The 60,948-nt window shown below is 33.8% G+C and overlaps 3 protein-coding genes and 2 pseudogenes across 3 annotated transcripts; 2 read left to right on the top strand and 3 right to left on the bottom strand.

Moving 5' to 3' along the window:
• Positions 1 to 10,287: 10,287 nt before the first annotated feature.
• LOC130848656 (olfactory receptor 5T1-like) lies at positions 10,288 to 18,717 on the bottom strand. The gene is made up of 2 exons (XM_057727081.1): positions 17,776 to 18,717; positions 10,288 to 10,428 (listed from the first exon to the last, which is right to left on the bottom strand). The coding sequence occupies exons 1-2, from the start codon at positions 18,715 to 18,717 to the stop codon at positions 10,288 to 10,290; spliced, it is 1,083 nt and encodes a 360-aa protein (XP_057583064.1).
• LOC130847987 (olfactory receptor 5T3-like) lies at positions 10,935 to 11,947 on the top strand (annotated as a pseudogene).
• Positions 18,718 to 30,040: 11,323 nt separating the features above from the next.
• Positions 30,041 to 31,054, top strand: LOC130848655 (olfactory receptor 5T2-like). Its single transcript, XM_057727080.1, has one exon. The coding sequence runs from the start codon at positions 30,104 to 30,106 to the stop codon at positions 31,052 to 31,054; it is 951 nt and encodes a 316-aa protein (XP_057583063.1). The 5' UTR covers positions 30,041 to 30,103.
• Positions 31,055 to 39,568: 8,514 nt separating this feature from the next.
• Positions 39,569 to 40,516, bottom strand: LOC130850060 (olfactory receptor 8H1-like). Its single transcript, XM_057729390.1, has one exon. The coding sequence runs from the start codon at positions 40,514 to 40,516 to the stop codon at positions 39,569 to 39,571; it is 948 nt and encodes a 315-aa protein (XP_057585373.1).
• Positions 40,517 to 53,804: 13,288 nt separating this feature from the next.
• Positions 53,805 to 54,753, bottom strand: LOC130850184 (olfactory receptor 8H1-like; annotated as a pseudogene).
• Between the last annotated feature and the right edge of the window lie 6,195 nt (positions 54,754 to 60,948).

Raw genomic sequence — 60,948 nt, 5'->3', positions numbered from 1 at the left:
AATTCATAGAAGCAGAGTGTAGAATGGTGGTTTCCAATGGCTGGGAGGAGGGGGAAATGGGGAAGTGATGCTCAAAAGCTACAAAGTTTCAGCTATGCTAGTTAAATAAGTTTGGGAGATATACTATACAGCATAGTGCCTGTAGGTAACACTATGTTTTGTATATTTAAGTGTTGCTAAGAAGGTAGATCTCATTAAGTGTTTTTACTACAAAAATTATAAAAACAATAAAGGGGGAAGAGGAAACTTTGGGAAGTAAGGATATGTTTATGGCCTTGATAGAGGTGATGTTTTCATGGGTGTATACTCATCCCAAATTCTTTGAGTAAAGTGCATTAAATATGTATGTCTTTTTAAGTGTCAGGTATATCTCAGTAAGTTGATTGGTTGTATACATATATAGTTGTGTATATACTTTTATAAATATATATTTATGTGTCAACACTAGATAACACTTTTAAGACATGAAACAATCTTTTGTCATATCTCTGACACTGACAGGAAACTTCTCTGATGCTCAGTTTCCTCATCCTGGTACTATAACTTATTTACATTGCAACAGATCAGTTTATATGCTAAACTATAAAATGTAAAATTACACTATATGTTTTTGCAGGATACAGCATATGGATTTACAGCCAGCTGAATTAATTATACTTCTACCCTGTTCAAATTATAAATCCCTGTGTTTAAGTGAAAAACATGTAAAATTTGAACTTACTGAAAAGGTTATTATTCAAGTGATAAGAAAAATACAAAATGCCACAAACATGGAGGAGGAGACATAAAACATTTAAAGCTCTGTAAGCCTTCGAGTCATGTGATATTGTAATTCCTGAGTACTAATCTATAGCATATTTGGATGACACAATAATACCTATATATCTACATCTATACCCACACATACACACAAGTGGGACCTAAATACAGAAATTTGACATTGATAGACAAAGGAGACCCATCACAATTTTTACATTTCTTCAGTTCTTCAGTTGCTCTTGATGGGCAGTCAGGTTGGAAATAATAGATCTAGCAACAATTTCTCATTTCATAGAAAAATAAATTGAACTGTGGGACAGTAAAATGATTTGATAATCATTCATGTATTTTTCAAAAATACTTTTGAGGACCTACGAAGTTTGGGAAAAACTGAAAAATAATGTCAGCAACTACAAACACTGAATACAAACAAAATCACAAAAGGGGATAAAGTGTGATGTGCTGGTGGGGATTGGGTATATTTTAGGGTCATGTAGTGTATGCTCTATAATGATGTTGGAAACAAATCTGAATGAAGTGATCTAATAGGACACTAAGAATTTCTTTCAGTGACCAGCTTGTAAAGATGGGCAGACAACATATACTGCAGACATTTGAATAACTCCTCTAATATGAAAAGGGAAACAAAAACAAAAAAATAAAATTAAAGTGGAGACTTCTCTTTTCTAGTTCCACAAGTAAGGGGTTTGGAGGTTGCCACTCTGTCCTATCAACAATGAACTCTACTTGGATCTTTGAAGAGAGGTGGGCACAGAAAAAGCAACAGCCTCTAAGCCCAGAGAAACAGACAAAGGAATGCAGGCAGTGAAGACTCACCTGCTGAGACTCAGGATCAGAAATCCCCATGGGAACCACTGCCTGGGTAAGAAATCTTGAACCATAATTGACAAATGCTGGAGGCTTAGTGTGTGTAACTCTGAGCATTAAATAGTTCAGGGAGATTCAGACATAGGAGGCCCCTCATAACATTAGGAGACTTACCTCCAGGAGCTGGACCAGGTTCCCACAGTAAATACTGGAGAAAAATTACTTGTGCTTCCAGCAGGGGGAGAGAAAAGGAACTATTTTGAAATATGACAAACTATTCTATTCTTAACAAAGCTTGCCCTCAGGAGACACTAGTTAACCAGAGTCTAGTGTGCTGGGGTGTTATCAGAGTCTAAATAACCTGGGAGTGATAGGAACAGAGTAAAGGGACAAAGTAGGTGTGTAAATACTTAATCCCACTAGAGTATTGTAAATAGTGAAAAATGAATAGCAGACCCCTGAAAATGCTCATTCAAGAAAGAAGCTTTGCTTAACCACAAAACCAAGCAGGTGTGCTTAGCAACAAAACCATGCAGCAGAAGCATGAAACATGCCCCACAACAATAAAACAATGATGGCATGAGACCCACATCCTGCCCAGTGAGCTCAGTAAGTTAATGATTCCTAGGACATGCTTCTTTGCACACATGAAAAAGAGAAACATAAGGAAACAGTGACATTATACTGAAACAAAATGACTTGCCATCTTTAGTATATGTGAACACCTTTTGCTCATTCCCGTTGTACCATGACCATCCCAGCTTAACCATGAAGGGACAAGAAGACTCCCCCACCTGACATGCAGGAGGAGCTAATGATGGAAAATCTTAACATCTACTTAAGAATGAAAAGAAGGTGGTCTTGTCTTCCCCACTTTTCCTTTGATTATAAATCTGAAGCCCACTAAGTTCTCAGGGTGCAGCACCCTCTCATCTGCCCACTTGTAAGCCTCACAATAATCCTATTCTAATACATCACTTCTTATATCTCAATTTTGCCTTTTGCTGAATTCTTTCCGTGCTTAGACATGAAGAACTGGAGCCCCTGGGAACCACCCAAGACACATTTCAGTGGCTTCAGCAGAAGAGAAGTACCCGACTCCAGCTCACTCTAGCCATCCAGCCCCACTTAAGGGGCAGAAAAGACTAAGAAACAATTATGAAGTTCAGTGTGCAAAGACTAAGACTTACAAATAAGACTTTAAAACAGTTCCCCAACTCAAGCATCTTACCACATCGTGACTGAAGATTATTAGAGCAGTTTCTTCTTACCAAGTTCATCATGTCCAGCTACCCAGAAAAAAAAATACAGTTCTTGCTAAAAGGCAAGAAACTGGACAGTTCAATGACACAGAGCAAGTATCAGAACCAGACTTGGCAGAGATATTGGAATAAAATATCATACTAGACATTTAAAACAGCTATTGTTACCAAGCAAAGGGCTTATATTTCAATGTGCTTAGAAGCCGATACTATGGCACCAGACCCTTGTGGACCCTTGGCTTCTGACAGTGTTCTGTTGTCCAGGTTCTGGTCATGTATGTCTCTGTCCTTTGATTTCAAGGTGGGGAGAAACTTTGGCCCTGAGGGTTATTCAAGGTCAAAATCATTTCCTTTTCACTTGCTTCGACTGCATGACTTCTGGTTTTGTTCTGCTGTCTCTGAAAACAGGTCATCTTGTTAGAACCAGGATAGGGCCAGTTTGGGGCTGGTTATGTGGTTACACTGTGATTAATATGCTAATGATTTTCATTAATCAAGTAGGCAGTATGCAAGCTCAGGTGGGCAACATAAGTAAAGGAATGGAAATCCTGAGAAATAACAAAAAAAGAAATACTATAAGTCAGAAACACTGTAACCAAAATGAAGAATCCCTTTAATGGATTTCCTAGTAGTGGAGACATGGCAGAGGAAATAATCTGTGACCTTGAGGCTATATCAATAGAAACCTAGAAAACTGAAAATCAGAGAACACAATGAATAGGATGATCAATGGTTGCTAAAGGTTTGGAAGCAGGAGGATAAAGAGGCAGAGTACAGAGGGTATTTAGGGCAGTGAAAATAAGTCTATGTAAGACTATGATGGGTTCATGTCATTATATATATTTTTCAAATTCAAAGAGTATACACCACCAAGAGTGAACCATAAGGTAAGTGATGGGATTGTGATGTGTTAATGTGGGTTTATCAACCATCAAAAACACCACTTTGATGGAGAAGGTTAATGATGGGAGTGTATGGTAAATATCTGTATCTTTTTTTTTATAAATTTATGTATTTATTTATTGGCTGTAATGGGTCTTCATTGCTGCCTGTGGGCTCTCTCTAGTTGTGGTGAGTGGAGGCTACTCTTTGTTGTGGTGCACAGGCTCCTCATTGCAGTGGCTTCTCTTGTTGAGGACCACAGGCTCTACATGCATGGGCTTCAGTAGTTGCAGGACATGGGCTCAATAGTTGTGGCTCACAGGCTCTAAAGCACAGGCTCAATTGTTGTGGCACACGGACTTCATTGCTCTGCGGCATATGGGATCTTCCTGGAGCAGGGATAGAACCCATGTCCCCTGCATTGGCAGGTGGATTCTTAACCACTGTGCCGTCTAGGAATCCCTGTACCTTTTTCTTAAATTTGCTATGAACCTATAACTTCTTTAAAAAAATAGTCATAAAAAAGAAATTTTGATGAAAATGAGGCAAGTCAGGCAGAGGAAAATTATAGGAAATTCTCATTAATGATTGTTATTATTAACACCTTAAAGCTGAGAGTAGTTTTGTTTCCTTTTTAATTTTTATTGGCAAGATATACATATAGAAAAGTACTTATATTCTAGTACAGCTTGCTGAAATTTCACAATCTTAACATAAATGTGTCAACAAAACCAAGACTAAGAAGTAGAAAACTGCCATTACCTCAGATGTCTCCCTTATACTTTCTTCTTGTCACTATCTCCTGTACAAAAAATAATCTCCATCTGAAGCAAAAATTACATTATGTATTAACTAGTTTTTAAAATTAAAGCTGTTAAGTTTTAATACAAATTAATAAAAATCCACTATTTATAGGTGCCGGTTATATGAATGCTAAACACATACAACTGTATAGCTAATCAACTTACAGAACTGTTCCAACATTCTAAAAAGTCCCCTGTATACCACTTGCAGTCAATCACCTGCCTTTACCTTCCAGTTCTGGCAATCACAAATGTATTCTCCATTTTTCTAGCTTCCCCTTGTCCAGAATGTGACATAGGTGGAATCATATGGTCTGTCAACTTTGAAATTTGCCTTCTTCCACTTAGCACAAGATATCTGAGATCGATTTGTGTACTCAAATATATCAGTAATATTATTCCTATTAATTGCTGAGTAGTATTCCATTCTATGAATGTACCACCGTTAGTTTATCCATTTTCTAGTTGATGAACACACATTATTTTCAGTGTGGGAATGTGGTCAGTATAGCTACTATAAACATTGGAAGTCACAAATTCTGTGTACGTCTATGTTTTCATTCCTCTTGGGTAAATAACAGGGTGAAGTTGCCAAGTTCATGTTTCACTTTGTGAGAAACTGTCATATTCTTTTCTCAAGTGGCTGCACCACTAACATTCCTACAGCAATGGATGAGCATTTCAGTTGCTCTGCATCCTTACAAACACTTCATTTCTCAGTTATTATCATATATTCAACTTTACTCATTCTGATAGGTATGTGGGATCACCTTGCTTTAAATGGTATTTCTTCCCCTAACATCAGATGATGTTTAACATTTTTTCATGGGCTTTTGTTATAAAATGTTTTTTCAAGTTCAAGCCTGTTTTTTTGTTTTTTCCTTTATTTGTTTTGATGTTCTTTTTTAATATCCTGATATAAAATGCAATTTATCACTTTTTTCTCCCGTGTTTCATGTGTATTGAGGTTTATCTAAAAATTTGAGCTTAAACCATGGTCATGTAGATGTCCATGTTTTCTCTAGAAATGTTGTCAAGGTTTAAGATTCATTTTGAGAAAAGTTTTATATATGACACAAGAAAGAAGGCAATGTTTATTTTGTGTGTGTGGCATAAGGCTATTTCTATAAAAAGTGCTATCCTTCCTCCATAGATTTTTCTCAGAAACTTAATCAAAAAAGAATTGACCACGTGTGTGAATCTATTTCTGAAGACTATTTTGTTCCACTGATCTAGGTATCTTTTTACCAGTACCCTGCTCTCTGATTATTTTAGCCTTTATGGTAGTCCTGAAATCAAAATTATGGGAATATTACAACTTTATTCTTTCTTCTTCCTTTTCAAAATTATTTTTTCAAAGTTCTTTGCTTTGATGGAAATTGTAGAAATCATATATCTATTCCTACAGAAAGACTTGAATAATTTTAGCTGAGGTTGCAGTGACTCTGTAGATAGATCAATTTAGAGTTGCATTTTAGTTGATAAATCAACTTTTCACAGTTGGACTGTCACCAGTATCATCTCTATTGTTTCTCTCTATTTACATTCACATTTCAAAACCAACATTTCTAATTAATAACTTACAATCTTATACTGTGGAACTTAGGCCTCCATGTCTTTTTCACAATTTTTCCACAAATTTCTTATATACATAATCAGTTACTACTCTATGTCAGTGCATGGTGATCTTTAAGACAAGACCCTATACACCCCAAATATTTGATCTTTCTCTCTGCCTTTTCTCTAACCTTCTACTGTTCTATCACACAGAACATTATAGCTTTCTGTATACTGCCACATCTCTCCTGTCAATACTTTCTATTCATGTATTCATATCTAATCACCCCTATTAAACACTCAATGAGCTTAAATCTATATCTCATACCACTTACAAGTGTAGTATTTTAAATTTACAAAAAGTAGAGTTATATTTATTAAAGAATTATAAATTTTGTCATAGGTTATGCTTTCATTATGTTCATGTTTACAGAATATTCAGAGAATTAAAAAGGGTCATAATCCCAGGAAGTGAGAACTGGACTTTACATAAATTTTGTTTATCAACCTAACAGCATATAGCTATTTATTAGTGTCAGGGCTTGGAATAGTCCCATAGCAGTAGGTTTCTTTTCCACTAAGGGATTACTTTAAACTAGAGTCTAAAGTACATTGATGTCATCATTTTCATCATTTAGCTCAGTATCCAGAAACATTCACTTGTTTACAAGGAGAAAAAAATCATCTTGAAACTTTTCTGTCCCAGAAAAGAGTTAGTGTGCTTTCCTCTTGAGGCTTTGCTGTAAACTTTAAGAAGAACTTGAGAAGATGGCTCAGTATAAGAATATAAATACATAATATTCACAGTGTATCTTCATTGAGTGAACAGTACATTCCCACAGGTGAGAGGAAAGAGTTTTCATAACTTACAATATATTTTAGAAATTATTCCTTCGAATTTGAAATTAGAACATGTGCCTTAGTATTTGTATTTAAGAAAGAGGATTCTAGTTAACTTTAAGTTGTATTAAAATGGATACGTGCCTTTCAGGAAACATAGCAAAGAAAACAGGAAGGGCTCCATACATACACTGGTCAATAGAGCAGTAAATGAGAAATTTTCTTTAACTACCTTGATGAAAGATAATGGTCAATGCAGGGGCAATAGAATTAAGGGGTTATATTTAAAGTTTAAGAACAATGGTAAGTGGAGAAAAATTAACTATTAACCAATCTTTGGGTATGTGCCACTTTGGAATCAACATTTTTTGAAAGAAAAATACAAAGATATTTTAAATTTGTTTTACAGGTTAGTTTCTAGATGATAACATTTCCAGAATCATGCATGTCATAATGGAATTTTAATATAACCAAGTGGAAATCATGTAGAATCTACAGTTAGAGAAATCTAGGCTTGAATCCTGGTTCTCCTAGGAAATGTGTGACCCTGGTCAAGTTATATGTCTAGTTGGGCTCAGTTTTCTCACCTATAAAAAGATGCTATATTATTTAGTTTTTAAGTTGCTATGTAGATTACATTAGGTAATGTACACAAAATTCATAACCCCTGGTAGGTACTCAGCGATATGTAGTAGCTACACTCCTAACTCTCCCTCTTATTCAGCTTATTTTTGTAATACTGTTCCCATGGATGCCTGGTACTTTAAATTTTTTGATTGTGAGAGTTGGGGAACTGATTTTATTTTAGTTTTCCACATTGATTATGTTTAGCTAAAAATTCAGGATTTCTAGTTTCTATCTGTTAAAGGGAAATAGTAAGACATAAACACAATCAGTTCTAATTTTCTAAAATCTCAGTTAATGATAATACCTGTTTGAAGAACAGTTTGGATGCAGTAGCTAAACCTCATACTTTTTCTCTCTCATGACTCCAGTGCCCTATAGTGAAATAGGTCAATACTCTATTGAACATAATTTGGAATGAAACATACCTTTATTCATAAGCTCTGCAGGCAAGAACACAGACATCAAGGATTACTAGAAATTTATACTGACCAGAGTACCAGGAGGACTTAAGTAAATATATTATTATTTTATTGACATGCCAATATAATTCATTTTACCATTCCATATTTTTATTTTTTAAATGGTACTAATTCTTAAATTTTTCCTTTCTTAGGCTGAAAAAGTCCATCAGCACATTTCCTTTGTTTGTTTTTTTGTTTTGGTATACCACATTAGAGGATGTCACTTATAAATTTTGATTTTAAAGACATCCTTAAAGTTCAAAGGACATTTATAACAGGGCTAGTTTTCAGGAAAAAATGATTCACCATTCTAATGTGGAAATAGGCAGAATGTAGTGACATAACATATTTCAAAGCTTCTACTACCAGAGACTCTTGGGATTCACTGTGTTTAATATCAATAGAATAGTGTTTTGATGTATATTTAGTGCCATGTAGCAAATATATGCATTACTTTAAAAAGAAATTATTTGCCTCTGTTTTTGGAGCCATTAATTGCTCAATGCTGTTATCTTTGTAATTTGATTTTAAATTCCTTATTTATTTTATTGGAGTTAAATGAAATTTGAAGATATTTCATGTATATGTATCATTCACAAATACTTGAATCTTTAATTTAATGAAACATATTTTAATGCAGCTGATAAGAAAAAATGCTCTGTAATCACACCATGTTCATGTAGTAAAATAAGATATGCCTGAATTTTTTGGTCAATGAATTAGTTATTTTTTGCTTCAGAAGAAGTAACTTTTCCAAGTGTGTGCTGTCACTAAGTGCTAAATCTGAGATTTTAATACAGCGTTTTAACTCCAAAGAAAGTTCTTAATTCCACCCTCCCCCCTGCAATTGTCTTGAAATGAGACAATTTCTCCCTGCCCCACAATTGTCTTATTTCAGGAACATCAGTTTAAGCAAAGGTTAGAATTGTAATGTCATTGAAATTTCTCCTTTACATATCACCCAACATATGTTTTGTGATGGGTTCCTTACTAGACTTACTGGTATATTTTTCAAAATATGTTTGCATATTTGTATTTATTTTCTCTGTGCTTATTTCTACCTGACTAATTCCCATTTTTCTTCTGAGCCTATAGTAAATATTTTTGTGTTTATTTCATGGATTTGAGAGAAAGAGAGAGAGAGAGGGAGAGAAGGAAAGAAGGAGAGAAGGTTTGGAGAGAAAAAGAATAGAAATTTTTTAAACAGTAATGTAATTTTGGTGATGTTCCCAAATTTATTGATACATATTTATACTATTAATTGTTGTCTTTATAAACTATTTTATTAACATAATGATTCTAATCTAATTATACATTATTATTTTTTCTCTGTGTGTGTTCTTATGATAATTATGGAAGCTGTATGGATGTATACAGAAATCAAAACTTAATTATGTTTTTTTTTACTCTAAATTTTTCTGAGTTGAGCAGTTTTTGGTGTTGTAAACACACTTATCAACCTATTTATTCTATGCATTAGAAATGTATTCTACATGGATCTATGGGGACAATTCTGGGATAATAAAGACGTGGCTTTCTTCTATTTCTAACAACAATTTTAAGCTTATCTATTTATTCTCTTCTTCATGTTGGAACATCTCAATACAACAAAAATGTAGCATGTGTAACAACATACATATAAATCATTTATAATTCACTGAGTCCAGCCTGGCCCTGTGGGGGCAGATGTTTCACTGCTTTTAAACACTTTTTGATTATGACATGCTGAAGGAAAAAACATGCCAAAATTATGCCCCTTAAATGTGATGAATCCACAGTAATTAATTTTTTTCAATAACTAATATTTCAGTTCAGATACAGGTGCCTCTTTTACTTTTGTTAAGAAAATCATGTACTTCCCTTTATTCATATGCCACTGAGTGAGAAAGAGCATGATGACATTGGAAAAAAAAAGAATTGAAACACAATTTTATGGCAAATATATTGCTTTTATTCTCTTAGCTAAAAACTTCTAAAAATTATTTTTTAATCTATGATCAGGTGATGTTAATTTCACAGTCATTCTAAAAACTCCATAGGCAACTATAATATATTAAAAGAATGGCCATGATTTGTTTTTGGCAGAAATGTATCTCAAAAATACATCCAAAACCTTTGCAGACATAATAAGTACATGAATTGAGAAACAACTCATATTGTAACTAAGATAGCATTTGAAAGTCAGTAGCAGTATGATAAGCTGCAGAGGCCAAAATGAACAACTTATTGGTATGTATTTTTAGAAAAAAAATCATATTGTTATTGTTTTCAAAAAAGGTGAATAGTCTCCAAAATACTGTCTGCTGTGCTGGTAACCACTGCTCTGGAATGGAAACTAGTGGAACAGGATAATTGACAGGAAAAAGAATATAAGATGAGTCTATTGAACAGGTAGCTCTGCACAATAAGCTGAAATATGTTTAATTTATGCCATTTTCTAGTTATCAGGAAATATTTAAAGTTAAAAATTTTATATCTTTTTTTCTTTAAATCAAACTCAATCTTGTGAGAACTAAGTGTGCTTAGTTCTATTTTTACAATTGTGAACAATAAAAAGCATTTCATGCACATTGTATCAAAGCTAGTACTTAATTGTGTACTTACCAGTACAATATTTCAAAATTGAAATAATCCTATGCTTATTCATATTTTTCAATTTTAAAATTGTGTAACATAAAAACAGAAAGTAAAGAATTTAACAAAACAGTAAACTAGAAACTAAACGACTTAAATTGACAGGATATTTTTAACATGATAAATTTAGTTAATGACTGAATGAAAAAATACCTTTCATTTACTCAACAGCAAAATGCATCCACTTGGATCCAACATCATCATCACTGCCTATCCCATGACTACCATGGAAATCATCATACCCTGCTAAGAAACACATAGGAAGATGCAATTGGGTGGACTCTATTTTCACAAGATATTGCCTTTAAAACCTATGCAGAAAACCTGAAATGGCACAGTTCTCATCAGATTTACCTTTATACAGGATTCAGCTGAAAAATGTAACTGAAGTAAACATGTTTATACTGATGGGTGTTAAGGGGATTTTGAGGTGCAAGTCTTCCTATTTTTTCTTTTTCTGGCAAACTATCTTTTTACCCTGGTAGGAAATTTAGGACTGGTTTTCTTGGTCATTGTGGATTCCCAGCTCCACAACCCTATGTACTATTTTCTGAGTGTGTTATCATTCCTGGATGCCTGCTATTCCTCAGTTGTCACTCCAAATATGTTGGTCAATTTCCTGTCAGAGAATAAAACCATTTCCTATCTTGGATGTGCAGCACAGACGTTTCTTGCTTTCACTTTTGGGACCACAGAATGCTGTCTCCTGGCTGCAATGGCATAAGATCGCTACGTAGCCATCTACAACCCTCTCCTGTATGCAGTTAGCATGCCACCCAGAGTCTATGTGTCCCTCATCATTGCTTCCTATGTTGGTGGCAACTTGCATGCTTCTGTACACACAGTGACCACATTTAGTCTATTCTTCTGTTCATACAATGAAATTAGACATGTGTTCTGTGACATCCCTCCTCTCCTCGCTATTTCTTGCTCTGACACTCACACAAACCAGCTTCTACTCTTATACTTTGTGGGCTCTATTGAGGTGGTCACTATCCTGATTGTCCTAATATCCTATGGTTTCATTCTGTTGGCCATTCTGAGGATGCATTCTGCTGAAGGGAGAAGGAAAGTCTTTTCTACATGTGGCTCTCACCTAACTGGAGTGTCAAGTTACCACAGAACTATCCTCTTCACATATATGAGACCAAGTTCCAGCTATGCTTCAGACAATAACATGACAGTATCTATATTTTATACCTTTGTGATTTCCAAGGTGAATCCCATCATCTACATTTTAAGAAACAAAGATGTAAAAGAGGCAGTGAAAAAACTGTTGAGACAAATTGGTTGATAAGCAAAGTGCATGTTTAGTAGTAAAACCACAAAGACAATTGAAAGTTCATGTCTCTATGCTCAGAAATTAGAGAAGAAATTGTCTGGTTTCAGTTAATAGTGTTTGTGTATCCTAGAATAGTTCCAAATAAAGCATTAGTTAGTTCATTAATGCAACATTTTACAAATATACATAATTTATATCATCTATATGATTATTACTATTTAAACAGATCAATATTAAATATTCACTGATCTAAGTATATTGTGGTTGCCAGTCATTGTGTAATTAGAGTTTCATACACTGTTACTATAGCCATATCCTCGGGATTATGTGGATTGATGTAACCTCACACTATTTACAGTAAGTCTTTAGCACTCCTTATGAAGCTGCTTCTCCATTCTGGAGCCCCTGTGAAGAGCCTCCATTGTCATTTCATACAGTACGTTCCATGCAGACATACGGGCAGGACTTACTCAGTTTGCCTCAACATCATGTATTTTTATTCCACTATCAAAATATTTTCTTGTTACTGTCAAATTATAGAAATTGATTAGATCCCTTCTGAAACTCCAAAAATTGTAATGATGCTAGATGGTAATATTTATTGAGAGAATGCTTAAGGCTCAGGAAAGACAAATTAGAAGTGTAGCTTAGAGAAAATCACTTTCATTATATATACTTTATAGACACATACTATATCTATATCTATATCTAATACAGTATATATATTTAACCAGTTGCATGCATCATGTTCACTTTATGTATACATGCTATATAGCTGATTTATGTGAGTTTATGTGCCCTTATCACTGCTTCCTATGTTGGTGGCATCTTGCATGCTTCTGTACACAGAGTGGCTACTTTCAGTCTGTCCTTATGTGCATTCAATGAAGTTAGACATGTCTTTTGTGACATCCCTCCTCTCCTCGCTATTTCTTGTTCTGACACTCACACATATATGCTGTAGGACACAAAACAGTATATAAAGCACATCTGGCCATTTCCCCTTCTGAGTAAAATGAACATTTAGTTATACTGCTCCAAGTTCTTCCCACTGGGAAGAATTCCCTTCACTACAGTCTTTCAGGGATGTCACAGAAAGTTGCTACCATTTTGTAACTGTCCACCTTGGGCCTCTGCATGTCTACTGTACAAAATCATTTATAAACTAGGCCTGTCACATGATCAGACAAAACTCCTCAGAAACCATAGGTTCAGGATAGGAGAGAGAGGAGTGTGGACCACAGGGACTTGGGCTACTTCTTCATGTACCTTACTTGGACCTTTTCAGCCCCAATCTCATATACAACCTTCCATTTAATGGTGGAGGACTGCTGTACATGCCCAAATTTATGATTTGTTGGATCAGAAATCACCCAGCTCATAATAGGATGCTCAGTTGGCATGGTAACTTGGTCACCATAGTAAAGTTTTCAGTCTCTATTAGGCTCAGTGGCAGGCCAAGAGCTGTTTTCCAAAAGAGAAGTAATCATCTCTGAGGAAGGCAAGGCTTTGTTCCAATGTACTAAGGGCTTGCACTGTGATTTTCCTATCGAGGGACCAACCAAACTCTCCAAACAGCATCCCTATCTGCCACTGACACTTCAAGCACCATTGGACCTTCTGGATCATACAGTCCAAGCAGAAGAGAAACTTGCACAGCAGGCTGGGCCTGTGGCAGAGCCTCCTCCTATGAACCTTTTAAAACTGTCTGCAGTTTAGGTCACTTGGTAAATGGGCTAAAGTAACACAACCAAATGAGGAATATACTGCCTCCAGGATTCTGAGGTCTAGTACACAACTAGTGTTGTACATTATTTTTGGTTGTAGAGGAACCAGATGCAGCAAATTTTCCTGACTTTAGAAGGGATATTTCATGTCTATCAACAGGTGAATGGTTAAAGAAGACATGGTACATATGCACAATGGAATACTCCTCATTTATAGCAAAGAACAAAATAATGCCATTTGTAGCAACATGGATGGACCTAGAGATTATCATACTAAGTGAAGTAAGTTAGAAAGAGAAAGACAAATACCATATGATATCACTTATATTTGGAATCTAGATGATGACAGAAATGAACCAATCTATGAAACAGAAATTGATTTACAGACATAGAGAAAAGACTTGTGCTTGTCAAGCTGGAGGGGGTCGGAGAGGAATTGACTGAGAATTTTGGGTTAGCAGGTGCAAACTGTTACATATAGAATGGATAAACAAGGTCCTACTGTATAGGACCACAGGGACAACACCACAGGGAACTGTAGTCAGTATTCTGAGATAAACCATAATGGAAAAAAATATTTAAAAGTATGCATATATATATATGTATATACTTGAGATGGAAATTATCTGTAATTTATAGTAGGCAAGCTTATGCTCAATAATTTTCCAGACAGAAGGAATATGATCACAGAAGCAAATGTGACCTATACAGAAAGATGAAAAGACATCAAAATGTAAAAATATAGGTCAATATAACATATACTGAGCTTTAATTTTAATTACTTCACTTAAGGTTTTGCTGAAGCAAAACTCTATTGATGATTGTAGGTTTCAAACTACACAAAAGTAAAATTGACCACAAAATAGAGCCAAGAATCAGAGAGAAAAACATTTATATCTATTACTCTAAGGTTCTTGCAAATTATGGTGTATATTATTTAAGGTTTAATTTAGTGATAAATTAAACATGCATATTGTACTCCTAGGGCTACCACACTGAAAAGAGAGAAGCACACATTACCAATATGAGGAATAAATGAAGGGATATCACTATGTTCTCCACACATTCTGAAATGAAAATAAGATTTATTATAAGCATTCTTTTACTAATAAATGTGATAGTTATATTAAAAGTACAATTCATTAAAGAGACTCATATGAAAAGAAATAGGTATTATCGACAGTCCTACATCTATCAAAGAAATGGAATTATTATTATTTAAAAACTATACATACATATGAGTGTAAACTTGGAAATCATCATTTCAATGTGAAAAAATTTCCCTTTTCCCTTAGACTAGAATATTAACAGGCAGCTGGATGAACCCCCTCTAACCATGCAGAGTCAGACAACATTTGAAAGAGAACCACACAATTTTCTCCCAGGTTTATCCCATAAAAAAGAGTCATCCACAAACTTTAGTCAACTGAGCTCTGCACAGTTATATCCCAGGATACCTTTTTTCTTTGTTTAGCTGCAGTGTTACTGAATCCCTTTGTTACACCATGATAGCCTGCACCCTGTACAGATTCTCTCTCTGCATTATCACATCATTTTTTCCCTCCTTCACCAAGTTGTATGTCTGCAAATACAGATATGTCTGTACCTGTATATTTGAAAAACTAGTATTGTCAAAAATCAGGCTTCTATCAGTAGATCTAGAGATTGTATGCAAGCTGCATACACTTTTCAATGGCCCTTAGTATTTTGTTTAAAGCTTTTGTTTATATAATAATCAATTATATATTTTCAGCTTCAGTACTGGTAGTATACTTTTTTATAGAAAAAAATCACATCATAGGATGGTGATTGAGAAGTGTAGTGAAGGTGACCAATCACCACTAAAACAGTTTTTAAAGACTGAGATCAATCTTGAGGAAAAAGAAGGTTGCTGAAATATTAACAGAATGCAGTTTGTAAAGGACTAGTACAACTTGCACGTGAAAGAAAAAGAAAAGTTGAATACCTGGGTAGGTTCCAGAGGAGACAGATTTCAGAACATGAAGATAATAAAGGAAAGCCTTAAAAACATACAATGAACTCAAAAGAATGGCAATCAATTATGTTAACAGAGATGAAAGCCCTGTAGGTGTAAAACTATGGAAGTTTCCCTGACACAGCCTACCCTCCCACATACAGACACAATTTTCCTGAGTACTCTAAATTTATTTATATGGTAGAATAAGGAAGAGAAAAGATTACAAACATGTCTCATCCATGCAAAAATATTATGTGAATAAAATAAAAATATGCTTTAACTATTACATTAGTAGGTAATGTATATATAACTGAAAATGCATGTTTTGTGAAATAGTTATTTATGCGATGGATGCATTTAAGAAAGAGGAACAGGAGGAGACACAAAGGAGATAAACTGCATTATCATAATGAAGTCACTAAGAAGATGCATTTAAAGTAAGGAATCCTGTGAATAGCTGTGTAGAGAGCCATCCAAACAGGAGGGATGAAATACAGAACAACTGTGAAGGTAACATATTGCAGTAAGAGATGCTCTGTATTTGTATGGTTGAGGTGTGATTTATACTTAATAATCCCATTTTAGGGAGAAATCTTCAGGTTAGACTCTCTATTTTAAGGAGATAGTCCAATTACAATTAAAGGGATTTCACACTCAAAAAATATTAATGATAATGAAAGAATGGAGAGAAAAAATGAAAAATGCATATGATATAATTAACTTTGAAAGATACATGTTCTTGAAAAGAAAATGAGGTCTGTTGGAAGCAGAGTTAAACACAAGCACAGTGGGGATTTTTTCTGTACCTTGTTCTTGGGCTTGGGCTCTGAGGAATGGTGGCATCTACACAGGTGTCAAGGAGTGGGAGGGGTCAAAGGAAAACAGAGGAAAGTTGAGTCAGGACCAAGTCTGCAAGCAAACCCATAAATAGATGGTGGGGCTTATTTTGGTAGAGCCCAATCCGCCAGCCAGTCATACCTTACACTCTGAATTGTACTTGTCTTTTGTCATTCTTGAGTTTAAGTATAATCTTGGTAAATGCTAATACCTAGTCTCTATATTCTGTGAGCAGTTATAGAATGAGTTTATACTCTGGATGAAATAATAAGAGGGGGAGAAATACACCCACACAAAGAGCATAAGAATAACAACAGAAGTTTGGGCACACATGTGTAGTCTCTAAACTGCAGGCTGGGATTAGACTGCTGCCAATGTATAGATCTAAGGATGGAACACAGTTTTTGAACTGGAGTCCAATACCAATGATTCCATGGAATGTGGTATGGGAATAAGTGAGCTGTGGTTTTCTATTGATTAAGTGATATTCACTTAAGCAAGTTAGGTATAATTGTAAAGTAATTAACAATTACAACTATGGAACCTAGTCCATTTGAGCTCTGTGGGATGAAAGCTAATACTATACATTTTAAAGTAACAATTTCATGCATGTGTGACTATGTTTAAATATACAAATAGTATATGCAATATCCATATGTTGAAATCCTAACATTCTGTACTTCAGACTGTGACTTAATTTGGCAATGGGATCTTTGTGGAGATAATTAACTTGAATCAAGGTCTGTAGGGTGGACCCTAACCCAATATGACTGCTGTTCTCATAGAAGAGGAGATAGAACACAGAAACACAAGGAGGAACAATGATGTGAACACAAAGGGAGAAGGCTGCTCTCTACAAGTGAAGGAGAGAGGACTCAGAAGTCAATCCCACCTTCACCTTCATTTTTAGGCTCCTGGATTCTAGAACAGTGAGAAGTAAATTTATATTGTTTAAGACAACAGTCTGTGGTAATTTGTTATAGCAGCCCTGAAAAACTAGTGCAATCAATATCAACATATATGCACATGCATGAACATCTGTGTATAATGTGTGTATCTATATGTTTCTGAGAGTGAATTAAATGGATGACAATTTTTTCACATGTTGAAACTTCACACGTGGAGGTATGACTACGATCTTAATATGGAACTATCAAAGAATAGAAAAATACTAATAAAGTAGAAGAAAATATTTTAACATTTTGATATTGACAATGAGTATTTTTTTCATTTGTTTCAATTTAACGGTTAGTGTGAAAAATACACTTTATTGATACAGTGATTTTTTTCCCAAACACTCTCTTCATTGCCTCTTTGACATCTTTGTTCCTTAAACTATAGATGATGGGGTTCAGCATGGGAATCACAATGGTGTAAAATATGGACACAATCATATCATGGTCCAAAGCATAGCTGGAACTTGGTCTCACATACATGAAGAGGATGATTCTGTGGTAAATTGATACTCCAGTTAGGTGAGAGCCACATGTAGAAAAGACTTTCCTTCTTCCTTCAGCAGAATGCATCCTCAGGATGGCCAACACAATGAAGCCATAGGAGATCAGGACAATCAGGATAGTGACTGTCTCAACAGAGCCCACAAAGTAGAAGAGTAGAAGCTGGTTTATGTGAGTGTCAGAGCAAGAAATAGCGAGGAGAGGAGGGATGTCACAAAAGACATATCTAATTTCATTGGATGCACAGAAGGATAGGCTAAATGTGGTCACTGTGTGTACAGAAGCATGCAAGTTGCCACCAACATAGGAAGCAATGATGAGGGACACATAGACTCTGGGTGGCATGCTAACTGAATACAGGAGAGGGTTGTAGATGGCTACATAGTGATCATAGGCCATTGCAGCCAAGAGAAAGCATTTTGTGGTCCCAAAAGTAACAAAGAAAAACGTCTGTGCTGCACATCCAAGACAGGAAATGGTTTTATTCTCTGATAGGAAATTGACCAACTTTTTTGGAGTGACGACTGAGGAATAGCAGGCCTCCAAGAATAACACACTCAGAAAATAGTACACAGAGTTGTGGATATGAGAATCCATGATGACCAATAAAACCAGTTCTAAATTTGCTACCAGTGTAAAAAGATAGATTGCTAGAAAAAGTAAAAATAGGAATATCTGCACATTAAAATCATCTGTGAAGCCCTTCAATATAAACATAGTGACTTCAGTTCTATTTTTAATCTGAATCCTGCTTGAATCTAAATCTGATGTCAATTTTGACATTTCAGATTTCATTTAAAGTTTTTAAAGCAATGGTTTTGAAAATACAATCCTCCCTATTATTTTCTCCTGTTTATTTCTTAGGAGGGTAAAATGAAATATTTGATAGTGACAGAATAGGCATTGATGAAGAAATTGGATTCCAGTGAATGCATTGTCCTGTTAAATTAAAGAAATTATTTTATTAATTGTCTGGCTAAGTTTGTTGTGTTAAAAAAATGCCACTTTCATTTAATTTATAGTTTATTTTCTGGTCAAGTATGTACAATCCAGTTTTATACTGCATCATCTTAAATTTCACAAAGATGAACAAATATAGGAATTTTTAAATAAAAAAATATTATAATAGAAAGTACACATCTAAGTACAAATCCTAGGTTTTCTACAGTACAAATGAAATGCCTTTTGTTACTGTTTGCATGTGTTAAATGGGAAAACAATGTAAAATTTATTTAATATTAAAATGTTCCCAGAAGACTAGAAATTGGGATAAGTTAGATTTACATTTCAACTTATTGTACAGGGTAGCCTTTTTTGGACCAAACCATTGTATATCAGCTTTTTTATTTTTGGCTATTATTCCATTCCGCTAGTTCTTATAGAAAACTAATGAACAAAAGATATTATTCTGGCAGTAGAATAACCTTGTAGGCAAAAAATAACTGAGTATTGCTTTTATTAGGTTTTCCAGTTTTCTTTCTTGATACACATATCAGAAACAGAATCACAGACTTAAAAAACAACCATGATTCTGGGGTGGAAGTGGGAGAGGGGTAAATTGGAAGATTTGGGTTGAAATATACACACTGCTAAATATAAAATAGATAACTAATAAGGACCTACTGTATAGCACAAGGAACTCTACTCAATACTCTGTAATGACCTAAAGAATCTAAAGAAGAGTGGATATATATATATATGTATAACTGATTCACTTTGCTGTACACCTGAAATTAACACATTGTAAATCAACTATAGGCTGATAAAAAAATTAAAAAAAAGAAAACAAATAAAATATGCAAATAACTTTTAAAATTATGTAAATAAGTAGTCTTCTAAAGGCAGTCATCATAAAATACATTTTGACTATCATACACAAGGGAAATTTTACTTTTACTACGATTCTAACCTTTATTTAACAGATGTGTCTGAGGTAGCACAATTGTGGAAGATGAAGAACATTGTATTTGGACTCTAAAACCTTATATTAAAACCTCAGATTTAGCACCTTGTGTGACCTTGGAAGAGCAGCCTTATGCTTCAACCCAAAAAATAACTAAGACTGACCAAAATTTTGTTGCATGTCTTGTTCAACTACATGGACACATTGTGATTTTAAAGTGATTATTTATGAAATACACTAAAACATGTTTTATAAAATCAAAATGTTTTCATTATACATGAAAGATGCATACATGTGAAATATGATTTCTACATTCTATTTACACACAAAATATAAATAGGGAATTAATTATCACTTTTTCATCAAAGCATTGAGCAACGAATCGGCACCAAACAAGAAACTAAGTTTTGCTTCTTTTAGATATATATGTTTTTTATATGATATTAAGATAAATTAAAATACCATTCTCAGGAAATTAAACCCAGAGAATTTCAATATTATATGGTATTTTTATATGGTAATCTATGGTATTAATGTACAAATACATTTCTCTTATTACATTCTGACTTTGGGCATTACAGTAAAATAATAGTGTGTTTGCTTACATTCCCCTGGTGGCTTTGCCCATAATAATTTTTGCACAACTATCTACTCTGATTTTCTATGTACTGCAAGATAGCAGTTTATAAATGAAGGTATATTTTAGTACAAATTATGTTCTAATAGAATAATTAATTGTCTACTTCACTGTAAGGAATTGGAGGAATAATAGTTAAAAAAAGTATAAGGTTTATCTACCCATTGAAGATGCCCTTCATACAGGCATTCTTGTCAACTAATATTTAAGGAAATTGGAGCTGATTGTTTCATGTCTTACTAATTTCACTTTAAGAGATAGAAGCTACAAAGATAAAAATAGAGATCTCAAATTATTAATGAAACGTCATTCTGGAAAACTAAAATTAAATCAGTTCTTTAACCCTCATGAAGTCAGAAAACAAAATACCATATATCCAGGAGAAGAGTACTAACTACAACTTAGCATACATTGTCTTATGTAATATACATAGTAAACTGCAAACTAATTCAGCATCGTTTTATAGATAAGAAAACTGAGAACAACATGACCTATAACTTGGTCAAGATCACACAATCAGTTACTAGCAGATCCAGGATTCAAGTCTAGGTTTCCCTGTCTCCAAACTTTAAGCTGCTTCCACCTGACCATACAACAGACTCACTGATATGCCATAGTTCTGGAAATATTATGCCTTGAAAACAATATAACGTCCTCATGTATTTTAACTCTTTTATAAAGCCACAAGATTAAGTAAACCATTATATTAAACAAAACAAAGGAAAACAAAACAATAAAAGCAAACAAACAAAAAACTCTGTAGTGGCTTCTAGATCAATTAGCCAACTAGTAAAATAAATTTAAAATTCATTTATATCCTTCTACAGGGAAAAAAAATTTGATCTCCAAATGTCATATAATCAATACTCAGTTGACAGTTAATTTTCTCTCAATTTAATATTTTTTTCTGAATTTGAAATATAATCACTTATTTCCACTACTTACTCTGACTTAAGTTACCTTCCATCAAGGAAATTAAATAAAATTTCTAACTTACAAATCTATTTCCCTAAACATGTGAAGAGTCTTTCCTGTCTTCCCTGTTCTATTTTCTGGAATTCTCTTATTTATTTTTTATTCAACTGTGAGTTAACTAGAAATTTCTATCTCAAATTTACACACTAGGGCTTATAATTTAGTTTGAGATTCAAGGTTATAACTTCTGATGTATTTTTAAGTGATGTAAACCTTTTCTCTTACCTGTGGAAATTAACTGCTCATTTAGTTAAGGTGTGGTATGGATACTAAATGTTTGGACTCTTATACCAGATTCTCAAGCTCTTCTTGACATCTCTGGGGATGCCCCAGGAGAAAACACTCTAATTCTCCTCTGGGACCAGAAAGTAACAAGGGGATTTTCTCCATGGTAAACAAGAGAATGGACCTGGAGCAATGAACTACATGATAAAAATGACTACATGAATGCACTTTGGCCTCTGGTACAAAATGATCTTTCAGTGGAAAGAGAATATGCATAGGACTAGAAAAGAAATTTAATGATACAGGATGTAGTCCTAGCTTTGAAGCTAGAAAGCTGTGTGCCATTGTGTAGGTACCTTATATTCTCTGAAATCCAGTTTCGTCTTCTTGGGAATATAACCTATTTACTTCTCTCAAGATCCTATAAAACTGTACATAAGGAAATAATATGAAAGCATAAGCTGTGGTAGAATTCATAATCATTTAATAAAGATTGCAATACTCATTTGGCTTTAAAGATGCTACTCTTCTAAGTAGCATGAAAAATATTTTAAAATTCATTGAGTAGCTAATAGAGGAAATAAGATATAAATAGATGAATAGAAAGTATTAACAGCAGAAATGGGAGCGTATATAGATAACTGCTATTCTATGTAATAGAACATTAGAGATCTGTAAAAGACAAAGATTAAAATCTGAGTTGTGTAGCATCTTATCTTGAGGACTCTTTATATTGATATTAATCTATAGACTAGTACTAATCTATGTACTTAAAGAAATTTGACAAAAAAATTGTGAAAAATACATTGATGCTTAAACTGACACCCAGAGACTCTAAATTAGTTGATAGGGAATTATGACTCTGGAATCTGATTTTTAAAAGACAGATAGAAGGAAAGCAGAAATAAGGAGGGGAGGAAAGAAAGAAGGATGATACTGATAGCCTAATTGTGAACAAAAGACCTATTAATTAATTGTAATCCCAAATGATCTATATATTCAATGCAACCCTAATTAAAAATAAACACCCATTTCTACAAAAATTGACAGGACACTTCTACAACTTACAAAAGAAAAAAAGACAGAGAAACTAAGGGATTCAGGACAATTTTGAAAAAGAAGAGTAAAGTAAGATTTGCATAATCTGAATTCAAGATTTTCCACAAAACTAAAATAATCAAGAGAGTGTGGTATGGGTGAAAAGTTAGACATCTAGATCAATGGAAAAGGACAGAGTCTTAATCAATAGTCACACAATATAGTCAATCAATTTTTTAACAAAGTTTCTAAGGAAAATCTATGAAGGAAGGATAGTAATTTTTTAATAACACTGAATATGTAGAATAACATCATGTCACAAAAAAAGCGATATGACATTCTTTGCATCATATATAAAAGTTTTCTCAAAGTAAGTCTTAGGCCTTAATATAAAACCTACTATAATAACATTTATAGATAAAATATAGGATGATACAAACTTTTGTATAATACACAAAACTCATAAACCATAGGGGGAAAATGATAAATTGTACTTTATCACATTTAAAATTTGCTTTGTGAAAGACCTGTTGAGAGAATGAGCAAACCACACAGTTATACAAAACATTTGCTAAACAGCTGTTCAAAGAAGAACATGAATCTAGAATACGTAAAATACTCTAAAAATTCAACAATATGCAAACAAAAAGGAAGATAAACAACAAACATGGGCTAAATTTGAGCAGATATTTCACCAGAGAAGATTCATAGGTAGCAACTTAGTGCATAAAATATAATGTTTGTCACCATTTGTGGTTTGGGAAATAGAGTAAATCCACAGTGTGATCTCATAACACCTATTAGAATGGCTAGAATATTTAAAATATAATAATTAATGGTGATGCAAAGTGCTCACAGTGATGCAGAGGAACTGGAACTCTCATCCATTCTTGGTAGGGAAGCAAAGTGGTGCAACACCCCCAGCAATCTCACTCTGTGTTATTTATCCAAGATAAAGGAAACATGTCTACACAAAGACCAGTGAACCAATATTTACAGCAGGTGTATTCACTATATTCTAAAGCTGGAAATAACACAAATGTCCATCAGCTACTGAATGGATAAGCTAACTGTGGTACATCTTCACAACAGAATACCACTCAGCATTTAATAGGATCATACACTGAATTATTCAAGTACAATGATGAATCTCAGATCCTACTAGTGGAAGAAGCCGGACTCAAAAACATTCTAGGTAAGGTGAAATTGTAACAATGAAGAACACATCTGACACATATGACACATATGTTCTTGACAGAACTGAGGGGGAAATTGAGGTAACTGATTACAAAATGGTAGGTGGGGACATTTTTTAAGACCATAGAAATGTTCTGTATAATGACTGTGGCTACAAAAATGTATATGTCTATTAAAATCCATATAACTGATACCTAGAAATGGTAGATTTTTCTGAATTTATATTAAAATCAATAACCCAATATATGTATATATACATAAACATATCTTAAGTTAATCTTTGCTTCAGAATAGGGTTATCCTGGTAGGGGAGATAGACACTAGAAAACAGAATCAGGCAGGCTGCTTAGGTGCTCCCAGTGTTCTACTTCTTAGATTTGGTCTCACTTACAGTTACATTCAGTTAGCAAAAATTCTTCAAGCTGTACACTATGATATGCATATATGGTCTTTTCTTTATATTTTCTTTAATAAAATAAAAATAAGTCAAAAACTCATTTTATTATTATTTTTCTAATGAACTCTATAAACCCCTGTTATTTCAATGCTCTTTCTATCAGTCTGTGATTTTACTGATACACCCATTAGTGAGTGGTTATAAATTATTGCTATGTGTTAATTTTATATTTCTATGAGTCATGTTTTAATCATTATGAAAATTGTACTTTAATAACTTTAGCTGTGTGAATTTATATCACATTGATTTTTTCCTTTACTTGAAATCAGTTTTATTCCACATCTATCTTCTCTTTCTTAAATATGCTTTCAATAGTGACTACATACTCTTGCATTTGTCTAAATTACTCTTGATTTCTGAATTTTCATTTTATTTCTAATTTTTGGTTTATTATTTTGAACTCTCAGAATCATCTTTTCCCATCTTCCTAATGTCTAGTTATCTCATTTGATTTCCTTGGCACTCAGTCATTTTACAAGTTTGTTTTATAATATATCTAAGACAATATTGATTTTAAAGTACTTTTTTGCTTTCTTTTATGTTCTGATTTTAGTAGTATTTGGGATGTGATTTTTTTATTTCTTACTTTTTTTAATTTAAATATCCTTATATGGAATTCAACAGTAATCTCTTTGTTCCTTCAATGTATAAATAGGATGGCATTTTGACTCTCAGAAGGAGGTACACATGAAATTGGGGGCACATCAAGGTAGTAGTTTACAGCTTAAGGAATCACTCTCATATTTTTTGAAGGCCTAACAATGTTATTGTATAGTTACTTTAACTCTCAAAGCTAAGTTTGATTCAATAATACTTTCTATCTATTGTTCCTAATATCTAAACAGATTTTGCATTCCAAAGAATTATTTGCACTTTAGACACTACATGTTGCTATAACAGTACTTTCTGAGTCCTGCATCTTCCAGAAGTCCCTCCCTGTTGAGACTTTCCTTCCCAGTGTGTCCACCTTACTGAACTGATACTTTTCTCAGTATCCCCTTCTTCTCTGTGAAGCCCTGTCCTTTTCAAAGGGAGTGTGTGCTGCTTATTTCCGAGACCCTCAGTGACACCTAACACTGTACTGGTCTCTCACAGTCCCTTTGTGACACTCTGGTGGAGCCTGGGGAAGGGTTGGGAGCATCTGAAAAACTGAAAACAAATATAAATTCTGCTAGATTGCCTTTGTCAACCAATGTTAAATTTCTCTGTTTTAGCCCTGGGCATGTACGCCTGCACACCTGGGTGTGTGCGTGTGTGTTTATAGTATGTGTGTATAATAGATATGTTTTATTTAATCTGAGTAAACTCTAGATTAATATTCATGATTCACAGAATTACAACTCCTAAAATCCTACAGTTTTAAACTTTTGATGTCTCCACATTTCCATGGCATTTCATTCATTTATTTTCTTTTCTCTTACCTTGATAATAACCTTACAGTAAGCTCAAAATATATACTTTATTCATTTAAACCACCACACTTTGTGATTTAAAGAGAGTAAACATGAATGAATGTGATTGACTATAAACCCATCTGCTAGATTCTGCAAGAAATATATTGTGTGGCTACATTGTTACAGTTTACCGTATTTACTTTTATATAAAATGTCATATTGACAGGACGAGGACATTGGTTCTCAAAGAACCAGTGCTAATCCAGTGTCAGAGTGTAGTATGAGTGTCTCATATTTGAGATATCTTATCTCAAACTTTATTCATTTTATAAATATCAACATGTAGTACATTATTCCAGAACCATTTACTTTTTTATTATTGACTAAACCATCATGTTGCTATTCTGAACCAGAAGATAATTGGGGCATATTCCCCTAGGGGCATCCCCTGTGGGTTTTCTCAACAGCTGAGTAAGTGGGTATATGTGATCTAAATGAACCATATTTATAGTGTACTTCAGCTTGCATTTGGTGTTCCACAGGTAGGAGGAACTTTAAGATCCTTGAAAGAATATTTTAGGAGGTGGGCTGTAAAATATCGAGGTCAAATATGTTATAAAATTCCCAGGCCCTTTATTTGTTGCCTATTGCATTGGTGAATAGAATGCAATCATCACATCTGATTTATGCAATTTTTGTCTAAAAATTGAAAAATAATCCTTCCTGGAATACAACAAAACCAAAAGAGAAAATATTGAATTTATTTGTAGAATTAATGAGCATATTCCCAATAGATTGTATGTTTTCATTTTGCTTATAGAAGAAGAGAGACCTGTCAAAGTAAAAAAAATTAGGAAATATTTTGACCTATTCAAGTACCTGGGGGCTTATGTTTTGATATGTGGAAAATAATCAATAATTCTTTTATATTTATTTTGCATGTTATATAATGTAGAAGCCACTTCAGATTACTACTTATTTCATAGTATTTCTCTACTTTTAACAGCTTAAAAAATATCCAAATACATCAAAGACCATGTTCTGTTCTATTTCAATGAAGATGGGAAGGTGAGCAGGAAAGTCAATTGCAGAATGAAGTCATGTTATAATAAGAGGCAGTGAAAAATGGTGAAAAAGCACACGGACAAGGAAAGAGATCTGGGCTTGAACCTTGGCTCTAGAACTTATCAGCTGTGAGGAATGCTATAAAGGTGAATAAAGTCATGTGTGCTAAAGTCTATTCCTGCAGCTCAATAAATGACATATCTCTCTCCTCCTTTGCAAATTTAGTGTTTCAATATTAAGCCCAAGATATCTGGAGTGTTCTAACTTGTACTAAAGTTATATGTTTGGAAGTGACTTTGCATTAATTGTAAAGGTTGATCTTATATTATTAAATTCTTCAAGAATCATAGTATTTTTCTCTTTATAATTTTGAGGTCTTTAAATATATACTAATATTGATTTAGTCATATCCATCTAAGAGAAATAACAACTTTAAGAGAAATTTAACTGGAGTGTTTAACATTGTATTTTTGTAAAATTTATTTTACTGAAGTAAATTGGTTTCCAATGTTGTGTTCATTCCTGCTGTGCAGCAAAGCAATTCAGTTATATACACAATATATATTATTTTTCATATTCTTTCCATTTTGGTTTATTACAGGATATTGAATCTGGTTCCCTGTGCTATACAGTAGGACCTTGGTGTGTATCCATCCTATATATAATAATTTGCATCTGCTAATCCCAAACTCCCACTCCATTTCTCCCCCACCCCCTCTGCCTTTGCAACCACAAGTCTGTTCTCTATGTCTGTGAGTCTGTGTCTGTTTCATACATAGGTTCATTTCATACATAAATTCATATTTTAGATTCAGCCTATAAGAGATATCATATATTTGTCTTTCTCCTTCTGATATACTTCTCTTAGTATAACATTGTAATTTTTCATTATCCTATTTACCCAAAACAAAGTAACTTGCAAATGGCAAGTGAGATTGCAGTGATTTGTGTGTTGTTGTGTTTTGTTTTTATATTAACAGATAATACAATTCACAAAATTAACCATTCTCTAATCCAGACACAGAAAGTGTGCACGGAGGGAAAACAATATTCAAAATGCAATTCATTGTGTTTAGTCTTATAGAAAAATGTGAACTGCACATTAATAATAACAAAATAAATATTTTACGTGTAGCTAAAAATGAAAATATCTAGTTTAAGGCTCTGATCAGCTATGTTTTTCAAAGATTTAGTTATAATGCTAGTATTGTCACCTAATATTTGCTACTTTTAACAAATAAATACGTGACAGCAAAATTTCAATTATATAGGTATCTTAAGTTTATAACAAAAATTGGTATATTTGAAGGAAATTGCTTTAAATGTGTAGTTTCACATATTAAATAATCTGTCTGACTGTGCATTATTGTGTCTGTTTTATCATTTAAATTTATTGTTATTTGAAAGAGGAGTAAACTTTGGAGTCAAAGCCTAATATCATACATGGCATTTAATTATGGAGCAGGTGAGGAGCACATACTTTCAGATATCAAATCTTATGCAATTCTTATTGTACCAGGTATATCTTTGATCTGATGGCAACAATTATATTGGGGTTGAACTTTTCTTAGGCCTCACAACTGCATTAACAAATAGATTGATCTCATCATATTCATCCAAGTTTTTTTTTTTTTTTTTTCTTTCATTTCTGTTTTTACCTCATCTACCTAAACTTTTTTTCAGAAATGTTCTTTGGTTAAGGTTAATGACATCCATCTGCCTGACATTTTTAAAATAAGCAAATATTTATTTGGGTATTTTCTAATAAATTCACTATTTTTTAATGAGATGATATATTTAAAAGCATACATAATATTCAACACAAATTTTGCCTTCTCTGATGCCTCACAGGAATATTTCTTGTTTTCTCTGCCTTTGATCTTTTCAGTAATTCTATGGAAAAGTTTTCTTCTAGGTAAATTCTGACTTTGTTTTGTTTTTGTTTTTGTTTTTTTTTTCAAGAAGATTGTTGATATGTGCTTTCTTCTCCTTCTATCACAATTTCTAATCCAATGGCCCTTACTGTCACTGATGGGATTCATGGTAACGTATTGAAACTGGAGACTGACTTGCATTATGAATTTAAATAATGCACAGAATATTATTTGCAGCAGAGTAGGTGACCCCAAAACTGATTCAAATTTTCCATGGGTAGACGTATAAACAGCAAAATAAATACCTTGAAGAAAATCTATTCTTCCACTGGTGTTATAATGTGGGCTAATAATACAACTTTGACTCCTATTTTGAGCAACCTTGAGACTATGCCAGAAAGATTTTTTTTATGCCTTCTGACTTTAATTACTTGCTATTTTTTTGCTCTTAAATACTGTTTATGTCTAGGCACAAAGATTGTTTTTGTTATTTTTATATTTTTAATTACTGATTGTATGAGCTTTAATTCACAATTGGATAATAGTTACATAGCTATTCTTTCACTGAATAAAAATTCAATAATATATGATCAAATTTATACTATGAGTGAAAAATCATTTTTCCTATTTTTTCTTATAATTGTCCCATTTTCACCACAGAATTTTGAAAGAGTACAAAAACACATAGATTATCAAAAATTTAGATTTCCAAAAACAGTATGAAAGACCAAATAGTCACTCAAAAATGAAAATATAATGCAAGATATTTGGAAAACAAATTGAAGTAAACATGTGCTATCATAAAATTTTATAACCCATCTTGGCCCATCACATTAAAAAAAATCTTGATTCACTCTTTTCAGAAAAAGCTGAGCGGGAAAAATTTTAGAGAGACTCCCTCAAAATGCTACAGTTCGGTAGGTGATTAGTCTCTGAAATAAACCTTACTCAATACATTCTAGATTTACAGTAACTATAAATATTTAGTTTTATTAACACATTTTACACACTAACTTGTATTGTATTTTTGAGACAAATATTAATGTGATAATTACAAAGGAATTTTTTGCTGTTCACTTTGTGTTTTAATGTTACTTAATAGGAAAACAATGTATAGAATTCAGTAGTAAATTAATCATTTGACTTGGCAGTTCTTAGAAATAATGTGACTTGAGCCAGTGAATGAAACACAAATCTTCCATTTGATTCTGTAGTAATTGGCATCAACATTTGACCCACCGTCTTGTCGCTGTCTCTGCAACTGCTGATGGGAAACCATGCATTTCCAAGAAAGAAATATGAGAAGAGTTCACATTCCCTAAGTCACAACACTGCTCATTTTGTCATAACAATATGAACCATGATTTTATGAATATCTTTAAGTTTGTCCCATGAAGCGTCAACATGAAGAATGTCACTGAAGTCACTAAATTCGTACTGAAGGGCTTCACAGACAAGATTGAACTGCAGATCTTCTTATTCTTCCTGTTTCTAGCAATATACTTGTTGACTCTGATGGGAAATTTAGGACTGATAGTGTTGGTCACTAGGGATTCCTTGCTGCACAACCCCATGTACTATTTTCTGAGTGTATTGTCATGTGTGGATGCCAGTGTTTCCTCAGTAATTATCCCAAATATGTTAGTAGATTTCACATCAAAAAATAAAGTCATTTCATTCTTTGGATGTGCAACCCAGATGTTCCTTGCTGTCACATTTGGAACCACAGAATGCTTTCTCCTGGCTGCAATGGCATATGATTGCTATATAACCATCTACAACCCTCTCCTGTATTCAGTTAGCATGCCACCCAGAGTCTATGTGTCCCTCATCATTGCTTCCTATGTTGGTGGCATCTTGCATGCTTCTGTACACACAGTGGCCACATTTAGCCTATCCTTCTGTGCATCCAATGAAATTAGACATGTCTTCTGTGACATCCCTTCCCTCCTCGCTATTTCTTGCTCTGACACTCACACAAACCAGCTTCTACTCTTCTACTTTGTGGGCTCTATTGAGACAGTCACTATCCTGATTGTCCTGATCTCCTATGGCTTCATTGTGTTGGCCATCCTGAGGATGCATTCTGCTGAAGGAAGAAGGAAAGTCTTTTCTACATGTGGCTCTCACTTAACTGGAGTGTCAGTTTACCATGGAACCATCCTCTTCATGTACGTGAGACCAAGCTCCAGCTATGCTTTGGACCATGACATGATCGTGTCAACATTTTACAGCATTGTGATTCCCATGCTGAACCCCATCATTTACAGTTTGCGAAATAAAGATGTCAAAGCGGCGATGAAGAGAGTGTTTGGGAAAAATCGATACATTAATAAACTATATTTTTCACACTAACCATTAAATTGAAACAAATGAAGAATGTTGTTCATTGTCTCCATATCAAGAAGTTATGATAATATATTATGAAATTCAATAATATTAAAATGTAGTAGTGTATTTCTATTCTTTTCGGATATTATATAAAGATCCAAATCATACCTCCACCTGTGCAGTTTCCATACATGCAGAAAATATGTGTCATCCATTTGCTTCTTACCTCACTTTTAGATACACACACATACATATATGTACACATATATTCATATATATATGCTGATATTGATTGTAGTAGTCTCAGTGCTGCCACAACAAAATACCACAGGCTAGTGTCTTAAATACTGAAATTTATTTCTTACTCTTCTAGAATCTAGATGTCTCAGATCAACTTGAAGTCAGGTTGATTTCTTCTGAGGACTTTATCCTTGGCTTGTAGATGGCAGTCTTGCCTCTGTGTCTTCATGTATTCTTTTCTCTCTGTGTGTCTGTGTCCTAATGTCTTTTGGTTTTAAATATACCTGTCATATTGGATTAGGACTAGGGCTCCTAAAATACTCATTTTAACTTAATTACTTTCACAGTAATCATCTATACATACAGTCACATTCTGTGTAAAGGGGTTAGGATTTCAACATAGGAATATTGGTAAATTTTATATGTTTATTTACACACACCCAGAGTCACACATGCATGAAATCTTTAAAATTTATAGTATTAACTTTCATCTTAATACAACTCAAATTGCATAGAATCCCAAGTTGCAATTGCAAGTAACTTTATAATAATATCTGACAAGGTTGAGCAGATACCACCTAATTGATAGTAAAACTACAGTTGACAGGCTCACACACCACTTTTCATGGAGATATTGGTATTGGACTCCAGTTCAAAGCACTCTTCTCCACCCTTAGATCTATGTATTGGCAGCAGTCTAATCCCAGCTTGTGAATCAGGGGTCACAGATATGTGTTCCATTTCCTGTTGTCACAACCATGCTATTTGTGAGAGTTTATTTCTCCCCTTTTATTATTTCATCCAGAGCAGGTACATTAAATACATTTTATAAACCCTCAGAGAGCACAGAGACTAGGCATTGGCATTTATCAGGATCATATTTAAACTCAGGAAGGAGAAACATGAGCACAACTGAAAGGGGTAGTTACCCCTGGCTCTCAGATCTGGATCTTTCTGAACTAAGCCCTCATGCTTCTTTATAGGTTTCCCTGCAGGCCTGGTGTGGACTCAGGTTTGCTCTGTTTTCCTTTGACCCCTCCCACTCTGTGATGCCCTTGTAGATGCCTCCATTCCTCTGTGCCCAGGCCCAAAACCAAGGCACAGGAACACATCCCTACATGCTCATCTTTGGCCTGGCTTCCAATACTCCTCATTTTTATTGTAAGGACCTGTGCCCTTAAGGTCAGTTTTTAATGGCACTGGTGTTCCATCCTCCCTTCTTTCTTTCCTTCCTTCCTTCTTTTTTCTTTCCTCTATTATTATTTTTCTGTCTATTTGTATATTGTGAAAATTCATCTGATTTCAACCAAGAAGTCCCCTTAGAACATAGAGTAAAATCTAAGAATATTTCCCTAAAGTGGGATTATTACATTTAGTAACATCTCAGCACTATAAACACAGGGCATTTCTTATCGAAACATATTTCCCCCACAATTTTTCTGCCTTTCTCTTCTCGTGTTTGGAAGATTCTCCCCAATGCCAATCACATTATTTCCTCCTTTAAATGTTTTTTCTTAGTAAGGTCTCATTATATATGTTATAATAATGAGATTTACCACCTTTCCATCTCCTCATATTTCTTGTTTATTAAGGGCAACCACTGCATTTTGCATTATTTTATATATTATCATTTTAATTTATATTTGATTTATTGTCTAATCTATTTTCTAGAGTCTAGAACAAGGTCTGATAAATATTGTTCCTCTATATTATTTCCTTAATGACTGAATATCATTGGTTGGAAACTATGAAAATGGATTTACTTACTTAAATTAAGGAACAATGTAAAGCAGAGACAGCATTTCCTGTGTCAAAATTAGTTATTGTTTAGAATTTCTAGTTTATTATTCCTTTAAATTTTTTTCTTCTGTTAGTCTATTTTCTATTCTTTTCTAGATTTCTGAATTTGATATAGAATTTCCAATGTACCCTGTGTCAGTGACATCCCATACTTTTAATATATCATATTTTCCTAGCATATTAAATATGTCATATTTTCTTCTTTCTCTATGCCTTGGGAGTAGCTTAGTAGATTTTTTTTTTTTTTTTTTTTTTTGGCACACGGGCTTAGTTCCTCCACGGCATGTGGGATCTTCCTGGAGCTGGGATCGAACCCGTGACCTCTGCATTGGCAGGCGGATTCTTAACCACTGCACCACCTAGGAAGCCCCCTTAGTAGATTATTTTTAAATGCCTAAAGGGGATAGTTTGTGTTTTTTATTTAACACTCATTTCTAAACCGAATGAAACTTTTAAATATGTTCAATCCAGATCATCGTTTTCACTGTTATATGGCAGTTTTTATAAATATTGCAAGTGTATTTGAAAAGAAAGTGAATACTCTCTTATTTGTGGTCAAAGCTTAATACATACTTATCTATAAAAATAATCATATTGAATGACTACCTTAAACATTTATGTCCTCTTCAATGTTAGCTTGACTAAACTTTTAAAAATAGAGGTGTATGATGTTTTGCTAATGTTGGTATAATCTGTGTATTTCTCTTTGCATTCCCTGTATTAGAAGTTCACTGTATTAGACATCTGTTGCTACATTACTATTTGTAAATTAAAATCCATCTGCACATATATACATTACTAATAAGAAATAATCAATTTGTAAACTTTAGATATATGCAGTATATTGTATGTCACTATATCTCAAGAAAACCTCATTAAAAAAATTCATCATAACTATTCTTTTTTATTTTGATCATCTGTCCCGCTTTGTGTTTTTACATTAAAATCACAACCAGTGGTTTCTGTGAACATGTATTGCCTAAATGTATATGCATACTTTTATTCTTAACTTTCTGAACCAATTTATCATATATTTAGCTTAAAAAAAAGCATACTGAAAGTCTTTTCATTGTAATGTCATGTTAGGTGCCTTTACAATTACTATTTGGTAAACACATATTTGGTTTAATTTTGACATAATGTTCATGTTACAAACATGCATCATACACACACAGTCTTGTGGAGGCATATATACACAGTCATACACACAAAAACACGTAATTTTTTTTTTTTTGTGATCTGTCTTCACTAACTCCTGTGCTGTTGTTTACCTTTAGAATATTTTTGTATTTTAAGAGTATACTTAGTGTTAAAAATTCCTGCTGTATTATCCCTGTTGTGCCTATTTTTTTAGGCGCTCTCTCTTAATTTCCTACTGAGAAGTATTGGATTAGTACCTAGGTGAAGTTCATTTGGAGTACCTTTAATCATGTCCATATATGTATTTTGTTCTGTCCTTGTTCCCATTTTATCCTGCCATGAAGTATGGTTGAAAAGCATCTTATGGGTATTTTTCTAGCCCTTAAAAGCAACAAGATCTTTTGGTCTGTTTCTGTATAAAGAAATGTTAACTTTAATAAAAATTTAATACTGATCATTCTTTGTTAACTAAGAGCACATTATGTGCTTTCAATAGGAAATTTCAATTCTCCTTTCATTTCAGGGGAAAAAATCTTGACTATAGCTTGTGGTATCTTTTCTGTTTCTTTGGTTTAGTTATCATCTTTGGCAGATCAAAATATATGCATATTCTGCTTTCTTCATCTGTATATCCCTCCTTTCTTCTATTTTCTTGATTGTATTTTTATAGAATTTATTCATTTTGAAAAAAATCTCCCATGACTTTTTTCCCTTATCTCATGTAAGTAATATTTAGAGGTGTATAAATGTAGGAACTTTCTTAAGAAATCATTTACATATCATACTTTTCACCTGTATTATATTATATACTCAAAATGTATAACTCATGATGTGCAATCTTTTTAAAGGGTTGTTTGTGTGTTCATCACTCCTAAATGAAGCCTTGTAGCAGTAACAGTTACTCCCCATTGTCTCATCCCTAAACCTAGGAACCATTCTCTACTTTCTGTCTATAAGTTTGCCTATTCTGGATATTTCATGTGAGTTGCATCCTCTACTCCATTGCATGGATATATCACATTGTATTTATTCATTCATTATCTGATGGCCATTTGGGTTGCTTCTACTCTTTGGCTATTATTCATAATGTTTATGAACATTTTCATGCAAGTGTTTAAGTGAATTTATGCTTTCAATGAACTTGGGTTGATACTGAAAAGTAGACCCAGGCCCAGATGGTTTCATTGGTGAATTCTGCCAAACATTAAAAAAAAAATCCTATCAATAAATTTAGAAGAGTACAACAAAACATTTGGGAAGTAACAGAACAACAACATAGGGAAAAAGAAAACAAAATAAAATGCTAGATTTCAGGATTACTTTGTGAAAAAGAGACATCCATACACTCTAGACAGCTAAACTCTCCAAGGTAATAACCCAGGGTACTTTTTTCTTTGTTGAGCTAGTGTGTTTCTGAATGCCATTGTTACATCAGGATACCCTGTACCTTGACTGTTACAGATTCTCTTCCTAGAATAATACCATCATCTGATAAACTGTTCTTTCTTTTATGGAATTTTTTGCTCTGTAAATAGGACTGTGCCTGTATGTTTGAGAAGATTTAGCTAGTATTGCCCAAATCATGTTGTCTTTATCAGTATTTCTAGAGAACATCTGCCAGCATATACACCGTTAAACAGCCCCTGGTACTTTATTTAAGTCTTTCTTTAGCATAGTAATGATTTTTTTTTCAACTCTGATAATTATACTACAATTTAGTAGACAAATGTCCTATCAGAGAGTGGAGATGAAGAATATTCATATTAGACTCTAGAGTTAGACTCTCTGGATTAAACTGTGAGCTTCTTCTGTAACTAGTGGAGTGACCAGGAACCAGTTATTTAATCTATGTTTCCTCCATTTTCATGATCTGTAAATTGCAATCTTCAGATACATTTATTGAGGCATCAGTCTGGGTGCTGGGGGTACAATGTTGAACAAAGTAAGCAAGAATCCTGCACTTATTAAGCTTACATGATAGTGTGTGGGATGGCAGACAAGAAATAAAATGCACTAGCAAATTACATAAAGGTTCACTGGTGATAACTGCTATGGAAAACAGATGAGGCATGAAAGGGGGAAGGGAACAGGTACAATTTTAAAAAGATGGTAGGGATGTTTTTATTAAGAATAGAATAAGGAAAAAAACATGCAGTTGTCTATGAAAAGGAAGCTTCAGAATGAAGAATAGAAAATGGAAAAATTCCAGGCAGTGTCAGGACTAATTTGTACAGAAGAGTCAGGATGTTATGTAGTCAAAACAAAGTATTATGACTGATAGAATAGGAGGGAATGAGTTCATACAGGTAAGGAGAGGGACAAGGTCATTGTGGAAAAGTGGGCTTTTATGAAGGTTTTCACTTTTACTGTTAGTGTGATAAGAATTCTTGCAGTATTTGTGAAGAAAGTGATATAATCCAATTTACTGTTTCACAGTGTTGTTCTGGCTCTTAAATTGACATTTAGATTCAAGATGGGTAAGGCCAATCGGAAACAAGCCAGAAGGTTGCAGCAATAATTCTAAGACTGAGATGATGATTCCTTAGATCATGGAGATAGCAGAAAAAATGTTGAGAAGTAGTCAGACTTCAAATATAATCTGTATCTTGAATCAACATAATATGCTGATAGATTGGATGTGACGTGTGAGTGATAAAGAGAAAATTTCAGGATTGCTTTTAAGTCTTTGCCTGAACAACTAGAAAGATGGGTTTCCAATCCATGAGATTAATATAAAGGTATTGCTGGTACTTACCTGGAAATTATCTCATGAAGATAAACTGTTTTCACTCTGTATCTAAAACTCTTTGAATGTTGACTGGTAAATGGTAAGTGCTTTGCAAAATATGCTATCAACATTATTTATTAATGATTTGGAAGTAAACACAGCTGTTTATGCTTTTGGCATATTCTATTTTTGTATTATTTTCTCTATCATATTTTTATTGAACAGCATTTTGTCATGGCCTCATACAAAAGCATATTATGTTTTAAACTACTTCAGACTGTATTTTACATAAAACATGATATGCTCTAATAAAACAAGGAATATTCAGGGTGAATGCAAATACTCTAAATATTTTATATGGTCGATAGATTATATTACACATGTGTAATCATATTGTATAAAGGGTTTCTAAACTACATTGTAGAAAAAACTAGGGTAGTTTTATTTTATTTGAGTTTAGTTTAATTATAATTTTCTTAAGTGTTATCCACAAAATCATACAATCTATTGACAATATTTGCCAGCATAAAACAACAGGATACATTTTATAATTGCAGAAATAGAAATAAATGAGAAGTAAAAACATAGTTTATAAAAGACACTAGAAAACTGAAAAGAGCCTATATATATATATATATATATATATACATATATATATATATATAGGAAATGGCATTATGCTTATAAAAGATGAAAGAGGAACCAAAAGTGTATACTATTAAACAAATGCAAGCAAAACCAAGTAACAATTGCTGTAAATATTGAGTCCAGAAAACATGGAAATCAGAGCAAAACTGTCATAATAATTTCAAATGGCATTCATATGGGATAAGGAATTTTTTTAATAATTTAAGTATGGAAAATAATGCATATTTAAAAGACTTGAATACATTTTTGATAGTTTTGAATTAGCAAAAATAATTGAAACTTTTAACTCTCAGAAGAGAATTGCATTTTTGAATTTTATTTTTAACACTTGAAAAGTATGGAAGAAAATAATCAAATATAGTTTTAATCAGAAAACAATATACTTTTCCAAAAATAAAATTTTTAAATCATTATTGTTTGAATAAGAATGATCTACCTAGTCATGAAAGTTTAAACAAAAACTATGAAATACTTGGGAAATGGAAAATATGTTCTTAACCTGTAAATAGCAGAGAAAATTAAAATTGCAATTGAAGATCACGTTCTAGAAGGATTTTAAAAGAAAATAAATTTTTGCACTCTATGTGATTAAAGTTTATGGATTGCTACATCTGTATTTTTGTAGCTACATTATAAATTTGTAGGTGCACAACTTGTCTATGTTAAAAAATTTAAAACAAATGAGTCAAGAATTTAATTCAAAAATTTATTTTTAATGATCATAACAAATCTACAGAAATCAGGAGAATGGCACTGATGTTTTAAAAATACAAAATTTCAACAAAGAAGCAGTTTTCTCCAGCTTGTTGACAGTTCACACAAAGGTAGGGGTTTTAAATATTTTTGGATAGCCACCAAAGAGATATCACTGCATGCAGATTTTTAACTTGATGCATTTACAAATATTTCAAATGCAAACCATTGCAAAATGAGAGTCTAAATTTTTCCCATGTACCAAAAACACACTCATGTTAGATTTCAAAGAAAAAGGCATAGTCAAAGTTTATTCTTGTTAGTGTACACAGAAAGCCGCAAAAAATTACATGGGCAATGGCAGAAATATTGCTCATGTATATAATATGTTCCCATATATACATAACTATTAATCTAGAAGAAAACATACAAAGTTATTCATTTTTTGGGCATTTCTATTCCCTTAAATTTTTAAATATTTTTCATATTTTCTCCAATGTTAGCGTAAGCCACTCTAAATCCAAAATAGTGAAGTGTTGATTTTTTTACTTATCTGTTTCTGTATTTGTCCTTTAAAACAACCAAAAGTAATTTATAAAACACAAGTGATATTCTTTTTAAAAAAGCCAACATACATTAAATGTGAGTGTTCTAATGATAATGGCCAGCATTTATTACTACTGCCTTAAATACTTTACATCCATTATATGATACAATCTTTACACTAAGCTTAGGGACCAGGAATTATTATTTATTTTCTGTAGTTTAGGAAAGTTAAGGCTTAAAATTTAAATGATCTTTTCAGGGTAACACAGCTAAAAGGGTTGCAGATCTAAAATCGAAATTCTGAAATGCTTGGTTCTAAAGCAAGTGATGGTAATCACACTGCTATACTGCTTCTCCACAAAGTAAATGAAATAATTTCTAAAACTGTTATCATGTTTCCCCAAGTGGAGCTCTTTTCCATCATAAGATTCTATGAATGTCTATGATATAGTTTAAAAGGTGATAACTATAATTTTTCATTTTGCAAATGAGTTGCCCTAAAAACATAGATATTTACACCATATACTGGACATGTTTCAGCATTTCCAATTACAACATGGATTTCTAAATGCATATTCCAAGAAATACCCAAGATCAGATTTGGTCAAGCAGAGGATTGTTCAACAGAAAAAATAACTAAATAACTACATAAAAAGTCAGCAATTTGTGTCTGGAGAGAGAGCAAGCAAATACACTATAGCTAAGAAAAATAAAAAGATGAGCTTAAAAGTTTTGCTTCACTGTTATTTTAAATGCTTGGAGACTTCTCTCTTCTGCATGACTCTCATGAGAGCATTTTTCACTTCTTTGTTCCTGAGACTATATATGAGTGGATTCAGCATGGGGATGACAATGGTATAAAAAACAGAAGCCACTTGATCCTTTCCCAAGGAGTAGGACTTACTTGGTTTTAAGTATGTAAAAATCAGAGTGCCATAAAAGATGGTGACTCCCAGGAGATGGGAGGCACAAGTAGAGAAGGCTTTTTGCTTCCCTGAAGTGGAATTAATTTTCAGGATAGTAGACAGGATGGACACATAGGACACAGATATTATGAAAAGAGACACCATTAAGGTGGAGCCAGCAACAATGAATATCATGATTTCCATATTGTGTGTGTCAGTGCAGGACAGGGTTAAAACTGGGGTCAGGTCACAGAAAAAGTGATGGATTACATTGGAGTCACAGAAATGCAGTCTGCTAATGGAAAGCACATTGACAGAGGAGTCCATGAAGCCAATCAAATAGGATCCCAAGACAAGGGAGCAGCAGCGTCTGGTGGACACAACAACTGGGTAATGCAGAGGGTTGCAGATAGCTACATAGCGATCATAGGCCATTGAGGAGAGAAGAGAACATTCAGTGCCAGCCAAGAAGATAAAGAAATACATCTGGGTGAAGCAGTTCAGGTATGAAATATACTTGGTGGACATCAGTAAGTTTTCTAAGGTTCTAGGGGTGATGACGGTTGAGTAACTGAGGTCAAGAAATGACAGGTGACTGAGGAAAAAATACATGGGGGTGTGAAGCTGGAGATCCAGGCGAATGATCAGCATCATGCCTGCATTCCCCAGCACAGTGATTAGGTAGATGAGGAGAAACAGTATAAAGAGGACCAGCTGGAGCTCTTCAGAATCTGTCAGTCCCATGAGGATGAAATCAGACACATGTGTGATATTCCTTCTACCCATAGTGTTCACACTCTCTAAACTGTTGAGAAATCAAGTTGATACTTAACAGCAATTACTTCAAAAAGTTTTGTGCTTCTATGAATGATGTGACATTCATGTTAGTTTAGTGTGTCAAGAAAGTTATGATAATGAGCGGTGTAAGAGTATGAAGAGAGAGGTCTTAATTTTGTTGCCAAATATGAAATAGGTATAAATTGACTTTTGGATATAATATAATAAAATGTAATTTATTGGATAAGTAAAATATGCCTGACACTTTTCTAAATGTTTCCCATTATTAATGCATGTTATACCCATGAGATTATTCTACCATAGGTAGTACTATTAGATGTATTTTTTTGATGAGAAAAAAGGCACAGAGTCTTTAGGTAGTTTATCTAGAGTCAGAGCTATTAAATATTGGCTCTATAATTCTACCAAGATAGACTCCAGAGATCATGCCTTATCTACTATATTCCTATATGTAATTAATTTCAGGGAACCTGAGGGAAAAAAAATTTCTAGGTATATAATAAACAACGATCAAAGAATAGTTTCAATGCACTGTTCTTTCATTTCCAATACTATACTACTAATGATAAATAATTTTCAAACTTGGTGGACTTTAGTAGGGTGCATTAAAATGACAGACCACATATTAGAATTAATTTCCAAAGGATATGATGTTTTCCAAAGTTTACCATTCAAATTCAAATTTCTACCAAAATTATGTTTCTAAAATATGCAGATAGCTTGTAGACTCTGTTAACATCAACTCTGTATTTCTGGTTTCACCAGTCCTGGCACTTCTGAGGGCAAGGTCTACATGGTATCCACATACATATTCTTCTGTTTATGTCCCCATTTTATTTGAAAGTAACTACACTTTCTAATTTTGAGGATAATACTTACCAGGAGCCAAAGTCAGTGAAAGAACTTTCTTCCAAAATTATCTGTGTAGAAATATGTCAATCTCAAATTTTGTTCAAAAATAAAATGTAAAGATCATTTCAGTTGAAAATATCTATAATATATTATTTGTTTTCTTTGAGATATGTTTCTTTTCAATTTTAGTGCATTCATTTTGTTTTTCTAAGGGAAAAATAAATCAACCTAGAAATTTTGTTCATCCCCTGATCAAGTGTAAAATTTGTCAGGAATTTTGTCTAAAAAGATGATCAGGGATCTGTGATGTATGTAAGCAGAACAGAGTGTGCCTTGCTGCTTGATAATTCCAGGGTACCTTATATGCTGGGCACTGATAATAATGAAACATGTGGTCATCCCTGTTGGCCAGTTCAAGGAAAATTCCTTGGCATGTCTCCAAAGACAGAAGTTCAAGAACTAAATGCAGCTACGCTAGGTTTTGAGAAGCTAATTGTCTTTTCCCTTACAAGCCACACAGTGAAGAGCCTCATGGTTTGCTCTTCCTTTGTGATGCTCTAAATTTATGCCTGGAATGGTAGAGAAATTATTTCTAGAGAAATACATACTTACTTTATGACTGAAACCATCAGGGATAGAATCATACATGTTTCACAATGAAGCTTTTGTATTTAATTGTGTGACACTATTATAAATGTGTTCATTAGGAATAAAATGAGAATATAACAAAATTCAAAGAACAGTATCAAAATATTTAAAACTGTTGTAACATTTTGATAAATCTTACCCAATTATTTTTTGTTCATAGCACACTTATTTATATACCTCTAGATTTGCATAATTAGTATCATACTGCATATTCAGTATTCATCCACATTTTATAACTAAAATTTCATAACATACTATGACTAATGTTATACTAGCCTTTCATAAAATCCATAATTTCATGTGTTGTGCATTGACGGATACCCCATAAACAGCTTCATTCTAGTGAAGTCTTCCTTAGATGTTAAGAATTTTATTAAATATTGTTTATCCAATATGAGGAAACAAAGGAAGACTCTAAAAAGGGATAGGCTGAGAATCAGATTAAAGTATTCTTGGAAATATTTCATTATTTCATGATAACTAAAACAATTTTCATGTAGATTTTAAAGTGACTCTTATAGGAATGTCTGTTCCTACTCCAGAATTTCAGGAGTTGTATATTGTTTTAGATAAAGGAGCTAAGTTTGTATTTATTTTATTTTTGATGTGCTTTAGAAGGGCAATTCTACTTATCAAAAGTTAGTGCTAAACTTTGTGCCTTTAAATTATATAAAGAAATTTTAATTTTAACAAGTACTTTACTACTGATCATTTTTCATTTTCTTAGAACACATATCCATTCATTAGGAAGTTTCAAATTTTCTTAATTTCAGGGAAAAAAACTTGATCATATCTTGTGATATCTTTTCTGTTTCTTTGGCTTAATTTTCATCTTTGGAGGGTCAAAATATATACATGTTCTTCTTTCTTCCTCTATGTATTCCTCCTTCTATTTCTCTGATTGAATTTTTGTGAGATGTATTCACTTTTGAAAAAATTTTCCCATGACCTTTTTTCTCTTATATAGTGTAAATAATATTTAGAGGTATATAAAGGTAGGAATTTCCTTAAGAAATAATTTCCATACCATAATTTTTACTTACATTATATACTATGTTCAAAACATTTAATTCATGATGTGTAATACAGTTAAAGGGTTAAGAATGATCATCACTCCTAAAAGAAACCTTGCAGCAGCTAACAGTTATTCCTCCTTCTCTCACCCCCAAACCTAGGAACTACTATCAACTTTCTGTCTATAATTTTGCCTATTCTGGATATTTCATGTGAATTGCATCATACAGTATGTTGTGTTTTGTGACTAAGGTACTTCCTTAAAATAAAGTTTTTAAAGTTTACAAATGGTGTAGTGCGTATTCGTATTTCATTTCTTCTTTACTGCCACATTCTACTCCATTCCATGGATAGATCACATTTTATTTATTCACTTATTGTCTGAATTGGGTTGTTTTTAATTCATAATGCTTATGAACATTTTAATGCTATTTGGGTTGTTTTTAATTCATAATGCTTATGAACATTTTAATGCAAGGGTTTTAGTGAAATTATGCTTTAATTAACTAGGGTAGATACTGGAACATAGGCCCAGGCCCAGGTGGTTTCTGTGGGAAATTCTACCAAACATAAAAAAATGAATAAATAAATCCTTTCAACACTTCAGAAGAGGACAACATTTGGGTGATAAACTATCAGAAACATAGAAGAAACCTAGTTTCCAGGATCATCTTGTGAAAAAGAGCCATCCACACTTGCCAGTCAGTTAAACTCTGGAAGTTATAACCAAGGATGCCTTTTGCATTGTTGAGTCACGTTGCTTCTGAATCCCATTGTTAAACAAGGATAACCTGTAATCTGACTATTACAGATTCTCTTCCTAGAACAATACCATCATCAGATAAACTGATCTTTATTTTATGGAATTTTTCATTCTGTGAATAATACTGTGCTTTTATTTTTTTATTTTTATTTTTTATTTTTTTTATTTTTTTGGGGGTACACCAAGTTCAATCATCTGTTTTTATACATATATCCCCATATTCCCTCCCTTCCTTGACTCCCCCCGTCTCGAGTCCCCCCCACCCTCCCCGCCCCAGTCCTCTAAGGCATCTTCCATCCTCGAGTTGAACTCCCTTTGTTATACAACAACTTCCCACTGACTATCTATTTTACAGTTAGTAGTACATATATGTCTGTGCTACTCTCTCGCTTCATCTCAGTTTCCCCTTCACCCCCCGCCCCCTCCCATACCTCGAGTTCGCCAGTCCATTCTCTGTATCTGCGTCCTTGTTCTTGTCACTGAGTTCATCAGTACCATTTTTAGATTCCGTATATGTGAGTTAGCATACAATATTTGTCTTTCTCTTTCTGACTTACTTCACTCTGTATGACAGATTGTAGTTCTATCCACCTCATTACATATAGCTCCATCTCATCCCTTTTTATAGCTGAGTAATATTCCATTGTCTATATATGCCACATCTTCTGTATCCATTCATTTGTTGATGGGCATTTAGGTTGCTTCCATGTCCTGGCTATTGTAAATAGTGCTGCAATAAACATTACGGTACAAGTTTCTTTTGGGATTATGGTTTTCTTTGGGTATATGCCCAGGAGTGGGATGACTGGATCATATGGTAGCTCTATTTGTAGTTTTTTAAGGAACCTCCAAACTGTTTTCCATAGTGGCTGTACCAACTTACAGTCCCACCAACAGTGCAGGAGAGTTCCCTTTTCTCCACACCCTCTCCAACATTTGTGGTTTCCAGATTTTGTGATGATGGCCATTCTGATTGGTGTGAGGTGATACCTCATTGTGGCCTTGACTTGCATTTCTCTGATGATGAGTGATGTTGAGCATCTTTTCATGTGTGTGCTGGCCATCTGTATGTCTTCTTTGGAGAAATGTCTATTTAGGTCTTCTGCCCATTTGTGGATTGGGTTATTTGCTTTTTTGGTATTAAGCTTCATGAGCTGCTTGTATATTTTGGAGGTTAATCCTTTGTCTGTTGTTTCATAGGCAAATATTTTTTCCCATTCTGAGGGTTGCCTTTTAGTCTTGTTTATGGTTTCTTTTGCTGTGCAAAAGCTTTTAAGTTTCATGAGGTCCCATTTGTTTATTCTTGATTTTATTTCCATGATTCTAGGAGGTGGGTCCAAAAGGATCTTGCTTTGATGGATGTCATAGAGTGTTCTGCCTATGTTTTCCTCGAGGAGTTTGATAGTGTCTGGCCTTACATGTAGGTCTTTAATCCATTTGGAGTTTATTTTTGTGTATGGTGTTAGGAAGTGTTCTAATTTCATTCTTTTACATGTTGCTGTCCAATTTTCCCAGCACCACTTATTGAAGAGGCTGTCTTTTGTCCATTGTATACTCGTGCCTCCTTTGTCAAAGATAAGGTGCCCATATGTGTTTGGCCTTACTTCTGAGTTCTCTATTCTATTCCATTGATCTTCCTTTCTATTTTTGTGCCAGTACCATACTGTCTTGATCACTATGGCCTTGTAGTATAGTTTGAAGTCAGGAAGCCTGATTCCACCAACTCCATTTTTCCTTCTCAAGATAGCTTTGGCTATTCTGGGTCTTTTGCGTTTCCATACAAATCGTAAGATTTCTTGCTCTAGTTCTGTGAAAAATGCCATTGGTAATTTGATCGGGATTGCATTGAATCTGTAAATTGCTTTGGGTAGTACAGTCATTTTCACGATGTTGATTCTTCCAATCCAGGAACATGGTATGTCCGTCCATCTGTTTGTGTCGTCTTTGATTTCTTTCATCAATGTCTTAAAGTTTTCTGCATACAGATCTTTTGCCTCCTTAGGCAGGTTTATTCCTAGGTATTTTATTCTTTTGGTTGCAATGGTGAATGGGAGAGTTTCCTTAATTTCTCTTTCTGCTCTTCCATTGTTTGTGTATAGGAATGCAAGAGATTTGTGTGCATTAATTTTGTATCCTGCTACTTTACTAAACTCATCAATGAGTGCTAGCAGTTTTCTGGTAGAGTCTTTAGGGTTTTCTATATATAATATCATGTCATCTGCAAAGAGTGACAATTTTACTTCTTCTTTTCCAAGTTGGATTCCTTTGATTTCTTTTTCTTCTCTGATTGCTATGGCTAACACTTCCAAAACTATGTTGAATAATAGTGGTGAGAGTGGACACCCTTGTCTTGTTCCTGTTCTTAGCGGGAATTCTTCCAGTTTTTCTCCATTGAGAACGATGTTGGCTTTTGGTTTTTCATATATGGCTTTTATTATGTTGAGGTAATTTCCTTCTATGCCTATTTTTTGGAGAGCTTTTATCATAAATGGATGTTGAACTTTGTCAAAAGCTTTTTCTGCATCTATTGAAATGATCATATGGTTTTTATCCTTCAATTTGTTGTTATGATGTATCACGTTGATTGATTTGTGTATATTGAAGAATCCTTGCATCCCAGGGATAAACCCCACTTGATCATGGTGGATGATTTTTTTAATGTGCTGTTGCAGTCTGTTAGCTAGTATTTTGTGGAGGATTTTTGCATCTATATTCATCAGTGATATTGGTCTGTAGTTTTCTTTTTTTGTGACATCTTTGCCTGGTTTTGGTATCAGGGTGATGGTAGCCTCATAGAATGAGTTTGGGAGTGCTCCGCCTTCTGCAATATTTTGGAAGAGTTTGAGAAGGATAGGTGTTAACTCTTCTCGAAATGTTTGATAGAATCTGCCCGTGAATCCATCTGGTCCTGGGCTTTTGTGTGTTGGGAGATTTTTAATTACTGCCTCAATTTCTGTACTTGTGATTGGTCTGTTCATGGTTTCTATTTCTTCCTGGTTCAGTCTTGGAAGGCTGTATTTTTCTAAGAATGTATCCATTTCTTCCAGGTGATCCAATTGATTGGCATATAGTTGCTTGTAGTAGTCTCTCATGATGTTTTGTATTTCTGAGGTGTCCGTTGTGACTTCTCCTTTTTCATTTCTAATTCTGTTGATTTTCATTTTCTCCCTTTTTTTCTTGATGAGTCTGGCTAATGGTTTATCAATTTTGGTAATCTTCTCAAAGAACCAGCTTTTAGTTTTATTTATTTTTCTTATGGTTTCTTTCCTTTCTTTTTCATTTATTTCTGCTCTGATCTTTATGATTTCTTTCCCTCTGCTCCCTTTGGGGTTTCTTTGTTCTTCTTTCTCTAGTTGTTTGAGGTGTAAGGTTAGGTTGTTTATTCGATCATTTTCTTGTTTCTTAAGGTAGGACTGTATTGCTATAAACTTCCCTCTTAGAACTGCTTTTGCTGCATCCCATAGGTTTTGGGTTCTTGTGTTTTCATTGTCATTTGTTTCTAGATATTTTTTGATTTCCTCTTTGATTTCTGTAGTGATTCCTTGGTTGTTTAAGAGTGAATTGTTTAGCCTCCATGTGTTTGTAATTTTTGCAGTTTTATTCCTGTAATTGATATCTAGTCTCATGGCCTTGTGGTCTGAGAAGATGCTTGATATGATTTCAATTTTCTTGAATTTGCTGAGGTTTGATTTGTGACCCAAGATGTGATCTATCCTGGAAAAGGTTCCGTATGCACTTGAGAAGAAAGTGTAGTCTTTCGTTTTTGGATGGAATGTCCTCTAAATATCAATGAAGTCGAGATGGTCTAATGTGTCATTTAAAGCTTGTGTGTCTTTATTGATTTTCTGTTTGGATGATCTGTCCATTGATGTAAGTGGGGTGTTCAAGTCTCCCACTATTATTGTGTTCCTGTCGATGTCCCCTTTTATAGCTGTTAGCATTTGCCTTATGTATTGAGGTGCTCCTATATTGGGGGCATAGATATTTACCATTGTGATATGTTCTTCTTGGATGGATCCCTTGATCATTATGTAGTGTCCTTCCTTGTCTCTTTTAATAGTCTTTACTTTCAAGTCTAATTTGTCTGATATGAGTATTGCTACTCCAGCTTTCTTTTGACTTCCATTACCATGGAATACCTTTTTCCATCCCTTTCCTTTCAGTCTATATGTATCCCTTGCTCTGAAGTGGGTTTCTTGTAGGCAGCATATAGAAGGGTCTTGTTTTTGTATCCATTCAGCCAGGGTGTGTCTTTTGGTTGGAGCATTTAATCCATTTACATTTAAGGTGATTATTGGCATGTGTGTTCCAATTCCCATTTTCTGAATTGTTTTGGGTTTGTATTTGTAGGTGTTTTCTTTTTCGTGTGTTTCCTACTTAGAGAAGTTCCTTTAGCACTTGTTGTAAGGCTGGTTTGGTGGTGCTGAATTCTCTTAACTTTTGCTATCTGGAAAGCTTTTGATTTCTCCCTCAAATCTGAATGAAATTCTTGCTGGGTAGAGTATTCTTGGCTGTAGGTTTCTCTCTTTCAGGACTTTCAGTATATCCTGCCATTCCCTTCTGGCCTGCAGAGTTTCTGTAGAAAGGTCAGCTGTTATTTTTATGGGTTTTCCCTTATATGTTGTTTGTTGCTTTTGTCTTGCTGCTTTTCATATTTTTTCTTTGTGTTTAATTGTCATTAGTTTGATTAATATGTGTCTTGGTGTATTTCTCCTTGGGTTTATTCTGTATGGGACTCTCTGTGCTTCTTGGACTTCGTGAATTATTTCCTTTCCCATGTTGGGGAAGTTTTCCACTAGAACCTCTTCAAATATTTTCTCAGACCCTTTCTTGTTTTCTTCTTCTTCTGGGATGCCTATAGTTCGAATGTTGGTACGTTTAAGGTTATCACTGAAGTCTCTGAGGCTGTCTTCTAATCTTTTTATTTGTTTTTCTTTTTCCTGCTCTGTGGCAGTTATTTCCCCCATTCTATCTTCCAACTCACTTATTCGTTCTTCTGCCTCAGTCATTCTGCTGGTTATAGCATCTAGAGTATTTTTAATTTCGGTTATTTTGTTATCCATTGCTGTTTGTTTTTGTGAGTTCTTATGAACTGTTTCTTGTACTTTCTCTATTTTGTTATCAAGATTTTGTATCATTTTTACTATCATTACTCTAAATTCTTTTTCAGGCATTTTTCCTATTTCCTCCTCATTTATTTGGTCTTGTGGGTTTTTTTCCTGCTCCTTTGCCTGCATGGTGTTTCTTTGTTTCCTCATGGTTGTCCAAACTTTTGGGGTTGCTTGTCCTGGAGATAGAGGTGTTTATAGAAGACTGTCCAAGCCTCAGACTAATGTCCAAGTATTGGATTAAACGAATGTTAAGTCGGCTATGTCGGGCTCCCCGCAGTCCTTTCTGGTTTCCGAGGCCGTCTGCTGGTGTTCAGCTGGTTCTCTGTGGGAATTACTGCGTCCTTCCGTGCATTCCCAATGCATCTTTGGAGAGGGATGCACTCCACGTCTCTCTACTTCGCCGCCATCTTTTCTCTCCTGTGCTTTTATTTTTGAGAAAATTTTGCTAGTATTCCCCAAATCAAACTGTCTGCCATTAGCATTTCTAGAGACTGTCTGCCAGCAACATACACCTTGCAACAGCCCCTGGAGTTTTATTTAAAGCTTTCTTTAATACAGTAATGAATTTTATTTTTTCACCTCTGATAATCATAATACAATTTTGTGGATAAATGCCCTATCAGAGAGTGGAGATGAAGACTGAACACTAAGGTTAGATTATCTGGGTTCAACTGTGAGTTTGTTCTTTAACTGGTGGAGTGACCAGGAACCAGTTATTTAATCTGTCTGTTCTTCAGTTTCATGTTCTGTAAACTGCAACCTTCAGATACATTGATTGAGGCATACATCTAGGTGCTGGGGATACAATGTTGAACAAAGTAAGCAATGATCCTTCACTCATTAAGTGACAGTGGGTGCGGGGGGGGGGGGGGCGGGTAAAATGTTTAGCTGGAGATAACTGCTATGGAAAACAAGTGAAACGTGGAAAGGAAAAGGGAACAGGTACAGTTTTAAACTTGGTTTTAAGGATATTTTTATTAGGAATAGAATAAGAAAAAAAAGCATGTAGTTGTCTATGAAAAGGAAGTTTCAGAATGAAGAATAGAAAAATTCCAGGCAGTATCAGGAATAATGTGCACAGAAAAGTTAGGATGCCATGTGGCCAGAACAAAGTAGTATAATTGACAACATCAGAGGGAATGAATTCATAGAGATAAGGAGTAGGGACATAGTCATTGTGGACCAGTGGACTCTTATGAAAGTTTTCATTTTTACTATTAGTGTGATCAGTCGTGTAGGGTTTGTGAAGAAAGTGATATAATCCCATTTATTGTTTAACTGTATTGCTTTGGCTCTTCCTTTGACATTTACATTCTAAAGGGATAAGGCCAACCAGAGACAAGCCAGGAGGCTGCAGCAATAATTGTAAGACTGAGATGATGGTTTCTTGTGTCAGGGTGGTAGCAGGAAAATGTTGAGAAGTAGTTAGGCTTCAAATAAATCTGTATTTTGAGTCAACATAGCATGCTCATAGATTGGATGTGAGATGTGTGTGATAAAGAGAAAATTTCAGGATTCCTTTCAAGTCTTTGCCTAAACAAGTAGGAAGACCTGAGAAAACATGTAGATATTGCTGGTACCTCACAATACCAGACATATCTACATGTTGGAGGTTATCTTGTGAAGATCAACTGTTTTCACTCTGTATGTAAAGCTCTTTGAATGTTGACTAGCACATGGTAAGTGCTTAGCAAAATGTGTTTCACTCTTCTATCTAATAATTATTTGGACTTAGCTTTTTATGTTTTTAACATGTTCTATTGTATTATTTTCTTTATTATATTTTTATTGAACAGTATTTTGTCATGGCACCATAAGTAGCATATTATATTTTAAGTTACTTCATACCATATTTTACATAAAATATGATGTTCTCTAATACAACAAGTAATATTCAGGGCAAATGCAAATAGTCTAACTTTTTCATATGGTCCATAGATTATATTACACATATGTAATGATGTTCTATAAAGGTTTTCTAAACCACATTGTAAAAAAATTAGGGTAGTCTTATTTTATTAGTGTTTAGTTTAATTATAACTTTCCTAACTTAAGTGTTATCCACAAAATCATATGATCTGTTGACAGTATTTGCCAGCATAAAACAACAGGATATATTTCCTAATCATAGAAATAGAAGTAAAAGAGAGGTAAAAACATAGTTTATAAAAAGAGACTAGAAAACTGAAAAGAACCTGTATGTATAGGAAATGACATTATGCTTATAAAAGATGAAAAAGGAGCCAAAAATGTACACTATTAAACAAATGCAAGCAAAATAAAATAAAAATTTCTGTAAATATAGAGTCTAAAAAACATGGAAATCAGAGCAAAACTGCCATAATAATTTCAAGTGGCATTCATATAGAATAAGGAATTTTTTAAAATAATTTAAGTATGGAAAATAATGCATATTTGAAAGACTTGAATACGTTTTTGACAGTTTTGAATTAGTAAAAATAACTCAAACTTTAACTCCTAGAAGAGAATTGCACTTTTACATTTTATTTTTAACACTTGAAAAGTATGGAACAAAAGTAATCAATATAGTTTTACTTAGAAAACAATCTGAATTTCCAAAATAAAATATTTTAATCATTATTGTTTGAATAAAAAAGATCTATCTAGTTACAAAAGTTTAAACAAAAACTATGAAATACTTGGGAAATGGAAAATTTGTTCTTAACCTGTAAAGAGCAGAGAAAATTAAAATTGCAGTAGAAGATTATGTGCAAGCAGCCCTGCAGGGACAGGGGTTTGTTTCTAATGGGGGGGGGGGGGGTGAGGACAGCTGTGCCTTCCTGGCTCACAGCTCAGCCTAACACATTTTTTAATGAGGGAATAAGAAAGCTGGTTGACAGATGGACAAAGTGTATTGAAAATCAAGGAGATTGTGTCGAGAAATTATGCATTTGTCTTTTCTAAAAGTTAATTAAAATACATTTTACAGCCAGGGTGCGGATAATTTTTGACTCACTCTAGTAGATACTGGTATAAAGCTGTTCTAGCTTATTCAGTTTGAGCTAATCCAGAGTTATTGCAGTATAGTAAGCAATGAGGTTTTTGCAGTCTCTTAAATATCAATACTATTCTTATAAATACCACTTTGATAACAGACAAAGCATTTTAAAATGTAGCATGATTACATTTGGCTACAGTATTTGTAAATACAGTGATGTTATTTTTTTGCAAAATCTCTCACATTTTAAAATTCCACCAAAAATTCTCACTTGTAATTTCTAAGATGCCTCTGTATACCTAGGAAACTTTGGCTGTTCCACATACTAAAGACAATAAAATGAGTGGTCAAAAATGAGGAGCAAATGCTACATAAAAGCCCGGCTAATTGTCTACAGAGTCAGTTGTATGAGAAAATGTTCTGCATGACTCTGTGACGTATTGGCTCTGTTAACATGAGGTGAAATCTGGTGGTGCTGCCTTAAAACATGAAAGGTCTATTATGGGGAAAAAAAAAGATTATGTACAAGAAGCATTAAAAAAAAAATAAATGTTCACATTCTACCTGACTAAAGTTTATGGGTTGTCACAACATCTGTATATTTGTAGCTACATTGTAAATTTGTAGCTACACAACTTGTCTATGTTAAAAAATTTGAAAAGACTGAGTTTAGCATTTAATTCAAGAATTGTTTTAATATTCATAACAAATCTATAGAAATCAGGAGAATGACATTGCTGTTTTAAAATATACAAAAATATTGACAAAGAAGCAGTTTATTGAAACTCATTGACACCTCACACAAGGGTAGGTGTTTTAAACACTTTTGGACAGCCCCCAAAGAAATGCCACTGAATGCAGGGTTTCAACTTGATGAATTTACAAACACTGCATGTGCAAAACATTGCAAAATGAGTGTCTTGATTTTTCCCATGTACCAAAAACATATTTACCTTAAAATGAATGACAAAGGGATAATCAAATGTTAATCTTGCTAGTATACACAGAAAACTGCAAAAAGAGTACATAGGAAATGACAAATATTGATCACATATAATACATACACATATATGTATAACTCTCAATCCAGAAGAAAACATACAAAACTGTTTTAACTTTTAGGGCATTTCTATTTCCTTAAATTTTTTAGTATTTTTCAAATTTTCTCCAATACATACCACTCTAAATCCAAAATTGTGAAGTGCTGAGTTTTTCCTTAGCTGTTCATGTGTTTGTCCTTTAAATCAACCAAGAGAAATTTTTAAACAGTAGTGAATATTTGTTTATCAGAAGGGCCAATGTACATTAAAAATACGGCAGGAATGTGCATGTTCTGATGATAGGCCAGCATTTATTAGGACTGCCTTATACGCTTTACATTTATTACATAATTTAATCTTTACAATAACTCTGTGTACCTGGAATTATTATTTATTTTGTGCAGTTGAGGAAACGTGTGGCTAAAGTTTCAATTATTTTTAAGGGCTATGCAGCTCAAAGGTTTGCAAATCTAGAATCTAAGTCCTAGATTATTTGGTTCCAAAGCACTATGCTATATTGCTTTTCCACAAAGTAAATGAAATAATTGCTAAAACTGTTATCATTGTTCCTAAAATAGAGCTCATTTACCTCATAAGAATCTCTGATTTTGTATGATATATTTTAAAAGGTGATAAATATAATTTTTCATTTTGCAAGTCCTTTGCCCTTAAAAACATATATATTTAGACAATGGGTTTACTATGGTTCAATGGCTCCAATTACAATGTGGATTTCTAGAGGCATATTCCAGGAAATGCTCAAGATCATATTTGATCAAGCAGAAAAAATAAATAGATAATGAGTTCAATGTGTTTCTTGAGAGAGAGCAAGGAAATACACTATAGAGAAGAAAAATAAAAAGATGAGGTTAAAAGTTTAGCTTCACTCTTATTTGAATTGCTTGGAGGCTTTCCTATTCTGCATGACTCTAATGAGAGCACTTTTCACTTCTTTGTTCCGAAGGCTGTATATGAGTGGATTCAGCATGGAGATGATGAGAGTATAAAAAACAGAAGCTATTTGATCCTTTCCCAAGGAGTAGGACTTACTTGGTTTTAAATAAGTAAAATTCAGAGTGCCATAAAAGATGGTGACTCCCAGGAGATGGGAGGCACAAGTAGAGAAGGATTTTTGCTTCCCTGAAGTGGAAGTAATTTTCAGGATAGTAGACAGGACGGACACATAGGACACAGATATTGTGATAAGAGACAGGATTAGGGTCAAGCCAGAGAAAAAGAATATTATGATTTCTGTGTCATGTGTGTCAGTGCAGGAACAGGGCTAAAATTGGGGGCAGGTAACAGAAAAAGTGATAGATTACATTGGAATCACAGAAATGCAATCTGCTCATGCAGAGCATATTGATAAAGGATTCAATAAAGGCAATCAAATAGGATCCCAAGACTAGGGAGCAGCAGAGTCTTGCAGATGTAACAACTGGGTAATGCAGAGGGGTGCAGATAGCTACATAGCCATCATAGGCCACTGAGGAGAGAAGAGAGCATTCAGTGGCACCCAAGAAAATAAAGCAATTCATTTGGGCCAAGCAGTTCAGGTATGAAATATACTTGGAGGATATCAGTAAGTTTTCTAAGGTTTTAGGGGTGTTGACGGCTGAGTAACTGAGGTCAAGAAATGACAGGTGACTGAGGAAAAAATACATGGGGGTGTGAAGCTGGAGATGCAGGCGGATGATCAGCATCATGCCTGCATTCCCTAGCACAGTGATCAGGTAGATGAGGAGAAACAGCATAAAGAGGACCAGCTGGATCTCTTCAGAATCTGTCAGTCCCATGAGGATGAAGTCAGACACATGTGTGATATTCTTTCCACCCATAATATCCAAATGTTGTAAACTGTTAAAAAATCAAATTTGATACTTAACAGCAATTGCCACAAGATATTTGTGTTTCTATGAAGGACATGACATGTATGTTACTTTAGTGTGTCAAGGAAGTGATGATAATGAGGGGTGGAAGAGTATGGAGAGATAAATCTTAATCTGATTGCCAAATATACAAATAGGTATAATTAACATTTGAATATAATATAATATAGTTATTATATTGAATAATTAGAATAAGTCTAATGCCGTTCTAAATGTTCCCATTATTAATGCATTTAAGTCCCTTGAGATTAGTATACCATAGGTAGTACTATTAGCCACATTTTTTAGATGAGAAAAAGGGCACCAAGAATTTAGATAGTTTATCCAGAGGCAGAGCTATTAAATATTGGCTCCGTAATTCTGCCAACATAGATTTACTCCAGAAAGCATGCCCATAAAACTGTATTTCTATTTATAATTAATTTCAGGAAAACCTGAGGAAAAAATGCTAGATATATAATAAACAAGGATTGCAAAATAGTTTTAATGCACCACATAGTGTTCTTTCTTTTCCAATACTATATAATTCTAATGATAATTTAGTTTCAAATAGTGGATTTAATAGGGGGTATTAACATGATAGACCACATCAGTATTAATTTCCAAAAGATATGATGTTCTTCTAACTTGACTATTGTCTCAATTTTTTTCCAAAATTATATTTGTAAAATACTGACATTGCATGTAGACCCTGATTACACCAACTCTGTATTTCTGATTCCACCAGTCCTGGCACTACTGAGGGTAAGGCCTAAATGATATGTGTATGTATATGTTTTTGATAATGTCCCCATTTTATTTGATTCTAACTAAAATCTTCTAATTTTGAGAATAATACCTACCTGGAGCCAAGGTTGGCAGAAAAAAACCCCACTTTCTTCCAATATTATCTCTCTAGAAATATGTTGGCCTCAAATTTTGCTCACAAATAAAATATGAAGACCATTTCCATTGAAAATTTCTCTAATATAATATTTGTTTTCTTTGAGATACATTCTTTTTGAATTTTAATGCATTCATTATTTTTTTTTATTCTGGGGGAAAAATACGTCGACCTACAACTCTTGTTCAGCTCCTGATCAAATGTAAAATTTGCCAATAAGTTATGTCTAAAGTGAATATCAGTATTATATACTGTGTATTTAAGCAAAGAAGAGTATGCCTTGCCTCTCATCCCAATAATTCCAGTGAACCTCATATACTGAAGATTGATAATCACACAACATGTGGTCATCCCTGTTGACCAATTCCAAGGAAGATTGCTTGGCACATCTCCAAGGATGTTCAAGGACTAAGTGCAGCTATGCTAGGTTTTAAGAACATTGTTGTCTTTTCCCTTGGAAGCCACACAATGAAGAGCTTAATTGTTGGTCTTCCTATGTGATGCTCTAAATTTTCCCTGGAGTGGAAGAGAAATACATAATTATTCTATCTCTGAAACCATCCAGGATGGAATGATACATTTTTCACAATTAAACTTTTATATTTGCATATGTGACACTATTATAGGAGTAAAGTAGGGGAAAAAAAAACTATTGGCAACAAAGTGAGAATATTAAAAAATTAAAAGATTAATATGAAGATAATCAAAATTGTTGTAACATTTTGATAAATTTCCCCCAATTAAAATTTTACCTAGAATGCTTATCTGTGTAGCTCTAGATTTGCATAATTAGTATCATACTGCATATTCAGCATCCATTCTCTTAATTCACAACACACTATAATCAATGCTATACCAGCTTTTCATAAAACCCACAGTTTCACGTATTATGCATTGACTGATACCCCATGATGAACTTCAGTCTAGTGAAGTCTTCCTCCTATGTTAAGAAACTTATTTAATATTATTTATACAAGATGAGGAAACAAAAGACTCTAAAAAGGGATAGACTGAGAATCAGATAAAATATTCTTGTGAATCTTTCATTAATTCATGATAATTAAACCAATCTTCATGAAGATTTGAAAGTGACTATTATAAGAATGCCTGCTCATAATCCAGAGTTTCAGGAGATAATTTGTTGGTGTGGATAGAGAGCTACTATTATATTTATTGTATCTTTGATGAACCTTGGAAGGGCAATTCTATTCATCAACTGTTAGTACTGCTAAAACAGGTGTGAAATAAAATTCATATACTATGGCAATGTAAGAAAATTTAAACATACACTTTAAAGAAATTTGTTTCTTTAAACTGTGTAAAGAAATTTTAATTTTAATAAATACTTTAATACTGATCATTCTTTGTTGACTTACTCAGAGCACATTGTACCCATTCAATAGGAAGTTTTAAACCTCCTTTCATTTCAGGTGAAAACAATCTTGATTATACCTTGTCATATCTTTTCTATTTCTTTGCCTCAGTTTTTTCTTTGAAGGATTAAAATATATGTGTGTTCTTTCTTCCTCTATATTTTCCTGCTTTCTTCTATTTTCCTGCCTATTTATATGGGATAGATTCACTTTTGAAAAAGTTTCACACAACATTGTTTCCATTATTACATGTAAATATTATTTAGAGTATATAAAGGTAGGAATTTTCTTAAGGAATAATTTGCATACCATAAATTTCACCTGTAATCAAAATGTATAATTCATGAAGTGTAATATGTTTAAAGGTTATGCATGTTCATCAGTCATAAAAGAAGTCTCACAGCAGCTAATAGTTATTCCCCATTCTCTCACCCCCAAACTAGGAACCACTCTTCACTTTCTATCTATAGTTAACCTCTTCTGCATATTTCATGTGAATTGCAACATACAGCATGTTGTGTTTTGTGACTAACGTATTTCCTGAAAATGAAGCTTTTAAAGTTCACCTGTGGTGTAGAGTGTATCAGTATTTCATTTCTTCTTTTTGCCATACTATACTTCATTGCATGAATCTATCACCGTTTATTTATTCATTCATTATCTGATGGCCATTTGGGTTGTCTCCACTCTTTGGCTATCATTCATAATGCATAGGAACATTTTCAAGCAAGAGCTTAAGTGATTTGTTTGCTCTCAATTAACCAGAGTAGATACTTAAGAGTAGGCCAAGGCCCAGATGGTTTCACTGGTGTATTCTACCAAACATTAAAAAAAAAATAATAATCCTTTCAACATAGCAGAAGAGGAGAATATTTGGGAGATAACAGATCAACAACATAGAAGAAACCAAATTTCCAGGGTTATCCTGTGAAAAAGAACCATCCACCCCCCTTAGTCAGCTAAACTCTGGGAGATTATAACCACAGATGTTTTTAATTTGTTGAGCCACTCTGTTTCTGAGTCCCGTTGTTACAGCAGTGTAGCCTCTCCCCTGACCATTACAGATTCTCTTCTTAGAACAATGACACCATTGGAGAAAACGTTCTTTGTTTTAAGGAAATATTCCTTCTATGAATAAGACTGTGCCTGTGTGTTTGAGAAGATTTCACTAGTATTGCCCAAATCACACTGTCTTGCATCAGGATTTCTAGAGAATGTCTGCCAGTCACATGCACCTTTCAACAGCTGGTGGCACTTTGTTTAATATTTTATTTAATATAGTAAAGAATTCTATTTTTCACCTCTGATAATCACAGTACAATTTTGCAGAAAAATATCCTATCAGAGAGTGGAGATGAAGACTGTGAACACTAGAGTTAGACTCTCTGGGTTCAAATATGAGCTTGTTCTGTGACCTGTGGAGCGAACATGAATAAGTTATTTAATCTGTCTGTTCTCCAGTATCATGATCTATAAATTGCAATCTTCAGATACATTTATTTAGGCATATATCTAAGTGCTGGGGATACAATGTTGAACAAAGTAAGCCAGAATCCCGCACTGGTTAAGCTTACATGATAGTGTGTGGGGTGGGGAGGGGGAGGTGGGGAAGAAGGTTGGCTGGCAGAAGAAGGTTTGCTATGGAAACAAATGAAGCACAAAAGGGGGAAGGAAACAGATACAATTTTACATAAGGTGATAAGACATTTTTATTAAGAATAGAATAAGAAAAAAAGCATGCAGTTGTCTATCAAAAGGAAGTTTAAGAATGAGGAAGAGAAAATGGAAAATTTCCAGGCACTATCTGGACTAATGTGTATAGAAGAGTTAGGATGCCATGTGGTCAATCAAAGTAAGTGTGATGGATAGAATAGTAAGGGATGAGTTCATAGTGGTAGGAGTGGGGACAAGGTCATTGTGGACCAGTGGGCTCTTGTGAATTTTTTCATTTTTACTCTTACTGTGATGAGATGCCTTGTAATATTTTTGAAGACAGTGATATAATCCAATTTATGGTTTAACAGTATTGCTCTGGCTCTTCCATTGACATTTAGCTTCAAGAGAGATAAGACAGGGACTTCCCTGATAGCCCAGTGGTAAAGAATCCATACTTCAATGCAGGGGATATGGGTTCAATCCCTGGTTGGGGAATTAAGATCCCACATGCTGTGGGGCACCTAAGCCCTTGTGCCACAACTACTGAGCCCATGCACGTCAAGTAGAGAGCCCGAGTACCACAAAGTATAGAGCCCAGGTGCCCTGGAGCCCATGGGCCATAACAAAAGAAGAGAAAAAACTGACATGCCACAGTACTAGAGAGAAGCCCTTGGTCCACGGTGAGGAGCCCACGTGCTGCAACTAAGACCCAATGCAGCCAAAAAATAAAAAAATAAATACATAAATACACAAATGAGGGATAAGGCCAATCAGAGACAAGCCAGGAGGCTGCAGCAACAATTGGAAGACTGAGAAGGTGATTCCTTTAGTCAAGGTGGTAGCAGAAAAAGTGTTGAGAAGTAGCCAGACCTCAAATACTGTATTGTGAATCAACCTCACATGCTGATAGTTTGGATGTGAGGTGTGTTAGATAAAGAGAACATTTTAGGATTTCTTTTAGTCTTTTCCTGAACAAGTAGAAAGACCTGAGAAAACATATAGGTATTGCTGTTACCCACCTGGAAGTTACCCCATAAAGATAAACAGTTTTCACTGTATATCTAATGCCGTTTGAATGTGACTGGCACATGGTAAGTAGTTAACATAATATGTTATCACTGTTATATCTATCAATCATTTGGAAGTAAACATAGCTGTTTATGTTTTTGGAATGTTCTATTCCTGTCTTATTTTCTCTGTCATATTTCAGATAAACAGCATTTTGTCATGGCACCATAATAAAGCATATTATGTTTAAATTATACTTCAGACCACATTTTACATAAAATATGATGTGCCCTAATATAACAAGGAATGTTCGGGGAAAAGTAAATAGTCTAAATCTTTCACATGGTCCATAGATTATATGACATTTGTGTAATGATATTATATAAAGGGTTTCTCAGCTGCATTATAAAAAAAATCCTTAATTTAATTAGAATTTGGTTTACTTTAATTATAGTTTACCTAACTTAACTGTTGTCCACAAAATCATATGATCTATTGACAATATTTGCCAGCACAAACCAAGAGGATAAATTTCCTACTCATAGAAACAGAAATGAAAGAAAAGTAAAAACATAGTTTATAAAAGAGACTAGAAAACTGAAAGGAGCACATAAATATCCTACGACATTTTGCTTATAAAAGATGGAAAGTGAGCCAAAACATATATTATTGAACAAAAGCAAGCAAAACCAAATAGCAATAATTGTAACTATACAGATTAGAAAACATGGAAATCAGAGCAAAACTGTCATAATAATTTCAAATGGCATTCAAGATGTAAGGGAACTTTTAAAACAATTTCAGTAGGGGGAAATAATACATATTTAAAAGACTCAAATAAATATGTTGACAGCTTTGAATTAGTACAATTATAGCTTTTAATTCCTAGAAGAGAATTGCACTTTTAAATTTTATTCTTAACACTTAAAATATGGAAGATATATAATCAAATATACCTTTATTGAAAAATCAATCTAAATGTCAAAAAATAAAAATTATATAATGATTACTGTTTGAATAAAAATAGTCTAGTTAGGAAAGATTAAACAAAAAAAAGAAGTGCTTGGAAAATGAAAAATACATTTTTAAATTTTAAATAGCAGAGAAATTTAAAATTGCAATTCATGACTATGTACAAGAAGGGTTTTTAAATAAAGTAAATTTTAGCAGTCTACCTGACTAAACTTTATGGGTTGCCACAACATCTGAATTCATTGTAAATGT

Source organism: Hippopotamus amphibius, chromosome 3 (genome assembly GCF_030028045.1).
Source record: "Hippopotamus amphibius kiboko isolate mHipAmp2 chromosome 3, mHipAmp2.hap2, whole genome shotgun sequence".
NCBI lineage: Eukaryota > Metazoa > Chordata > Mammalia > Artiodactyla > Hippopotamidae > Hippopotamus > Hippopotamus amphibius.
Note: the sequence above shows the minus strand (reverse complement) of the source record. Positions and strands in the feature narration are given on the sequence as shown.

What these genes read in the sequence shown, in the direction of transcription:
- LOC130848656 (XM_057727081.1), bottom strand. Translation starts at nt 18,717, where the DNA reads ATGTCAAAATTGACATCAGATTTAGATTCAAGCAGGATTCAGATTAAA. An exon ending in TCAAAGAGGCAATGAAGAGA is followed by an intron (nt 10,429 to 17,775) that starts GTGTTTGGGAAA and finishes AACATATTTCAG; the next exon opens with CTTATTGTGCAGAGCTACCT.
- LOC130848655 (XM_057727080.1), top strand. Translation starts at nt 30,104, where the DNA reads ATGAAGAATGTCACTGAAGTCACTAAATTCGTACTGAAGGGCTTCACA.
- LOC130850060 (XM_057729390.1), bottom strand. Translation starts at nt 40,516, where the DNA reads ATGGGTAGAAGGAATATCACACATGTGTCTGATTTCATCCTCATGGGA.